The following is a 72,089-nucleotide window of genomic DNA, read 5'->3' on the forward strand; positions in this document are numbered from 1 at the left end:
CAGGCTGTACAGAGTTCTGAATCAGAAGTGCCAGTAGTTGAGGTTTGGTCTTGCCTGGGTTTGGGTGAGTGTTTGAGATTAGATCCCACCCCACTATGTCTGGGGGGATATTGAACTTTGCTGAACATCTGGATTTGTGGGGCCACTGGCAAAATTAAGGCATAGGAACTAACCCTCCACAGGTTTTATAATCACTGTTATGAATATAAATTGTTGGGTATGTGCCCTGGAGTGCAGATTCACCTGTGTAACTCTTACAGACATCTTCCCAATAGCTCTTAAGGGGCATCAAAAACAAAAAGTGCACTATTTCCTTGATATCTGGAGCTTCTAATGCTCCACATGTAATTTTCTTAGTATCCATTTCAGTCCCTCTGTTTCAGACATATTCTGAGGACCTTAACTGGTGACTGCTGCCAACATCTTTTACAAACTGCATAAAATATCTCTGCTACCTGACATGCAGCACTTACAGATGTTTCCAAATTTGGCCACCAGTTTCCACAGTGGTGATCCTATTTCCTGGATGAGCTATCCACACATGGGTGGAGTGATTTTTAGTTGGTTTTCCTGAACAACTTCCCCACCAACACTAGGACCATTAAGTTAAGCTCCTTCCCTATTCCACATCTCCTCTCAAGGCAATTATTCTAATATTCTTATTTTATCAATGAAAATGTATTTTCTTTCTGCATTCAATCCCTCCCCTCAGCAGGTACAACTGCTACCTGCTACTACTAATCAATTTGGTGCATCTCTAGCATATTATTTATTACATTGTCTTTGAACTGCCTGAATCTCTGTGTCATACAGGGTTTCCTTTAGACTTCAGTGTATGTTTCAATGAGTTCCCTTAGTCACTCACCTTTCTATGGAGTAGTCATCCCACTTTCTTGGGCAGGTACAAAGTAAATTCTCGAAAGTGCATCCTTCCTCTAATTTGCAGTCTTCCATATAATAACCCAGTCTAGATTTCTGAACAGAAAATCAAATAATAATTACTGATTTAAAAGAAGTTGCTAATGATATTATTATACAAATCCTACTCAAGAAGAAACAAAAAAATCTTTACAATGAGAAACAAATCTAAAATTTTAGACTTAAGTCTTAAGCAATAAATATGGAAGAAGTGAGTCATACTGTGAGGGTTTTAACATGTTTTTATTTATAAACCTACATTTGTGCATTTACATGAATTTTCTATGTCTGTAGTTTGAGTGTACCTTCTGACTTGGATAACTTATAAGTTTGTGTGCAACCATAAAGCATACATACTAAGAAGTTGAAACACAAATATTTTTGTTCAATAAATTTTCAGATTTCTCACAAAATATTTTTATCATAAATTGCTGTCTCAGAAAGTACAAATCTCTAAGGAAGAATATTATATTTTTTTTTACAAGTAAGTAATACTGGTTCTTTTTTTGAGAGGCATAAATTTTATGAATAAGCCACAGAGTCTAATTACACTAAGAAATTTCTCCAAATTGGCTTAATAGAATGTATTGGACCTAACTAATTTTTGTATCGTCCTTTAGGATAAACCATATGAATCCTATATGGAATATTACAATCAAACATCAACTGATTTCATTTTATTGGGATTGTTCCCATCATCAAGAAGTGGACTTTTACTCTTCATTTTCATTGCTCTCATCTTCCTAATGGCTCTAATAGGCAACCTGACCATGACCCTTCTCATCCTCCTGGATATCCATCTTCACACACCCATGTATTTCCTGCTTAGTCAGCTCTCCCTCATTGACCTAAGCTACATATCCACAATCGTTCCTAAGATGGCTTCTGCTTTCCTCTTTGGAAACAAGTCTATCTCATTCATTGGATGTGGGATTCAGAGTTTCTTTTTCCTGACTTTAGCAGGTGCAGAAACCCTATTGTTGACATCTATGGCCTATGACTGTTATGTGGCAATTTGCTGTCCTCTCCACTATCCCATCCGCATGAACAAAAGAAATTGTGTGCTCATGATATTGGGATCTTGGATGATGGGCTCTGTCAACTCCTGTGCCCACACCACATATGCTCTCCATATCCCTTACTGCAGATCCAGAATCATCAATCATTTCTTCTGTGATGTCCCTGCCATGTTGACCCTGGCCTGCATGGACACCTGGGTCTATGAGTACACAGTGTTTGTGAGCACTACACTTTTTCTGGTCTTTCCATTCATTGTAATTGTTTGCTCCTATGGTCGTATTCTCCTTGCCATCTGCCATATGCACTCGGGGGAGGGGAGGAAGAAAGCCTACTCCACCTGCAGCACCCACCTCACTGTGGTGACCTTCTTCTATGCACCTTTTGCTTACACTTACCTACACCCAAGATCCCTCCGCTCTCCAGCAGAGGACAAGGTTCTGGCTGTCTTCTATACCATCCTCAATCCAATGCTCAACCCCATCATCTACAGCCTGAGGAACAAGGAGGTGATGGGGGCTTTCAGCAGATTGACTCAAAGAATCTGTTCTGTGTAATGTAGATAAACTTTCTGCCTCATCCCCCAGGAATTATCTGCAAGTCCTTTCAGTAATGTTGGTACCTGAAAATATAATTTTGTGACTATCATGAAGAGACTACACATAATCTGGAATATAAGAAAACTGCTCATCTCTGTAAAAATTTTTCTATTAATGTTTGTAATTTGAAATAAGGACTTTTAATTTTATATTATCCAATTTTACTCTCACTCCATAGAACCTTTAGCTCTTAACCATCAACAGCTAAATCCTGTCTTCTCTATATGCCTAGATATTGTTAACTGATTATCTTCATTTATTTCACTTTAAATATGGATTATTTATTCTCAGTCCCTGTATTAGCCTGTAAAGTTCACCATAAAATTGATGGCATTTGAGACTGGCTACTTGGAATCCAGAGAATAATTTATTTAAACAAAATATTTTCTCTATCAAGAAACTTGATTTATCAACTAAATATACTCTAACATATATATGACAATTTTTGAATCAAATAAACTCATCCATATCCCATTAATAAGTATGATGTGTTTTTAATTTCACAGATCACTCACAATTTTTTCTGAGATAGGGTTTGCACTATGTGCCAGGCTGGCATCCAACTCCTGGGCTCAAGAGAACCTCCTGCCTCAGTCTTCTGAGTGATAGGGGCTGGAGGCCATGCCAACATCTTGACCCACATAAATGTCTGTCAGCAGAATTTTGGATGTTGGGGACACAGTATGGAGTTTCTTTATCAAAATGAGTAAACATGACTACTATCTTAAAGACCATGTAATTTAAGAATTATTCATATGAATCAAAGAAATTTTAACATAGTATTATAATAGCTCCAGTTTATTTAAAATTCTATTCTCATGTTTTCCTTTAGAATAAAACAAAAGTTTTGGATCTCTCCAATCTTAGTACTAGAGTTCTTCTGGGGAAGTGTGAAGTGCTTGATGCCTCCATGTTTGGCCCCCTTGGTGACAACAGTGACACTTAAGGAGCCTTCCTTTTGCAGGTCTCCTGGATTGGGTAGAAGTTGAGAGGGTTTCTCCCTCAGTGTTTCTCTTTCCACCCACACAGACAGCCTGACGGGCCAACATTTCTTTTTACCATACCCATTGACATTATGGGATCCAGGGATGGATTTCTCCTGAGACTCATACCATGGCCTGCCTGGTGTATTATGCTCACTGCATTATGTTCCTGTCTCCAGTGTTACATCCCAGTACCTGACTCCAGTGTGTACTTGGGGTCACCACTCAAGAAGTGTGTCTTTCTTGTAGAAATTCTTTCCAATCCCTTATTCCCACACAAATGAGGATAATTAGCACCTCCTCCTTCAGTGCAAAGGTGTGGAATCCTCTAGTGGAGCCATAGTCCCAGCTCAGAGTGGGCAGGATGTGCACCAGCTCTACCACTCAAAGGCAGTTTGTTAAACTTAGCAAGTGCCCCAACTTCTCACATGCAAGAACATTGAAATGTCAGTGCAGTTTGCCTTCCAGGAGCATCTTACCAACAAATATTAAAAATTCAAATATTTTTAAGACCTTCGAAATGTAAAATGAACCAAATTTATCCTTCCTGAAAATGAGATTACTTTATCTAATAAAAACCATGTGAAATGTGTTAACATGTTAGCTACTATATGCAATATGAACTTTATTGCTGATAATATTTTGCGTGTGTGCTATAGATTGAGTCCAGGGCAAGCGTCTATCTCTGAGCTACAGCCCTAATTGATGAATATTTTAAAATAATATTAAAAAAAACAGAAATAAAGTATTATTCATTAACTATTTAACAGGAGATTCCTGTTTTATAATTTAATGGGCATTTCCAAAAGAAAAAAAAGTGAACCTATGATACCTAAAATATGTTAATAAATTCCATGTAATCGAAATTATAGAAATTCCATCATGTGTTTTTATTAATTTAGGTTCATTTTATAGTAATGTACCTTTTGCAATATAAACCAAACTGAGAAAGGAATGATTTTATTGAGAAACATTACTTTGTGCCATTAATATATGCATATACTGAATAAGAACATATAAAACATAGGACAGAGTAATACTGAGACAATCTCAGTGAATAAATTTGTTTTTTTTTTCTGCACCGTGTTGACTCTTGACATGCCTTGAAAACACCTCAACACCTTGCTGAACCTCACTCCTCAACCTTGGCCGAAGGCTGTTTTGTGTCATTCCTGAAGTGGCCTCTGTTTTCCAGATGTCATTGACACCCTCATGAATAAAAGCAAATCATTGGCCTCAGCCCAGATGAAGAAAGACTGGACCCATGGCTGCTTCCTTTCTCCATAGAGATATCTTAAGGTGTGAAGATGAAGAGGAGTGAGGAAGAGATATGTTTGAAAAAGAGTCAAGAAGGTTACCCAGAAAGTGACTTGTTCACTGGTAAACATTGGACACAGGTAAACAAGGCAGTGAGATTTGAATGTAGGGGTAATAAAATATACTTATCCAATCTAAATGTTTATTTTTATTCATCATGTGGGAGAAGAAATGTCTGCTTCAAAAATAGATCTGAAGTTGAATTTGAGGACCAGTGGTTAAATGTTTAATCACATCATTCAGCAGAAATCCTGGGACATGAAACACAGGACACAGGAAGTGATTTCCAGCCCATTCACAAATGTGCTCTCTGGCTGGCAGGGAATGGGGTAATGGAAGAGGTGGGACACATTGCCTGGGAGTGTGCTTTGATAGACAGGTGAGGCTAGAGAAAGAACTGAACACCCAGAGCCCGAGTTCATAGTAAGGATGTGATTCCTTTTTTTATACATGGATTCTAAATTGTTTTGGTTTTGCTTTTTTGTTTGTTTGTTTGTTTTCTACATTTGATTTGCCATAAGTGGTGATTAATTATATGATTCCCTTTATAATCTTATTACTGCTTTATGCTACTAAATTACCTTCTGTGAATTTTCATTATTCCAATTAACTACTTGGAAATTACTGGTGCTATTTTTATATGAAGATGAATAATGGCTTCTAGTAAGAACATGCTGTCCTAATTTTCTTTCTTTTTTAAATTTTTATTTGTTTTAATTAGTTATTAAAGGAAACAATTGAGGTAATCATAGTATTGGCAGCTGTGCTATAGGTTATTCAGATTTGGTTTGTAAAGGCAATTTGTGTCAATTGTGTTTTTTGAATGCATTTAACATCTGAAAGTTGCTTTTGTAAATTTCCTTTTAAAAATGCTAATTTTCAGGGATAACAGGAACATAACTCAACATCATAAAGGTTATCTACACTACTCCCCAGGCCAACATCATTCTAAACAGAGAAAAATTAGAGTCATTGCCTCTAAAGAGGGGGCGGGGATGCCCTTTTTCACCACTTCTATTTAACATAGTTCTTGAAAAACTGGCCAGAGCAATTAGACAAAAGAAATCAAAGGGATATACATAGGAAAAGAAGAACTTAAATTAGCACTATTTGCTGGTTATATGGTTCTATACCTAAAAGACCCAAAAAGTTTCACCACAAAACTTCTAGAAATAGTAAGTGAATTCAGTAAGTGAAAGTCGCAGGATATAAAACCAATACCCATAAATCAAAGGCATTTCTGTATATCAGTGACAAATCCTCTTAATGGGAAATGAGAAAAACTACCTCATTTACAATCGCCTAAAAAAAATACTTGGGAATCAACAAAAGAGGTAAAAGATCTATACAATGAAAACTAAAGAATGCTAAAGAAAGAAATCTAAGAAGGCCTTAGAAGATGGAAAGGTCTACCTTGTTTTGGATAGGCAGAATTAATATTATCAAAATGACCATAATACCAAAAGCACTATACAGATTTAATGCAATTATGATCAAAATCCCAATGGCATTCCTCATAGAAATAGAAAAAACAGTCATGAAATTCATCTGGAAAAATAAGAGACCCAGAAGAGCTAAAGCAATCCTCAGCAAGAAGAGTGAAGGAGATGGGATCACTATACCAGACCTTAAACTGTACTACAGAGCAATAGTGACAAAACAGCATAGTATTGGCACCAAAACAGACTGATAGACCAATGGTACAGAATTGCGGACACAAAGGCTAACCCACAAAATTACATTGTCTTATATTAAACAAAGGCGTCAAAAACATACATTAGAGAAAAGATAGCCTCTTCAACAAATGGTACTGGGAAAATTGGAAATCCAATTGCAACAAGATGAAATTAAACTCCTCTCACCCTGTACAAAACTCAACTCAAAGCAGGTCAAGGGCTAGGAATTAAAACAGAGACCCTGCGTCTAATAGAAGAAAAAGTAGGCCCTAATCTTCATCATGTGGGATTTGGCCCCAACTTCCTTAATAAGACTCCTATAGTGCAAGAAATAAAACCAAGAATCAATAAATGGGATGGAATTAAACTAAAGTTTCTTCTCAGCAAAAGAAATAATCTGTGAGGTGAATAGAGAGCCTACATCTTTGGAGCAAATGTTTTTCCACACATCAGATAGAGCACTAATCTCTAGGATATATAAAGAACTCAAAAACCTTAACTCCAAAAAAAAAACCTCAAAAAATCAAATAACCCAATCAATAAATGGGCCAAGGACCTGGACACTTCTCAGAAGACAGAAAAATACTTTAAAAAAGCAGTTGCTGTTTAACCACAGATTTACAAACCTTAATTTTTCTAAGAGTAGTTGCTCTAGAGAATAAGACACAATGTAATTAGTATTTTTAAAAGTTTTTGTCACTTTAACATATAGATCAAACTTTGGTTTATATCAATACATTAATATTTGTTCTTAAGGAACAACCGTGACAGTTTTAACTGTTTATGTTACTTACATATAACCAATGTAGTTATACATAAACCTTTTAATATTTATCCTTTATTTATAGGCTTTACGTTACATAATTAGACCCTCTTATTGTTTACTTTGATGTACTACAATTATACTTTGCCACATAAAGTCTTTTTTACCTGGAAATATTTGTTTTTTCCTTTCACTAAATAGATCTTTATATTTAGAAACTTTTAATATTTTTTAATCCATTGGTCCCTTTCTGTTTATACTTTGAAATAACCCTTATAAATTTTTGAATTTATATAAATTATTTTAATAAGATGAAATACTTTGTTATTTACAATACTATAATTGAATTATAGTTGAAGCCTTTGGACCCCTTGTATATAAAATTATACCAGTTGAGACATTAACTTTTAATGCCTTTTTTTATCTCTAGCTTTTACTTTTGACCTTTTTTTAGAGCTGTTTTCAGCCATTTACATTTTAATGCAAGCTTTGGTGAGCACAGTTAAAACCTTTTAACCATTTTTTAACATTAGAAACAAACTGAGGTAGGGCTGGGGTTGTGGCTCAGGGTTAGAGCACTGGATCCTCAGCACCACATATGCATACATAAAATAAAGGTACTGTGTCCAACTACAACTATATATCTATATCTATATCTATATATATCTATCTATATATATGTATATCTATATATATGTGTGTATATATATATATATAAACTGAGGTAGAAACTAATACAAAACAAAAAGGGAACAAACAATAACAAACAACAAACAAAACAAGTAATCTTGTTTTAGTTATGACAAAAAGTAATTTTAAATGTCTTTTTAATTTCTCAATTTATGAAAGCACCAATAATGTTTAAGTATTTTACCTTATGAAATTTAAGGAATTAAGAGTTTTTGATATTATATTTAACAGTTAGCATTTTAACTTTTAAACCAATCATGTCTCTAGCAAACACATCCATGGTTAATTTCATATATGTCAGATCTAATTTACTTAATTTTTTTAAAAAAGCCAAGATATCAGACAAGTGCCTTGAATAGCATTAGTCATTTTTTTCCTATTGAAGAAAAAATCCTAGAGACAATGGATATTAGATACTTTATAGACATTAACATTTTATTCACAACTGTTTGATCACCTAGAAACAAAACTGTGCATTAGTAAGTTTAAACAAATTTGTACTCTTATTTATTTATCGTATTTAAATTGAACTTTTTAAATCATCTGAACCAAAGGTATTTGGATCCATTTTTAAATTTTAATTTATCAGCTTGTATGTCAATTTTGGTACCAAATATAGCAATAGACATAGCAATACATGTAGATGGACAGTACACCGGTACACCTACACAAAACAAACAGATAAACAAAAGTCTGGTAGGTTATTTTTTAAAAACCTATTAGATTGAGAATTAACCCTTATAAATTGGCCTTAGAAAAATGCAGAATGTAATCAGAAAAACACATTAACCTAGGCGTTTCAGATCAAAATCATGAATTTAACAAATATAGAATTTTAAAAGTCTTCCTGGCCTTTGTCCTGAGGTGGTTCTGCTCATCAAAGGTGAAAAGAGTTAAGGAAACATAAGACAAATGATGGGGCCCTATTCCTCTCTGAAGGAGCTTCCCAAAGATGCAGCTCCATTGGTCTCCTTGGGAAAGTCCCCAGGTTGGGGTCCCATTCTAAACTGTTTTTTTCTGGTGTCTTGGATAGCAGCCACCAAATTTTTGCCTGACATTTTTAATAGTTGGGAGTTTTTCATGCTTGAAAATACTGAGAAAAAAAAGCCAAATTTTCTACACAAAATTATGCCTTTTGTTATATAATTTAGAAATAATAATTTTATAAAACACTATAGTTCTAATCTGCCCTCTGTAGGAACTGACATTGTCTACCCTGCAGGCCACCTGGCCCAGTTCCTAAATGAAGGCAATCTCTAGAATTTTTTTTTTTTTTTACCTCTAGCTTTTACTTTTGACCTTTTTTTAGAGCTGTTAGCAGCCATTTACATTTTAATGCAAACTTTAGTGAGCAAAGTTAAAAACTTTTTAACCATTTTTTAACACTAGAAACAAACTGAGGTAGGGCTGGGGTTGTGGCTCAGGGGTAGAGCACTGGATCCTTAGCACCACACATGCATTCATAAAATAAAGGTATTATGTCCAACTACAACTAAATATATTATATATTTTATAAATATATTATATATATAAAACAAAAAAAATAAGGTAGAAACTAACACAAAACAAAAAGGGAACAACAATAACAAAAAACAAACAAGACAAAAACACAAGACAGACAATAAAACACACTACAGGTAAGGCGCCAAAGACAAATTTAACTGATAGAAAACCAGGCTCAGACCAGAGGACTGAGTAAAAACCAGACTTGGAGCAGAGGGCTGACTAAAAACCTGACTTAGAGCAGAGGACTGAGGAAAAAGCAGGCCAGAGGACTAAGGAACGTCTTGCTAGCCCTGGACTCAGAAAATAATGCCGCATCCAGCTTTCCCCAGTCTCTCCAGGTGCGGATCCACGCAGACCAGATTTACCTTCCCAGGGAAACACAGACAACTCTTTGTAGTTTTAGTGAGGGGGGTCAGGAGTGAGGAACATCTTCTCAGAGGCCTTCCCCTAGGTGATCTCTCTTCCAAGACCCCTCCCTTGGTGGTCCTGAGTGATCTGAAGAATGCAAGAAAAGTAGGTCTTGGTGCGACCTCCAGATGTTGTGGGGCAGGTCACTCAGAAAATACACCAAGTCCCAGTTTTGTCTAAATTGAAGAGTCTTTATTTAGCCAGCTGGCAACTGCTCCCCACAAGATCCATAAATGTCTCTGCAAAAAACAGTTCCAAGCCTGAGCATTTTAGTATGTTTAAAGACAAAAACTGCAAAACCCAGATTGGGGTTGATATAGCTGCAAGTGAGCAGGTACAGAAGCTGAACTGGGCACTCAGAACGGCAATGCAATGGATACATTGGTATTTCCCATGGGACTATCCAGGTTGGCATAAGGAGCAAGGAAGCAGAAGGGAAGTGGTTCAAAATGACCCTAGTTGAGTACAAGTTAGAGAGTGATTACTAACATCTAGACAATCAATCTCTGACAGGGTACATGCCCAAGAAAAATGGAAACCAAAGAGAACAATTTTACATTGTATAAGAATTGCTATTTTGTGTTGCCAAGTATGTCATGATAGGTAACTATTAATGGGTACAGAGGCTGGGCTTTCCCATGGGAAAAGCATTTCTTACATGACATGAAGTCTCAGGGTAAAATGGAGTCTGTTTGGTCATTGCTCATATAGCCTGGCCCATAACACTAGGAGCCTCTTGAAGCTAATTATTTTTGCAAGTATTAAAACTAAAAATTAAAAGAAAAATGGCTTTTTTAAAGAGTTTCAAATACAATTATTTGTCCCAAGACAAGGGGACATAGTCAGAACAATAAGGCACATTGTGTACTAAAGGAGAAGACTGCAAGTCACCAGAGATCCTATCATCAGTAGACACTGAGTCATGTGACCTTGGGACACCTGAAATATGTAAAGTGCAAGTTGGTATGAGTTATAAAATCCACACAAGGGTCTCCAAAATTAGAATTAAAACAAGATATAAAAGCACAGTAATAATATCAGATATGTATAAGTAATAAATGTCAAATTCAGTACAACTATATTTACATTAATAGGTAAATATAGTTGTACTGAATTTATGTAAAAAAGTTGTAACAAGAGTACAATATAAAATCAATTCATTGTTTATGCTGTATTAATTATAGCATTTCCTATAAAACACATGTTAATAATTATTATATTTATGCTTTGAAATTGACATATCTAATTAATTTTGCTAATAAATATATTATTAAAAATGTAATTACATATGTAGATTATATATACCGCTATAGGTCACCACTGTTCTAGAGAGTTCCCAGTCTGCATGGAGAGAAGCCATACAGAGGAGCAGATATTGCCATGCTCACTTCTTTCTGGAGGAGAGCATCCCCCAGACTCTTCCCATGGCCCCCAGCACCTCCTTGTTCCTCAGGCTGTAGATGATGGGGTTGAGCATGGGGGTGAGGATGGTGTAGAAGACAGCCAGGCTTTTATCCTCTGCTGGGGTGCGGAGACTCCTGGGCCGGAGATAAGTGTAGACAAAAGGAGCATAGTAAAATGTCACCACGGTTAAATGTGTGGAGCACGTGGTGAAGGCCTTTTTCCTCCCTTCTTTTGAGCGCATGTGGAAGACAGCAAAAAGGACCCGTCCATAGGAGGCCATGATGCCAAGGAAAGGAAGGAGGAGAAATATGACTGTGCTCCCAAAAATTGTGTACTCATAGACCCAGGTGTCCATACAGACCAGAGGCAACATGGTGGGGACCTCACAGAAAAAGTGATTGATGACCCTAGACCTGCAGTAAGGAAGATGAAGGGCATAGATGGTATGTACCAGAGAGTGAATGGAGCCCAGTATCCAGGTTCCTATGATCATCTTCAAACACATGATTTTACTCATGCGGACAGGATAGTGGAGAGGGTGGCAGATGGCTACAAAGCGGTCATAGGCCATGGAAGCCAGAAGTAAGCCTTCAGAACATGCAATGGTGACAAAGAAGAACATTTGCACACCACAGCCCAGGAAGGAGATGCTCTTCTGGCCAGAGAGGAAGTTGATGGCCATCTTGGGGACAGTGGTAGAGATGTACATCAGGTCCATGAGGGAGAGCTGGCTGAGGAGAAAGTACATGGGGCTGTGGAGCCGGGGGTCCAAGAAGATGAGGGCAGTCATCCCTGAGTTCCCCAAACAGGCGAGAACAAACACAAAGATGATCAGGAGCAAGAGAAGGAGGCCAGTTTGGTTTTGGGGTAACAGGCCCATTAAAATAAAGTCATTTAAAGTTTGGTTCCATTTCTCCATGAAAATGCACTGCTTTAATTTCTTTGAAATATAAGCAAAATTAAAACTAAGACCTAAACCTGAAAAGACACAGCAAAGAAAAATAAAAATAAATTGACTTTATTTGTGTTTTTTAGAATGAATTATTTTTCCTTCAACACCATATCCTTGTTCAACTGTATTTAAGACCTGAATAGAATGTTCCTGCTGCAGTTCTCTCTGTAACCATCTCAGCACATCCTGGACACATACATGGTCTTGGAATACAAAGTCTATATCAGGCACAGGAAACCCAGTGAGGTAGCTGGAGCATTCCTGCCTGCTGACTCCTGACAGGAGCTTTCCTAGGACTACGCACCAGGCTCAGACCCAGAGGAATCCAGGATCCTGCTCTCCCAGCTCCCCAACTCAGCACTCAGGTTCACCACAGACATGGCCTGTGGGGCCCAGAAGTACACTGTGTGCTTGAGTCTGCATCCTCAGTGACCTCGCCTCCTCCACACTTTTAGTTCCTGCTCTCCCCTCCCCACTGGCACTGCTGCAGCTGAATAATCCAGGGTCTTCTCCCAGAGCTGTGCTGCTCATCTCCTAAACAGAAGCTGCTCGGCTGGTCCTAGAAGTCGGTCACTGTCCAAAGCATTGTTCTTAAATGTAAGGGTATTTTATGTTATATAAGATCCAACCTAATTACACTAAGATCTTTGCATAGTCTCTCTTTCCTGAAGAGGTGTCCTTTTTCTGATGGCCTAAAAACCCAAAACAAACACATAGAAATCCATATACATTTTTATTGTCTTCATATAAGCAAATAACATGTTAAATGTGACAGATTAAATAATGTGCAAAATAGTTTTCACCCTGTTTTTCAGAACACCAGTTAGAACTAGCATAGTAATGGAAATATAGCATCATTGTAGATATAGAAATGGAAATATAGCATGGGTGTAGATATGGGAAACACACACACTCAGATATTCTTATTTTTATGGGAATCTTTAGATGCCCCAACTTTGTGAACTGTTCATCATATTACATTATTTCCTATAATTTATCAACAGCTCAAATTCTGTAAATTTAGGCATTAATGTCTTCATTTTAAAAATGGAATTCATTGATGTGAAGAATAACATTTTTATACTGAGTTCTTCTGGGTAACAGGCTATGAGCTCATCTACTTCCTATTTTAATCATTTAGTAATGTTTTGGAAAAAGCTTTCCTCTGTATATGATTCATTCAATTCTTGTTAGCATTGGACTCCTCCAAGAGATCATGCCTGATTCCACATGGGGACCAGGTAAGATCACGGAGACCTCAGTGATCATTTTATCTTTCTGTCCTGTAGTTACTTTTCACCTAGTCCAGGCAGGAGAGTGGGTCTTATGCTGAGCCGTCCAACTAGGAAGATTGGGAGCAGTGGTACCTTACTGATTTGTAGCTTACATGTTTGTAATTATCATCTTCATAGTTAATCATTTAAGAAAAAGAAAACAAAAGATAGGTGTTAATTATTTGGAGTAAAATATAAATGAGTAAAAATTCCCTTCCTACATAACATCGTTGCTTTTTCTGCCCATGCCATAACTAGGAAATTTGTACCTGGAACTTGGACCCTTCATAGCCTCTCCTTTCTCTTTGTATCATTCTTGTCATGGCAAGTTTTTCTATAATTCAGTCTCCTAAATATGCAGAATTGTGTTTTATTTTTCTAGTCTATGTGTTTTGACTTCTTTGTTTATATAGACTTGGTTTGAGATTTTCTACTTTATATGTTTGTGTTCTTTCATCTTAAAAAAATACTGATGACACACCTGTCCCAGCTATTACTTTTGATGCTTATTTTGCATTATCAATGTTGCAAAGGAAGGAAAAGGTATTAATAATTTGTTGCCATTATTCACATTTAATAATTTAAAATCAACTATCACTTTATAAAACTCTAGTAAGAATGAATAAAACTGTGACAATTTATCATAAAACTTGGAAAGCATTTTGTTAGCTATGAAATTGACAATACTGATAGTTAAATATTCATGGTCAGGGGACCAACAGGAGCATAGAATCACAGCACAAGAGAGATGGGAACACAGGCTCCTCTGCTTCTAACAACTTCAGGAACAAAAACTCAAGATCTCACAGAGAAGATAAAAACACCAGATCCACAGCATGTGACACATTTGTTCCTTCATATTGAGTAATTATTGATGGCAGTGTTCCTGGCTATTGACTTGGTTTAATGGTTAAAATAGACAACATTCCACAGTCTGGAGCTCACATTTAGTGGGTGACACAGACAACAGAGCAACAGCTCAGACACATGCTGTGAGCTGTGTGGACATTAGTGACAGCAAGAACCATAGAGCAGGAATGGAGGACAGAGGGACAGCTGGGAAGCAGCACTGAGCACCTCTCCAAGGAGGTGCTGCTGGGATCCTCAGGCTCTGGACCACTCTGCACAGACTGAGGAGCAGGACCAGCCCTGGAGGGAGCCTGCCTGGGTCATCAAGACAGCAGCAGAGACAAGAGGGCTCTGGAAGCTCAGGCCCCAGGGCAAGTGTGTAGGGAGGGGAGGACTCAGACTCTGCTCTGGACCAGGTGAGAGGCCAGTGGGTGTGGCATGGGGTCAGGTCCCCTTCTGGAGCTCACACAGGAGGCTCTGGTTGAGGAGAGAGCTGAGAGGAGGAGCCCAGGACAGAGACTGGGCAGTGGGCAATGAGGACAGCTGGGGCTACACTGGGTTTAGCAAAGGAAGCCAAGCATGCCAGGGACCCCTGAGGCCTGGGCACATCAGCACAGCTGGGTGCTGCTTAGGGACAGGGTGGGACACATTGAGTCCTCTGTCTCTGCCCCCTGGCTCAGGGGCTATTGCACAGTAGGCTCTCAGCAGATCTGTTAATTAACTGAACCAAATATTAGCCTCAGACGTAAGTCAGAATATAGACCAAACTGAGAAAATGTGAATAGTGTTATCAGTCCTTCTTTAGCCTATAGACCCTGAAAACTATGCATGAGCATCTCTATAAGTAAATTTTTCCTGTGAGCCTCAGCTAACTCAGTCCCAACAGTTTCATATGAGAGCTGAGAAGATGAAATTTAATCAACTTTGTGTGTAGCACATAGAGGGGCCTGACTGTGTGTCCATTCCTTCACTTCCTCCCATACATTAAACATTGAGGACACTCAAGTCCAGAGAAATTCATGATTTCAAGGTCACATCACATGGAATTTCAAAAGGTTTACATAGCCTCATTTTACATTTAAGTTTACTCATATTCTTTCTGGTTTACTATAGTATTGCATGTGTGTGTGTGTGTATCTGTGTACAATATAAAGTGTTTCCTCATGAAAGAAAAACCACATCTCTAAAATAAAATATCAACCTGAGTTAACGCTAACCCAAATCAACTGAGATCAATAGTATCATTGCAACTCACATTGTCCGGAGTTCTGTAGTTTTTATTGCGGGAGGTGTAGTTTTATAACAACAAGATCCCCTCCTGAGAGTCCATTGAACTATTTAAAATATTTAAACCCAAGGCCATGTTCATAGTCAACCAGGCTAAGCATCTTGGTCCTGCCACTGGGCAGCAGCCCTGAATCTCACCAAGCCTTCCCGAGCAGAGAAACCACAGGCAGCAGGAAGGGACACTGACAACACATTCAGCGCTCACTGCTCCCACCTCTACCATTGTCTTTATGCTCAAATCACAAAGCTCTTTACCTTGTGCAGTGTTCCCTATGATATTGCTTTGCTCACACATCTTCCTTTGCTATTATCTTGTTCAAGTGAAAACAGATAGAAATGTCACACTTACTTCCTTGGGTTATATAAGAGAGATAGAAAAAGCTAATGCATATGATATTCTTCTGTCAATTCTTAGATGTCCTTTTTTTCTCCTCTAATTGATCCCCAAGCCCATAAAAAGAGAATCCTTGATTTTTTTTTTTTTTGCCTGATCAACTCCAGTTTAAGTTCGGACATATCAACAAACTCATTGAATTTTGAACCACTGTCTTTGTACCCAGAATTAATTTCTACAGGGATGCAAGCACTTACTCAAGAATGTGATTGCAGAGCTGTAAAGGATACTAGGTAGTGATTTCTGAAATCCTCTCTTTGCATAAGTTAGAGAACGTAGGATCAAGAAGATGCAGAAATTAATTATGAGTGCTCAGTTGAATAACAGCAATATTAGAAGAAGGGATAATTACCTTTTACTGTCTTGTCAGTCCCCAAAGGAAAATTGGCATTCATGACTAAACTAAATTATGCTATGAACAAATACCCTGATTTGGCTAAAGTGAAAAGTTGACACACAGGTCCTGTGATAATAATAGGATTTGGGCTAGGAGACAATCTAGATTGCCAACTTCAACCCAACTGGGAAAGTAAGCTGGGAAATTACATAAGACTAACTGAAGAACTATCTGAAAGAGTAATAAGATTAACAAGACTGCCAAGTGTCTTTTGCAGGGGTGGAAATTAATGAAAATGAGGATTTCTTATTATCTTATAAAACCTCAGATTTGGGAACCATGTAAGTGCACATTTCATGTTATCTCAGGCATTTATCTGTGACATGGAGTTTCCTGTGATAGGAAGTGATGGCAGAATATTGTTTAATGAGATAGGACTTTATAAACACATTACCCATGTAATGGAACTATCCCCACTTTAAATCTCATTAGAGGATCAGTTGTAAAGACATATTTTACCATTGCTGTTCATCTTTCTGGATCCATTCTCTCCCCCGCCCCCTTGCTCAGAGTGGTTCCCATTGCATATGCCTGCAGAACTGCCAGCTAAACTCTACCTCCAGCCTGCAGCCAGTCAAGTCCATTTGGCAGGATGAAACGTTGCTAGAGAGGACTGCAAGCCACGGTGACAGGTCTGAGCTCAGTTTGATGGACACAACTCTCCATTTTTCCCTTTGGATGTCACTCTGTGTTCTTAATCTCCAAATCTAGCAATGCTTGCCTTGACCAAGCTCCAATAGCCTTCTACATTCCTCTAACTCAGCTTAGAAAAGAAAAATGTTATTAGGAAAACACCATCAGTCAAAAGTCAGATCTCTTGCACTAAGTCACTGGTCTCCTTCACCCTGGGCCCAGGTAGGCAGCCTTGTTTCCACTGACAGAGGAGGAAGTCTCCCTTCTATAGTCCACCCCCTCCTGATTTGGCAGGAAGCTCATTTCTTCTTTTCACCTCTCCTTTGTGGGCTCCTATCAGCTCAGTAGTCCTCAGAAGCCTCAGAAGCACCAAATATGAACTTTTTAGAGGACACAGGAGAAGTCACCAGGGTTAATCAGGACACGGTCCGCACCACACACTGAATCTGCAGGCCTCATGATCCTGAGCTTCCCGGGTTCCAGGGTCATGAGCAATGGACTATGTCACTTATTAGTTTAAAACATCCTGTTAAAGCAGATTGAGGTACAGTTTCTTTGCTCTCCTTTGGAAAGGACCTAAGAAATACTGAGTAAATTAAGTGGAGGTAATTAGTGCAGGCCCTGTCCTCATTCCGGACAGTGAATAGTAGAAGGAACCAGGAACGTGGTCCACTCTGAAACAACCATACCTTCGGGAATTTGAGCATCTCTCTGAACATAGTTTGCTGGGGAGCCAACCTGGGGCATTGTGCCCTGCAATGTCAGTGATGGACTCACTCAAGCCCCTCTTGCTTATAGTGCCTATTTGTGTATTTTAACATGCACACAAAGAAAAGCAATATGATAAGACTGATCTAAGATAGTCCTGAGATACCAGAAGGGGAAATGACTAATATCACAAACAACTGCTTCAAAAACTGCCCAGCAGTTTGTCTTCTTGACTACATTTGTTGTTCTCAGCAGGTTTTGATGGAACTGAAAAATGTGACCTTAAGACTAATTTTACGAAGCAGCTGCTAGACTTAACTTTCAGAGCTTGCCTGCTCCCACGATGACTCAGGAACATTCCTCTTCCTAATGCGCCCTTCCTCCTTTCCCCCCTTTTTCCAGACATAGCGGAGTCCCTCCAACCTGTGCACAGTGCCCTGTATTACGAACCTATTCTTCATTCCCAGAGAAAAAGCCTTGTTTGAAGGTCCATCTCTTTTTATTGTTTGTGTGATTGATTGATTCACAATCAATCAAATTAATTGATTGATTGATTGACTTTCCTTCAAAGATCAGAGATGGTGTAACTTTTCGTGCTAAGAACTCTTTATTACCAGCAAATATGGAAAACTTTAAGGCACTCAGAAATGACTCTGAAATTCTTCACCTGTAGGTCCTCTGGAGCGAGAAAATACTTTAGTCATGCCCACTGCCATGTGATGCACACAGAGGCTCTCCTTCCCCTTCAGTTCCTGACAGAGGTCCTGAACTTTGGAGATACCAGCCCCATGTGGCAGTGGACACTTGAAATGCATTTTCTGTCCATTGCTCTCTGCCATGAATTTAAAATGCACACATGGGTTGATGACTTAGAATGACAACAATAAAAGTGATATTTTCATAATAAATTCACAGAAATGAAAACATGTAAATATCAGTACAAGTTTTACTACATTAATAATACTATTGGAACAAACAATGTGTTATAATAACAAACTATAAATAACAGAAGTAATCACAACAGTTAATTTTAACATTGCTTATGTTTTCAACTAATTAATATATTAAAAATCCTTACAAATGGTTATATGTGATGATCATTTTATTGTAAATTAATTTCACATTGAAGTGTGTTCAACAAAAGCTATGACTCTATATCTTACAGTTAGCTTGGTCATTGCAGCTCTAGGACTTAGTCTGAATGGAAGGAGGAAATATTGAGGAGCAGGGACGGCCATGCTCATTTCTTCCTAGAGGACAACATCCGCCACACTCTTCTCATGGCCCCCAGCACCTCCTTGTTCCTCAGGCTGTAGATGATGGGATTGAACATGGGGGTAAGGATGGTGTAGAAGACAGCCATGTTCTTATCCTCTTCGGGTGAGCGGAGACTCTTGAGCTGGAGATAAGTGAAGGCAAAAGGAGCATAGTAAAATATTACCACAGTTAAATGTGTGGCACACGTGGTGAAGGCCTTTTTCCTTCCTTCTTTTGAGCGCATTTGGAAGACAGCAAAAAGGACCCGTCCATAGGAGGCCATGATGCCAAGGAAAGGGAGGAGGAGAAATATGACTGTGCTAAAAAAAATCATGTACTCGTAGACCGAGGTGTCTGCACAGGCTAAAGGCACCATGGCTGTAATGTCACAGTAGAAATGATTGATGGCCCTAGACTTGCAGTAAGGAAGATGAAGGGTATAGGTGGTGTGTGACACAGAGTTGATGGAGCCCAGTGTCCAGGACCCCAGGATCATCTTCACACATACCCTTTTACTCATGCGGATGGGGTAATGGAGGGGGTGGCAGATGGCCACAAAGCGGTCATAGGCCATGGAGGCCAGAAGTAAGCCTTCAGAACATGCCATGGTGGCAAAGAAAAAGATCTGCATGGCACACCCCAAGAAGGAGATGCTCATCTGGCCAGAAAGGAAGTTGATGGCCATCTTGGGGACAGTGGAGGAAATGTACATCAGGTCCATGAGGGAGAGCTGGCTGAGGAGAAAGTACATGGGGCTGTGGAGCCGGGGGTCCAAGAAGATGAGGGCAGTCATCCCTGAGTTCCCTAAACAGGCGAGAACAAACACAGAGATGATCAGGAGCAAGAGAAGTAGGCCCTTCTGATTTGGGGGTAACAACCCCAACAAAATAAAGTCATTTGAAGTTTGGTTCCATTTCTCCATGAAATTGTACTGCATTACTTTCCTTGAAAGAAAAACAAAAGTAGAAACTAATGACTAAACATTAAATAAAGCATAAAAGTGGAATTAAAAATTCATTGGTTTTAATAGTGTTTTTTAAAATGAATTATTTTTTCTTTAATACCTTAGCCTTTGTTCAATCACTTTTAAGACTTGATTTCCATGTTCCTGCCCAGTTCTCTCAGGTAATCACCTCAGAAGTCGTAGACAGATGTAAGGTCTTAAGATATAAACTCAAGTGCCACTTGTGTCAAACCCAGTGAGGTAGCTGGAGCCTTTCTGCCTGCTGACTCCCAGAACTATGCACCAGGCTCAGCCTTGAGGAAGCCAAGAACCTGCTTTCCCAGCTCCCCAACTCAGCACTCAGGTTCACCACAGGCATGGCCTGTGGGGCACAGAAGTGCCCTGTGTGCTTGAGTCTGCATCCTCAGTGACCTCGCCTCCTCCACACCTTTAGTTCCGGCTCTCCCCTCCCCACTGGCACTGCTGCAGCTGAGTAAGCCAGGGTCTTCTCCCAGAGCTGTGCTGCTCACCTCCTAAACAGAAGCTGCTCTTCTGGCCCTAAAAGTGGGCCACCATTCAAAAATATTCTTCTGGAACACTAAGGTATTATAGGTATTATATAATATCATTAATAATATAAAGGTATTATAGGCATTATGTAATATCATTAATAACATACAGGTATTATATAATATCCATGCTAATGATAATGTGCTCTTTGGCCAGTCTCACATTTCCAGTGAGGTTTTCATTTTTGAATCCCCACAATCTCAAAGTCAAATACATACATATTCATACACTTTTTTTCCTTTTTTTCATAGAAACAAATCGCACATGAATAAGATGAAATATTATGCAAGGTTTTCACCCTATCTTTCCCACAGGCATCTAGAACTAGTGTGATAATGGACATGTAACATAAGTATGAAAAACAGAATCATACACTCAGATATTCTTTCCTTTTTCAGGTGAATTTTTGAGATGTCCTACCTTCATTCACAGTACTTCATTCATCACAATCTGTGTACTCCCAGTTCTATAAATTGAAGTCTTAATGTCTTCATTTTCCATAAGTTACCAGTAGAATTCACTGATGGGCATAATAGTGTTTTCAAATAAAATTTTGCTCAGGATCAGATTTCGAGTCTGTGTGCCTGCTTCATGTTTGTAATTGTATGCTAGGGGTTTATTAAATGCTTTACCGTGTATACAAGAGTCATTCAATCAGTTTACATAAATATTGCTCTCCTCCATACTCCAGGCTCAGTCAGGCTAGGTCAGGCCTAATTCCATACTCCGGGTTAGGTCAGGCATGTAGACCTTGGAGAGAATGTTCATTTCCCTTCCTGTCCAGTGGTTTAGTTTCACCAGGTTTAGGCAGGAGGTGACTCTGCTGCTGAGCTGTTCACCTAGGAGGGAACGTGAACAGAGGTGGCTTCCAGACTATAGTTTATTCAGGTGTGTTTTTGCCCCATTCAGAGGAATTTATTTAAGTAAAGCAACATAAATTAGATGTCAACATTCACAGTAAAGAAATCAAAATCAGAAATTAATGATTAACTTTGCTTCCTAGATAATTTTTTTTCTGACTTAATATGCCCAGGCCTTTAATTGGGAATTATATCTGTCATTCAGCTCTTTGTACCACCCTTTCCAATTTAAGTCATCTCAATTCTGGCAATTTGTTTTTCATTCTCCCAAGTATGCAACACTGTGATTGCATCATTTCTTAAGTTCCCAGCATATGTGATTTCCATCTTCTCTCATCTTGTGTCAGTATGAGATTTTTTACTTTATATATTTGTGCTCTTCTGACTGAAATGCTGATGTCCCCTCCTGTAACAGATATCCACTGGGTAACCAGATTGTGTTACTAATTTTTCATAAAAAAGAACAATTATTAATTCTTTGTTATAAAAATTCATATTTAGTAACAAAACAATTATTGCTTCATATAACTGTGGTAATCATGAAAAAACTGTGCAAGAGAGCTTATCATAAAAAGTAGCAATGCATTGTTAGAACTAGCTAGTTGACAAAATATGACAGTGAAAACCTGCATGGAGAGGACTACAGTAGAACCACAAGGTCACCAGGTAGCAGGAGAGGTGACCAGGCAGCTGTGTGCTGAATGACTTAGAGATAAAAACCTATGACATCATAGGAAAAGACAACTGCAAGGTGCCATCTTCACAATGTATCCATTCCTTCAAATTACGCCTCCCATTTGGGGGCACTGTTGCTGGGTATCAACTTGCTCTAGTGGTTAAAATACACAAGATTCCACAGTCTGGGGCTCATATTTAGTGGGTGACACAGACAACAGAGCAGCAGCTCAGACACATGCTGTGAGCTGTGTGGACATTAGGGACAGCAAGAAGAAGGACAGAGGGCAGCAGCACTGAACACCACTCCAAGGAGCTGCTGTGGTAGCCCTCAGGCTTTGGACCACTCTGCACAGACTGAGGAGCAGGGCCAGTCCTGGAGGGAGCCTGCCTGGGTCATCAGGGCACCAGCAGAGACAGAGGGCTCTGGAAGCTCAGGTCCCAGGGCAAGTGTGTAGGGAAGGGAGGACTCAGACTCTGCTCTGGACCAGGTGAGACGCCAATGGGTGTGGCATGGGATCAGGTTCCCTTCTGGAGCTCACACAGGAGGCTCTGGTTGAGCAGAGAGCTGAGAGGAGGAGCTCAGTGTGGAGAGTGGGCAGTGGGCAATGAGGACAGTTGGGGCTACCCTGGCTTTAACAAAGGAAGCCAAGCATGCCAGGGACCCCTGAGGCCTGGTCATATCAGCATAGCTGTGTGCTGCTTAGGAACAGGGTGGGACACATTGAATCCTCTGTCTCTATCTCTTGCATCAGGGGCTATTGCATAGTAGGCTCTTAGCAAATCTGCTGATAAACTGAACCAAATAATAGCCTTAGGATTAAATTTGTAAAATATTTCAAACTAACAAAATGTGACTAGGTCATTTTATAAATCATTTTTTGGCATCCATACCCTAGAAATAAGGGCACAGCAGAGTCTTGAGTTTCTTTCCTTATTCCTTTGTTTGATTTTAAATTGAGAAAAAGGAAGGTGCCAACAGCCTGGTAGGACCAATCCCTGAACACACTCTTGATGTAAGTTTATGTCTTCCATGGGCTAGTCATTTTAAAGGTAGGCTATGTTTATATTAGATTCTTTCTTACATAGACTAGACTTCAGAGTATCATAAAATAGATTGATATTAGTTACCAGAAAAACTATTTTTTCCTTAAATTGAAAATATTTGTGTTGTCAAGTATAAATGAGAAGAGTTCCATCAGGATCCCGTAATTCACTTTGGACCTGAATTTTTTAGGATCTGGGGCTTTGAAATTAGACATGGGGGTCTATTCATTTTTTATTGGGTTGAGGTGTTATTTTTTGCAACAGAATTACATGAAACACAACCCTCTTGGTTACAATATAACTTGGAGAATACAGTTCCTGGGATTTCAAGGTGGGGCTAAGATGAGAGTCTCCCTTGACCATCTTAAAAAGCAGAGGGTTCAAATATAGTTTAATAACCCTCATTTCACCAGGACATATAGTGTAAAAAGTGTAGGACTTTGGTTTACCTTCCAAGTATTAAGAGTAATGCAGTTTTAAAAACATCGCAGCCAATCACCAATGAGCAAGACCAATGAGCAAGCTGCCTGAACTTTACCCAACTCGTTTCCAGCATCCCCAGGTGGGAGCTGTGGAGGGAGTGAGCTCTGTGTGTTCAGCACACAGTGGGGCCTGAAGCTGTGTCTATCTCCCCTCTTTCTTCCATACCTCAAACATGGAGGAAACTCATATCCAGAGGCATTGACTGTTTCAATTACGGTCAACCCCCCCTGAGAGAAGCATATTGTTGAATTTTAACAAGTACCCATCTCCTACATTTAAGTTGAAGCTTAACCTTAGCTTTTCCAATTTACTATGGAACTGCCCATCCTTTTACACAGAAAGTATGTCCTAGCCCTAGAAAAAACAAGCCTCCAGAATGTCCCCCTTAGATAAACCTAACCCAAACTTACTTGGTTCAATAATATCACGGGTCTTACCTTGTCTGAGGTTCTGAGTTTTCATTTGAAAGGAGTAATTTTATAATTATGACATTCATTGCTGAAAGTTCATTGAGTTCCATAAAATATTAAAACCCCAAGCCATATTCCAGCCCGCCAGGCTAAGCAACTAGGTCCTGCCTCTGATCAGCAGCCCTGGCACAAGAGCCAAAGGCACCAACTAGGAAGGAATTCTTAGAACACATTCAGTGCTGACCACCCCCACCAATAGCACTCCCTTAGGCTGAATCACAGAGCCTTTCACCCTTGTGCAGTGTCCCCTATGTTACCACTTTGCTCAAACACCCTCCTTTGCTATTACCTTGTTCAAGTGAGAACAAAGAGACCTGTCATACTTCCTTCCTCAGGTTCCACAGGGGAAGAGAAGGACAGCTGCTCCACCTGGTGTGCAGAGCCTTCCTTCAGGAGCTTTATACGTCCTCCCTCCCCTCTAATTGATCCCCAGTGTCCACACCCACAGGGACAGAAGCCTCAGCCATCACGTGACTTTGCTGACTTGGAGATGAAATCAGCTCAAGTTCAGAGCAAATCCACCAACCTGCTCAGCTCTGCCTCTGTCGCCTGCTGCCCAAAACTAGCCTCAGGAGGAAAGAACCAGTTATCCCAGAACATGTTTGGAGGGCTGTAAGGGGTGATATGCAGAGATTACTGAAACCCCTTGTTGTGTTAGAGACCTCAGGATCAACAATATGCAGGAATCACATGAACCTTCAGCTGACCAGGAGCAATCCCTTCTATAGTCAGCTTCCAGAGCAAATTGTTGTTTGTGACTAATATTTTTTTTCAGGGAATGAAACAAGCAGTTAAAGTGTTTGTGATCAATTTAAATTATGTTATCACAAAATACTTTCTTCTATTTGAGGAGAAGTAGGTAAGTGATTCATGAAAATACTAATGCAGTCAGACATTCTACTAAGGTGAGAAGTTGACTCAAAGGTCTCATGATACAATGAGGATTTAGGCTCGGAAAGATGAGTCCAGCCTGCCACATCCACCACTGATTGGGAGACTGAGTTGGATTTTTTTTTAAGACAATGGTTTTTTGCCAAATTCTTTTAAAATAATGACTAATAGCATCTGGAAATTAAGTGGAAGTATGTACGCCAAGTGCTCAAAAAGTGTCAGTTGCAGAGATAGGATGAATAGACATGAGAATCTCTTATTATCTTGTTCACTTCACACATTGTCAAAAGAGAGAAATGCACATTTCAAGGTATTTTTGATACTTACCTGTTGGAATGACTTTCAGTCTCAGCTAGCTACTAGCAGCTCAGAAGTGCCTGAAATATCCACCTTCCTTCAGGCCTGACAGGAGGACCTGCAGGATGGGGTGAAACCACATCCTCAGCACTTGTGGTTAGCATTGCCAAACTGCCCCGCCAGGAAACTGAGAGTCAGGGGCTTCAGGGATGAAACCCCTGACTCAAAGGGCTAAAGACCCTTACAGATTGCTTTCTGCCATGACAGCAATATTTAGAGTATCCTCACAGTGCAGTTACATTAGGAAGAAGATGATTGGCTTATGGATATTGTCTTGCTTATGTATGATTGACAGGCACACCCCACTCAAACCCTATAACAGTTGTGTGCATTCCAAAAATAAACTGAGCTACTAGATGACAACCTGAGGTGGGTTTCCAGCCAGTTCTCTCTCCAGCTCCCAGAGTCTGTGTGTTGATTCTGCATCTCTACCCACTGCAACAAGGCAGCCAAGTGACCACCGACCATGAAGGGACTTAGGAACGCATTCACTTACCTGTGACATAGAGCCTTTTATCCGAGGAAGAAATTATAGAATATTATTTAACTTAATAAGATTGGATTCAATACATAGTTGCGACCCATATGACGGAAGTATCATGAAGAGCCAGCCTTAACAAATAATTCCATTGCTTTAAATCTCAGGAGTGGATCAGTTATAAACATAGGAGAGCTCTTGTCGTTTCTGCTTTTCTTTTGTGGATGACTTCTGTCTCCCCCATGTGCGGGTTCCTTTGATGTAGACCTACAGAACTCCCGAGCCTGGTACCCGCACAGTCCATGGGGAACCAGGAAGCGGAGCTGGAGAAGAGTGCCATCCAGGGTGATGGATCTTGGCTCACATTTATGAACACAGGTCCCACACTGACCCCTTTGGCTTGTCACAGTATGTTCTTCCTCCCTAAAACTTAAGAGGGCATTCCCTGTCCGAATGCCAGTGTCCTTCCACATTCTTGACTCACTCCATGTGGAAAAGAATGAGTGGGTTCACAGCACCTGGTCAGCCAGCGTTGACGCCTCCTTCCACTGAACTTGGCTTTGTGCACTCTGCACCCACCTGCTGGGCCTCCTGTCCAGGACAATGCAGGAAGCAGCTATGCTTGAGCAAGTCTACCCCTCTGCCTTTGTTCTGCCCTTCATCTCCTAGTTCCAGCTTTCTCTCAGCTGCATCTTAAAAAAAATGCAACACAATGTTTTTAGCCCAATGGTGGGTTTATGGAATTCAATAATGCTCTTTAAACCTACAAAAAAAAAAAAAAAAAATTGAAGGAGCTGACCTGAAATTGAGTTTCTTTTTGTGTCTGTAGAGATGGAAGTTGCTCATTTTTAAGGTAGAGTAATTGTGGAAATGATGGAGAAGGGTTTTCAAGGATGGTGATCAAGAGTGCACCCAGGGTGAAAGAGACGGCTCCAGGGTGGTGTCTCCAGGACCAGAGGACCTTGTGTACATGAAGAGATCCATTCCACTTCATGTTCAGGGAAAGTGAAATGTCAAGGTGAAGAGGCCCCTGGAAGGACTTTGCCAGAGAAAGCTGGAGTGATGGGCACACCCCAAGAGCACGTCAGGCTGACTTTGGAAGACTAGGAGGCCAGGAGAAGGGTATACACCAGTGACCACTGTGGATAATGATAAATCGCTACTAAGGGGTTGGGGAACAACTAGGTGAAGAATAGTGACTTTAGGGAATGGGTATATATAAATAGGTCCCTTTGGAATGTTATTATGTTTTTAGCACATTAATATGCTGATTTCAGTACAAAAAAGTTTATTCTGGCCCCAAAACAGCTGCAGATATTTACACTCTCCAGGGCATTCCAGCAGTCCCTCCAGTCCCTTGCTGTTTACTCCACGGGTCCTTTAGAAGTGGCTGTGGTGGCTTAGATAGAGTCAGTGCAGGAGCTCATCAGCAAGAGGTTGGCCTCACCAGGGCTAAGTTGTTATTATTATTGAGACCTAATATTGATTCATCTTTCTGGGGTCCCGCAAAACAATTGATACATTTCATAATATGTTATAGAAAAATCAGGGCAGAAAGCATTTCCAGCTCCTCAAACATTAATCATTTCTGTGTGTTGGGAATTTTCACAGGCTTCCAGCTATTTTAGAATATATTATGGATGACAGTAGCCAGCATATGATATTTGTCTTTCTGTGACTGTCTTACATCACTTAGTAACTACGAGTGCATCTAATGTTGCTGCAAATGACAGGGTTTCACTCTTTAATATTCCGTTTTGAATCAGTACATTTCCTCACCCACGTGTCTCTTCCTGGGAACCTTGGTAGATTCCACCTCGTGGCTCCTATGCATAGTACTGCAATGTCTATGGAGTGCAGGCCTGCCTTGGACAGAATCACTTTATTTCCCCTGGACATATACCCAGTGATAGGACTGCTGGATCCTGGGAGAGTTCTATTTTTAGTTTCCTAAGAACCCACAAACTTTTTTCCATAATGGCTATGCTAATTTATATCTCCACCAACAGTGAATAAGAGATCGCCTTTTCCATAGCCTCGTGATTATTTGTATTTTTATTTATTCATATATTTTTGATTTTTTATTATAGCCTTTCTAACATGGGTGAGATGATTTTAATGATTTAAATGCAGTTTAAATTTGCATTTTCTTCATGACATTTTGACCACTTTTTACAGACTTTGCCATTCCCACGTCATTGAGAGTATCTATTCAGATCTTTACCCATTTATCAATAGTTACTTTTTCCTTCAGGACTGATTTAGTTACTATCTAATCTCCCAACAAGGTAAACCAAAGCTTAGCCTTCGACATGGCCTCCTTCAGAGAAGCTGAGCAGCCTCCTGGAGACAGGCTGATTGTCTGGAATCTTCCAAGCCTCAGAGGGTGTCAGTCGGTTCTCCAGCACATGGACACAGGTTCATCTTCTGGGTTTGGCAGCCTGTGTGATTGCTTCAGTGGGCAGAAGCCCTTCCAGGAGTCTGTACTGTCTGTCATTCCTGGATGGACAAACCTATCCATGGGATCCTCTAGTGTGTGACTCTGGCCAGCAGGCAGATCTTGTGGGAAGCAAAGTGGGCAGAGAACTCCTTCCCATTGGAATCCCATGAAAATAGAAGAGAGATCAGTGGTGTAAAGGAAGGGATTGAGGGGGAGGCAGGAGGGATGGGATAAGGGAAGAACAGTGGGATAAATCTGTGCAAATTTCCTATGTGCACACATGAATGTTCCACAGTGAACCTCACCTTCACTTATATCCATAGTATAGCACACTGCTAAAAAGTCTATAATAAATAGAAGAGAACAAGTTCAGTAGCAGAAAGAGAACAGGATTAGGGAGGAGGGGAAGAAAGAGGGAGGTACTAGACACTGACCTAGAGTGGATTATATTCATATTGTGTGTCAAAGGAGCCCCAATGCTGTGCATGATCACGATGCCCTAATACGACACTCAATAGATGATTGTGTGTACGTGGAGGGTTCGCGTCCTCCCTCTGCTCCTTCCACCATCTACTTGTCCAGTTGTATTCCACAGCCACACTGTTTTGATTCTTTAGCTGTTGAAAATTTTTAAAACAAGAAGTGTCAGTCTTAAAATTTTATTTTAAAAAAAGAAAATTAAGGGCTGAGGATGTGGCTCAAGTGGTAGCATGCTTGCCTGGCATGCATGGGGCGCTGGGTTCAATCCTCAGCACCACATTAAAAAAAATAAAATGAAGATATTGTGTCCATCGAAAACTGAAAAATAAATATTAAAAAATTCTCTCTCTCTCTCTCTCTCTCTCTCTCTCTAAAAAAAGAAAAAAGTTAATTGAGATTGTGTTTGCTGTTCAGAATCCCTGCACATTTCATATAAATTTTATGATGGGATTTCTATTTCGGTGGGGGGGGGTTAGATTTTAATTGGTATTGCCTTGTGACTTTAGGTAACTTATGTATTGTGACACGGTGTTAAGCCTTCCAGATCATGATTGCCGCTCTATTTCTATCTAGTTGTCTTCTTTAATTGGATTCATCAACTCTCGACCATCATCAATGTTTAAGCCTTTTGCCTCTGTAGTTAAGTTTACTTCTAAATGCTTTATTTCTTTTAATTGCTTTTGTGAATAGAACTATTCTAACAAAAACATTTTCAGAGTCATTTTTGGTTTACAGTAATACAACATGTCATCATTATTAATTTTGGATGCTGAGACTTTGAAATTTTCACTTTTTTCTTTTCATCTCTCTTTTTCATTGGTACTAGGGATTGAACTCAGGGACACCTGATCACTCAGACACATCCCCAGCCTTACTGTGTATTTTATTTAGAGACAGGGTCTCACTGAGCTGCTTAGCACCTCACTTTTGCTAAGGCTGGCTTTGAACTCATGATCCTCCTGTGTTAGCCTCCTGAGCTGCTAGAATTATAGGCAGGTGCCACTGCACCCAGCTTTTCTTTCTTTCTTTCTTTTTTTTTTTTTTTTGATACTGAGAATTAAACTCAGGGGTGTTTGGCCACTGAGATACAATCTAAGTTGCTTAAGGTCTCACTAATTTTCTGAGGCTGCCCTTGAACTTTCGATCCTCCTGCCTCAGCCTCCTGAGTCACTGGGATCTTTGTTGTGCACACTCTCCTGGTCATTTATTATATCTAACAGTTTTCTGAGTGTGGAATCATGAGGTTTTCCATGTATGTTATGATGTCATATAAAAATAACAATGGTGTTATTTTTTCCCAAAATAGGATAATTATATTTAATTCTTCTTGTGTGACTTCTGAGGCTCCACCTCCAATTGCACATTGAATGGAGCCCGGGAAAGTGAGTGTACTCATCCTGTTCTACATAAGGCACAAGATTTTAACCTTTCACTATGTACAAAGATGCCACTCTGAGTTAAATTCTTAACATGATTTCACATTAAGATTTAGCTCAAGTAATGCATGGACATGATCAGCAGTGCACAGGACAAAGTGTCTTCCCAACACCAGGCAATGACATCAAATAGTTCTACATTTTTCTCCATATTTGCCCACTTATTCTCAAGTCACATGCTTTTCTTCTTCGAATCCCACAGCCCACGCACCAACTCCTGGCTCAGATCTTGGCCTGGGGCTGAGAACTGGCTCTTGGCCACATCACCCTCTGCATGGTGCTCACCCTCCTCCCAGGCTCTCATGGGACTGTGTCTCTCCGGATGGCTCAGGGGAGGGTGGACTCCAGGCTTCTCATTGTCAACACTAGTGCTCTCTCCGACACTTTAGGGTCTCGTTCCCAAAGAGAGTCATGAAAATTCTTTCAATAAAACATTTCTTATTCATTGTGTGATGTTTTCATGCTGCTTTCAAACAATAACACAGATATTTGATTTCTGAGAATTTTTCTTTCACAATATGAAACTTATTATTATTTCATTATAGACATTTCTAGGAAAGCCCACAAGCATACACCAATTCTCTTTTTTTCCTCCCCTAGATTTTCTACCTTTTCTAAATGTCAGTCCTCTAGTATTATTGCTTCTGTTTTGTTTTTCTTCTGGGAGATTTTTACAAGTTTGTCTTTTAATTTTTTTCTTCTTCATTTCTCAATCAGCATAATTTGCTTTCCAACAGAATTTTATCATTCTCTTCCTCTTATAAAACTAGAGGAGCGGATAAGTGTGTCCTTTCAGTAATATCTTGAAATATCTCTGAAATTTTGAACTTTTATTTAAAATGATCATTCTCTTCACAGAAGCATAAAAATTTTAGGCTTTTGGGGAATGTTTTGAAATTTTCCAATGTTCATCTTTTATCAGGAGCAGAACTCCCTACGCATCTCTGCTGAGTTTCTCTGGATACTATCTCCTCCTTCACAGGCATCTGACCACTCCTCTACCAAGAGTCCTCCTCCATGCTCAGCATACTCCATTTATATTGCATGAGGAATGGAGTCGCCATCTATGGACTTAGACCTCTGAGAATGTGACCTCCAAATAAACTATTCCTTCTTGAAATTTTTCTTTTCAAGTCTTTTGATCATAGCAACAAAAAAGCTGACTGGTATACTATGTATTAAACATCTATTCAAGTGGATTAGAGAAAGTGAACATTTGTGGGCACTCCTAGCACCTGTTAGGTGGCAATTAGATTTAAATTGTGATTAATTTTGAGAATAATATTTTTCCTTGTTTTTCTAGTGTTTTTTATAATCTTTAAAAATTTAAAAACCATTGGGATAAATTGATGATTATTTCAATATGTCTGATTCTGATGGTTTTCATGGAGCAATTTTTTTTCTAAAAAGATGTAACTCTTTGTGGAAATGAATTTCATGTCAACCTGAGTATGTGTATGTGTAGAGAAAGAGAGTCAGAGAGAGAGAGATAGAGAGAGAGAGGGGTGGATAGGTAGATTGATTGATTGATTGAGGGTGGAGGGAGTTGCTATTGATGTTGTAATTTGTTTGGTTGATTTTGTGCAATTATAGGGATCTAATTTGGGATCTTATGTCTGTGAAGTAAGATCTCCACCAGAAAGGTATATACATCAGGCCTTAGATTTAAATTAAAAAAAAACAGTCAATAATATTTAAATGAATCTTACATTTATGGTAATTTATAGAAGTTATATTTAAAAATCTGAAACACATAGTGTGGATGTATGATTCAAAGCCTATTTATATATTTTATCACAGGTTTCTCAATTACAGGGTAAATTCAAGTAATTCTTTACTATTAATAACTGATTCATCTGGCCCTTTATAATGAAATAATGTTTTAATCTATCCAAAAACCTCTACCATTAATTACTTAAATCTTTAAATGACCTTTATTCTTACTTCTGTTTTATAACAGGTGGGTGTTTACTTTGTAGTGCAGAGTATTCAAATCCATAGATTATGAACTTGATGAATTCTTACAAGTGCCTTTTTTCTATTCTTGCAATGATCACTTATATACTCTTATTTAGTTATAATTTTCTAGTGAAATATAGTGCCCAAGAATGGGCATTTCCTGTCTTGGCAAGCAGGTTGCATGGTAAGCTTCTTGCAGACTCCACAGAGGCTCTTTGTCTCTCCCAGGCAAAAGCATTTGCTGCCCTCTGTGACATATGCTGCTGCTGCCATCACTGCCATCATGGTGCATGGAAACCATGAGCAGCTCCAAGATGTGTGTAAATACATGAGAGGCACAAGTTAATTGCTCTGTGCACATGTTGGTTGAAAGCAAAAATGTGAGCTCTGCTGCTGTGGGTAGAGATGAGAATGAACACCACGGAAAGTTTGTGTCCTCCCCAACACATATTAAATGCAACCCCACAGTGGTAGTATTGGAGGTGGGGTGTTCAGGAGGTGCTCCATCAGTCATAATGCAGGACCTCACAAATGAGTGGGAGCTCTGAAAATCACTTCTGAGGAGCTTGTTCACCCTCACCTCACATGGGGACACAGGACGGGGGCACCGTGTTTAACCTGGATGCAGCCCTCACCTTGCACGGAATCTTCAGAGATAGATTTACATTGCTCATATGCCTCTTATGTCTTGTTATCACAGCTTCAATGCACGAAGGTACAATCTTTGCTGTTCTGGTCTCTTGCTGTCCCTGGAATGAATCCAAAGGATACAGAATTCAGCAGAGGTGCTGAGTGCAGGCCCTGTGTTCATACTAGATGTGAATGGTGGAGGCCACCAGGAGCCTGGTCCACTCTCCTCTGAGACACCATGGTCTTGGGGAACTCATGTCAGCACTGTGCCCTGTAATATCAGCACTGGAATCTCTCAATCCCCTCTTGCTGATGTGGAAGCTAAGCACACAAACAAAACTACCCTTGTAACACCCCTCTAAGGCAGAGCTGAGGTGCCAGAAGGAGGAAGCACCAAGGTGACACACAACTCCTGCAGAACAGCCCCAGCAGGACAATCCAGGGAAACTGTTACCTTCAAGACTGCCACTACCACTGTTGATGGAGCTGTCCACCATGACCTTGAGACTAGGTTTACCAAGTAGCTTCTGGACTCCCTTCAGAGCTTGCCTGCTCACTGAACAACTCCTGCAGGTTCCTCCTAATAAGCCCTCAACCTCCCTGTGTTCTCCAGACACACTGCAGTCCACCCAGCCTGTTCACTGGTGTCCTGCATGATTTATTCTCAGAGAAAAATATATTTCTGAAGATTCATCTATGTTTGCATGTTTAATTGACTTGTCACACTGATGTTGCTGCAGAAGTCACAGTTAATCTAATATGTCATGCCTGTAACTCTGGACTACCAGCAAATATGGAGAACCACAGGATCTTAGAAATGACTTTGTGAAATCCTTTGCCCTAGCAAGTCCTCTGGCTCAGGTGTACAATAAAGCAACACCCACTGGCATGGGACTGCACCCACTGGCATGGGACTGCACCAAGAGCACTTCTTTCCTCTTAGCCCATGACATTAGGAAGCTGAATGTAGAAAACACAGAGAGAAGTTCAAATTTCTGCCATCCAATACCTTCTCTAGAAGCTTCTACTGTAGATAATCTTGAGTGTTGGGCAATGTTACCTCTTGGGGAGACTCACCTACATCATCTCCATCTCACAGTGTCCCTAGAGCCCTCTTCACTATGCATCATTTTAGCCATTTCAGACAACTATGAATCTCCAGTCATTATATCGCCCTTCCTCTCATTAATTAAATTTTAATCCTACAACTATGAGATGCAAATTTTAGAGCACATGTTATCTGTTTTAAAGTGGACAGTGTGTGCATTCACAATTTTATTATAAATTGATTTAATACGGTTTAATTTATGGAAAGAAAAAGGTACTGCTTTCTTTCTATATTGACAGATGAATATCTTTTTTTTCACAAATATCTTTCAGCAGTGTGATATTGTGGAATGTAGTAATGATTAACTTCATGATTTAAGAAAAAATTCAACCAAGATACTCAATTTTTATCTTTGACTTTAAAATGTGTGTGTGGGAAAAAAAATTATATCCAAGAGTAGGTGTTTAATCAAAAGTCTCTGAGTAGTGAGTACATACAACATTGCCTGTCACCCAAAGGTGGGTATGTAATGTTCCATAAAATGGAAGTCAGATTAACATTTTGGCCTTAAATGAGTCCTTTTATTCCAATTCCACAAGTACAAAATATAAAAAAAAAAACTTCATACTTCCGTCTCCTAATCATTCAAAAATATTTTTATCCACCTCCATCATTATAACCATGGCCCTTAATGTCCATAGAATTTTCTAGTTGCATTCAAATTGGCATTGAAATCAGATTGTATCACACAAGATTTTAAATTGAAGGGGAATGAAAGAAATTAGCACCCACTAAAAGAAAAAGGAAGGAACATTTGAAAGCCAAATAGTGGCTCAGAGCAATCAGGCTGCAGGTGCACACCAAGGACAGTTCCCAGCACACACATAAGAAGAGCAATCAGGCTGCATGTCCAGGACCATCCAGAGTGTTGAATAAAGAAGGTGAACAGGGCAATAAACACACACACACACACATACACATAAAAAGTGTAGCATTTGTCCGCAAGGCAAAATTACACACAACATGGCCAGAGAATAATTAGAGATGTGAAAAACTGGTTTCTAGGAGCCACATGGAGTTCCACATCACTATAAGACTAACATTAAAAATAAAAAAAAAATGAATGCTTGATTTTAAGAGTACATAGGACAATGCTTTATCCCAAGAACAGAAATCATGGAACAACTCTCCCAGAGGTAGAGGATTACAAATCAACCAGCTCTTGCATTTTTGTAGACACTGACCATATGTGGTGTGCACACTTGAAATGTGGAGAATAATATGAAGCCATGGTAAATATCAACCTCATAAGAATTTTATTACACTAATATTAATATGTATACAATCAAATGGTATAAGAGTGTGATATAAAATAATTAATATTATTAATAATTTTTAAAAATTAAAAATATCAGTTTGATTAATATTAACATGGATTGCAATGTTTTCAATTAAATAAAAATATTAATAATAAATATAGAAGCTTATAAACATCAAAATATCATTTAAATTTATTTTACAGTTAAACGTGTAACTGGAAAACTTTAATTGCATATGAGTCTTATACTTTCTATTGGACACCACAGCTCTTGAGTCTGCCTGGGAGAAGCAATAGCAAGGAGCAGGGATAGCCACGGTCACTTCTTCCTGGAGGAGAACATCCCCCACACTCTCCTCATGGCCCCCAGCACCTCCTTGTTCCTCAGGCTGTAGACAATTGGGTTGAGCATGGGGGTGAGGACGCTGTAGAAAACTGCAAGGATCTTGTCCTCTTCTGGTGAGCGGAGACTCTTGGGCCGGAGATAAGTGTAGACAAAAGGTGTGTAGTAAAATATCACCACAGTTAAATGTGTGGCACACGTGGTGAAAGCCTTTTTTCTCCCCTCTTTTGAGCGCATGTGGAAGACAGCAAAAAGAACCCGTCCATAGGAGGCCGTGATGCCAAGGAAAGGAAGGAGGAGAAACAGGACTGCACTCACAAACACCATGTACTCATAGTCCCAGGTGTCCACACAGGCCAGAGGCATCATGGCTGGGATGTCACAGTAGAAATGATTGATGGCTCTAGATCTGCAGTAAGGAATCTGAAAAGTATAGATGGTGTGTGCCAGGGAGTTGATGGAGCTCAGCGTCCAGGACCCCAGGATCATCTTCACATATACCATTTTACTCATGCGGATGGGATAGTGGAGGGGGTGGCAGATGGCCACAAAGCGGTCATAGGCCATGGAGGCTAGAAGTAAGCCTTCAGAACATGCCAATGTCACAAAGAAGAAGATTTGCACACCACATCCCAGGAAGGAGATGCTTTTCTGCCCAGAGAGGAAGTTGTATACCATCTTGGGGACAGTGGAGGAGATGTACATCAGGTCCATGAGGGAGAGCTGGCTGAGGAGAAAGTACATGGGGGTGTGGAGCCGCAGATCCAAGAAGATGAGGGCAGTCATCCCTGAGTTCCCCAAACAGGCGAGAACAAACACAGAGATGATCAGGAGCAAGAGAAGTAGGCCAGTCTGGTTTTGCGGTAACAGCCCCAATAAAATGAAATCACTTGAAGTTTGGTTCCATTTCTCCATGGAAATGCACTGCTTTGATATGCTTGAAAGAAAAATAAATAGAAAAGCTAAGAACGAAACATCAAATGAATCAGCACAGGAGAATAACAAGGAATTGACTTTATGAGACCTTGTTTAGATTGAAATCTTTTTCATTCAACATCACAGCTCTTGTTGACTTGATTTTAACCTGAATTAAACATTCCTTTCCCAGTCCTCACTGGTAAGCATCTTAGCAAGTCATAGACACAAACATGGTCCTGAAAAACAGGCACAGCAAACTCAGTGAAGCAGCTGGAGGCTCCTTCCTGGTGACTCCTGCCAGGGACCTTCCTCAAGGCTGTATGAACGGCCTCAGCACTGAGGAAGCCGGGATCCCTTCTTTCCAGCCTCCTTAATTCAACACTCACTTTTACCATACACATGACCCGTGTGATCAGAAGACCCCTGTGGGCTCACGTGACGCTAGGTGCTCATGACTTTGCTTCTTCCACATCCCTCATTTCTCACCTTTCCTCCCCAGATGTCACTCTTGATACTCAATAAATTGAGATCTTCTCCCCAGGACTGTACCGCTTACCTTCTAAAAAACAGTCCTCTCCTGGTCCCTCAGTGTGTCACCAAACACAATCAAACTGTAAAAGTCTTCTATGTCCTGTGAGATCCACCTGGTCATAATGTGTTCTTTAGTTTTTTGTTTTGTTTTTTCCTAACAAGGCTTCCATTATCTGAGGCCCTACAAACCCAAATATCCAACATCTAGATTTTTATGCACATTTTTCTTTTCTTTGTGTAAACCAATGACACATGATTAAGGTGACAGAGTAAATAATGCATGTAGATTTCGTGCTCTTTGTTTGAATCACCTAGAACCAGTGTGGTAACAGAAATACAACATGGACGTGGACAACAGAACCACAAACTCACATATTCTTTCTATTTATGAAACATTGACATTCCCTAAATTCTCTGAACTATTTTTCACATAATTACACTTATTATTGCCCATCCCTAACACAAATCTGTGTATTTATGTGTTAACACCCTCATTTTCCAAATGCAACTGGTAGCACTCATTGATGTGAAGAATAGTATTATTAAATACAGCTATGCCTGGGATCGGACCCTGAATTTGTGTGCATACTTCATATTTCTAATCTTCTAAAATGCCAAATTTATCAATTGATGAATGATTTACTGTGTGTAAATTTATTCATTCAATTCAATGTGTGTAATTACAATTCTCCTGCAAAAATAAATCATATTGCATTCCACATTTCCACCTAGGTTAATTAAGGAGCACAGAGCTAAGGGGGACTGATCACCTGCAGTTCCTGTCCTGTGGGTGGTTATCAGATGAGCAGGTAGGAGGGCGACTGTGCAGCTAAGCTCTTCAAGGAGGAAGGATGTGAGCTGTATGCAGTTTTGTGTCCTCCTCAGAGTTAATTATACAAGAGAGTAACAAAAACTAGATGTTCAGCATGGACAGTAAAAAAATGAAAAAGAGGAAAAAATGAGAGACTTTACCTTTCTTGATATTTTTTTCCTTACTTTTTATGTCCAGATCTTTACTTGGCAACTTTTATCTCAACTCATTACACCCTTTCTTTTTCACTTTCTGCCATCCATGTCTGGCAATTTCTTTTTGTTTTTCTTTCATTTTTCCAAATATGCATACAATGTATCATAGCATTTCTTTCAATTGCAGTATGTGAGTCTGACTTCTTCCCTGGGCTTGGTTTTGGCTTTTGCACTTAATATGTTGGCGCTCTTCCATCTGAAAGCCACAGTGGTGCCAGATCCTGTCTTAGATATTAATTTTGATAGTCATCTTGGATCATTGCTATTTTCTCAGGAAAAAAACAGTAATTGATAGTTTGATACTATTATTCACCTTAGGTAACTTAAACAAAATCGTTGCTTTTTGTAACTGGGTAAACAGGAATAAAATTTTGAAAGAGAGCTTATCATAAAAGTGAAAATGCATTATTAGATCTTGCAGTTGTCAGATGCTGAGAGGGAGAATACCTGCTCATGTCCCCAGCACGAGCACCGAGCCCTGGGCAGCAGGAGGGGTAGGATCCCAGGCTCCTCTGCTTCTAACAACTATGAGAAGCAAAGACTCATGACCTCATAGAAAAATAAAAAGTATAGATCTCACCATCATGACACAATCAGCCTTAATGTGCTCACTGCTTCTGTTTTGTGACCGTGCTTCAGGTATCTACTTGCTTTAGTGGTTAAAATAGACAACATTCCACATTCTGGAGCTCATATTTAGTGGGTGACAGAGAACAGAGCAGCAGCTCAGACACATGCTGTGAGTTGTGTGGACATTAGTGACACCAAGAACCAAAGTGCAAGGAGGAAGGACAGAGGGAAAGCTGGGGAGCAGCACTGAGCACCACTCCAAGGAGGTGCTATTAGGGCCCTCAGGCTCTGGACCACTCTGTACAGACTGAGGAGCAGGACCAGCCCTGGAGGGAGCCTGCCTGGGTCATCAGGGCAGTAGCAGGAACAAGAGGGCTCTGGAAGCTCAGGCCCCAGGGCAAATGTGTAGGGAGGGGAGGACTCAGACTCTGCTCTGGACCAGGTGAGAGGCCAGTGGGTGTGGCATGGGGTCAGGTCCCCTTCTGGAGCTCACACAGGAGGATATGGTTGAGGAGATAGCTGAGGAGGAGCCCAGGGCAGAGACTGGGCAGTGAGCAATGAAGACAGCTGGGGCTACCCTGGGTTTAGCAAAGGAAGCCAAGCATGTCAGGGACCCCTGAGATGCCTGGGCACATCAGCTCAGCTGGGTGCTGATTAGGGACAGGGACCCATTGAACCATCTCTCTCTGCTCCTTGGCTCAGGGGTTAGTGTACAGTGGGCTTTCAGAAGTTCTGCTGATTAACAGAACCAAATATGAACCTCAGAGGTAAATTAGCAATATAGACCAAACTAAGAAAAAGTGACTAGGTCATTTTATATATCAACATTTAACATATAGATCTTTTCATGTAGGGCATGAGAGCCTTTGTGTTGCCTTCCTCCTTTCCAGGTTTAGTCATTGCTTAATTTCAGAGGAGGAAAGATACCAATAGTCCTGGTAGTGCCAAGCCCTGAGCACACAGTCTACTGTAAATTTACATTTTCTCTGAACCAGTCATTTTGAAGGAAGGCTTTTGCTTATATTTAGATTATCTGCTGCCTAAATCGGAGTTCAGAGTACTATATAAATGGTTCGATGATAGTTACTACAGCTGTACATTTTTTATCTACACTGACAAGTTTCACATTGTCAGGCAATCATTGCAGACAGTGATTTTCAGAATCCTGAACATCTGGTATTTGAAGCTTTTAGGATCTGATACATTGGAGCTAGCCAGAGGGTCTATTTCCATCCATGAATAGTGATTTTTTTTCTTGGGGGAGACTTCCTTATTTCATGCATCACAATTACATGAAACACCAACTTCCGGGTAACAATATAACTTGGACAGTGTTGTTCTTGTGACTTCAGTTGGGTGCAAGATCTGTGTCCCTCTTGACCATGCTATAAGTCATACTGCTTAAATATATAGAATTAAAAAAAAACTAACCTCATGTGACAGGGCAAAGTACATGTATGATTACCAAGTGTGGCACTCTGAGTTTATCTCTGGAAGTCGTAAGAAAAGAACTTTAAAAGTCTTGTAGACAATCAGTCCAAGACTAATCAGGAAATTATTGACCTGCAGCTCACTCAGTCTCAACATCCTCAGGTAAGAGTTGTGGAGATAGAGTAAGTAACTTGTGTGTATCCAGCTCATAGAGGGGCCTGAAGGTATGTCCCTCTCCCCTCTTTCTTCCCTGCATTAATCCCTGAGGACACTCAGACACAGAAAAATCCATATATCAATTAAATTCACACCACTGGTGGTACCCCACGGTAGAATTTTAACAGTTCACATCAATACAGTCACTTAAGATTGTTCTTGCTTTTTCCAATGTGTTATGGAACAAACCAATCTCTGTTCAACAGAAAGTGTGTCCTTATGTTAGGAAAGTCACACTTCAAAAATATCTCTCTTGTTTACATGTAGCCCAAATCGACTCGGTTTAATAGTATCAGTTTGACTCACCTTGTCTGAAGTTCTTGAGTTTGGACTATTAAAGTCGTAGGTTTATAATTAAAAGTTTGCCTGCTGAGAGTTTAATGAATTCTTCAATATGTTTAAATCCAAAGCAGTGCTCAAATAGTCTGCAGCGTTCATCAGCTAGCTCCTGCCACTGAGCAGCAGGCCGGGATCTTACCAAGCTCTCCTGACAGGAGAAGCCAAAGGCATCAGGAGGGAATCCTCAGAACACATGCAGTGCCCACTACTCCCACCTCTACCAAGTCTTGATGCTGAAATCTCAAAGCTCTTCACCTTGTGCAGTGTTCCCTGTGTTATTGTTTTGCTCACATAGTAAGACATGTCACACTTGCTTCCTCAAGGTCTACAGGAGGACAGAAGGATGAGCTGCTGCACCTGATATGCAGAACCTTCCTCTACCAAGCCTCACATGTCCTCCCTTTGCCTCTAATGGACCCCCAATGTCCAAGCCCACAGGGGCGGGAGTCTTAGCCATTTCACCTGACTCTGCTGACTTGGAGATTAACTCAGCTCAAACTTAAGAGCAACTCCACCCACCTGCTCAGCTCTGCAGCTCTGGCCTGCTGCCCAGAATTAGTCTCGGGAGGATGGACCCAGCTATTCTAGAACAGGATGGAGAGCTGTATGAGATATTTGGTAATGTTCATCAAAATCCTCTCATTTGTAAGTGATAGAACTCAGGATCAACATGAAGCAGGCAGCTCTTACTAGTACTTTGCTGAGTTATAGTAGCAGGAGCAATGACCTTGTCCAACATAGTTTCCAGAGGCATTTATTGGTGATTGTGACTAAATTAAATTATGCTATGACAATATCCTTCCTTCTCTTTGAGAAGCAGACAGATGATTACTAAAAACCCTAATGCACTCAGCAGTTATACTAAAGTAGAAAGTAATCTCAGAGGCCTTGTGATGAAATGAGGCCTTAGGTCTACCCCTTATTAGGACACTATATTGGAAAATATACAGAAGACATTAGTTTGTTGCCAAGTCCTTAAAACAAGACTAATGGAGGGGTAGTCTAGACGTGCCTGGATGTACGGCTGCCAAGTGTTTGCAAAGTGTCTGTTGCAGGGTCAGAATGGGCAGACATAGGATCCCTCAGTCTCCCATCCAGTCCACAGATTGTAAACCAGAGAGGTGAGCATTTGAAGTTTTGGGGTACTTGTCTGTGTCCTGTGGCCTTTGATCAGGAAAAGAGACAGCAATATCATTCCATGAGATTGTATTCAATAAATATTTGTGGCCAGTATCATGGAACTAGGATGAAGTGCAAAACTCAACAAGTTTTGGATAAGGCGAGTGGATAAGGTACAGAAACGTAGAGGTTTCTATTGTCACTATCACTGCTGACTTCTGTGTGCAGCTTCTGTCTGCCCCTGGGCAGCGTCACCCACTGCCTTTACCTGCTCGATGCTAATCCCACCTCCAGCCTGTCAGCAGGCTGTGAGAATCCATGAGGGTCACTGACACATGGCTGGAGAGACAGCAGGCCATGATGACTGAACTCTTGTAATTCAGGAGCACAAACCTCATCTTGGCTCCTGTAGTGTTTCACAATAAGGCTTTTGTTTTGTTTTGTGTTTTGTTTCTTTTTGTCACAAGAATTGTGCCAAGGGGTGCTTCACCACTGCACCTGTCCCCAGCCCTGTAGTGTTTTCGAAGTTTTCACTTTCGATGACACGATTGTGTAATGTTTCTTATAGGGGATGAAGTCTAAGGCAATGTCCAACAATAAAACATGGGAGGGACCAGCATAGGAAAGGGTGAGGGGTGGTGGACTCTAAGATGGATGGGTCGAGGGTTTAGTGTGGCGAGTGGAGTTAGGAATATGGAGGCCATTCCTGACATCCTCCCCGTGTTCAGCACACAACCCACTTACACCCCACGGGGCACTGCTACTCGTGGACCAAATCATGTCTGCAGAAGAGGCTTTGCTTCCCAGGTGCTGTGCTTCATGTGTCTATTGAAGATGGTCAGGGACAGTGAACAGGTGTGGACCAAGTGGTGTCACTCATTCTTACCATGTTATATGACAATCCATTTTAATAGTTTAATTCTGAGAAAAATATTTCTTATCTTTTTATAGTTGTCCAGAAGGGTTACAGGTAAAAAAGTATTGTGATGAATTTCTGATAAATGTTTTTCTAAATAAAGTGTTCATGGTGGCTGAAGTGTGTAATCCTCCGGGAGGCATTTGTTGCTGTCCATTGGTTATTTGGATTTTGGCAATGATGACTGACCAACCCACTGTCTCTTGCCTAGGAGGCAAGGGCTTCTCCACTGAGCTGTACCTGAGGCTTTGGTTTAAATACAAACTTACCAGTAGCATGATTCTCACCTTCTGGTTATGCATACAACTTGTTTTGTTGTTTTTTGTGTTTTGTTTCTGTTTAAGAAAATCCCAGAGGGAATGCATACTTCAATGCTTATTTATGCATTTTTATCACCTGATCTATCTTCAACTACAAGGTAAACTACAGATTTACTTTACTGTTAATACTTGGTTCATTCTGTTTTTTGTAATTAAAGAGCATTTTAACTCTCAAAAATCTTTACTTTTAATTTCTTAAATCTCCAGGTGATCCATCATTTTGTTTCAATATTTCAAGTGTAAGAGTTCCCTTTGTAATTTCCATGTCCAAATTCATAGAATCATTATGTGCTTATATGTACACTTTAATTTTGTAATAATTTCATGGTGATGTTTGATCCTTAGCCTGTCAGGTATTTCCTTTCCTAGAATGTAGATGAGATGGAAAGGGTTTTACAGAACCCACAGGAAAGGGCTATGAACAGAAGAGGAAACCAGCCTCCTCCATGGGTAGAACCTCTGCCAGCTGAGGCTCCTGCTCTTTCTGGGGACTGTCCACTAGGCCCATCTCTTACATCTACTGCTGCTGCTGCTATCACTAGCATCATCTCACCCCCTCATCTCATCTGCAGCTCCCTGAATTCCATGGAACCATGAGCTGCTCCAAGGAGTCTGTGTGCCCATGAGAAGCACAGCTGATTTCTTCGTGTACATGTTGCTTGAGAGCAAACGTGCAAGCCCTGCTGCTGGACTAAACCCTGCTGATGCTGCCACTTGCGTAGCGACTCAGATTTTATGCATGACCAGAGATGAAATAATTAGGAACTCCAATGTGGCAGCAGCACAGCCATAAATCAATGTGGGGGCTTCAAAGCGTAAGACACCAGGCTGGTGCCCAGGTCATATGTCCCAAAGCAACCTGGGGAAGGAAAGAACAAAGGGGTAGGATAATAAGGACATCATGGAAATGTAGGTATAGATGAGAATGCTAAAGGGGGAAAGTTTGTGTCCTCCCCAATGCATGTTAAAATTCTAAACCCACAGGGATGGCATTGGAGGGAGGGTCTTTGGGAAGTAATCAATCAGTTATGAATGTCAGATCTGACAAATGGATCAGCTCCTAGAGTTTGTTCCCGTTCCACCATGTGGGGACACAGCAAGAGGGCCCCGTGTTTCACCAGGATGCAGCCCCCTCCACACACTGAATCAGCAGGAATAGATGTGCATTGCTGATAGGCTTCCTACATGAAGGTGTCTTGTCACCACAGCTTGATTGCTCTAAGGTGCAGTCACTGCTGTTCTGGTCACTTGCTGTTCCTGGAACGAACTGGAAGGACATTGAATTCAGCAGAGGTGCTGAGTGCAGGCCCCGGGCTCCTTCTGGGCAGTGAATGACGGGGGAATGGAAAGCCTGGTCCACTCTTCTCTCAAAGACCATGGCCTTGTGGAACCCGTGCATGTCTTGGAACGAATGGGAGCACTGTGCCCCACCACGTCTGCACTGGAGTCTCTCAAGCCCCTCTTGCTGACGTGGAAGTTCAGCACACGGTACAAGAAACACTCTTGCAACACCCTCTAAGGCAGAGCTGAGGTGCCAGAAGGAGGAGGCACCAAGGTGACACACAAGCACAGCACAATAGCCCCAGCAGGACAATCCAGGGGAGCAGTCTCTGATCTTCAAGACTACATTTTCTTCCTTAACAACTGTTGATGGAACTTTCCACCATGACCTTGAGACTAGCTTCTCCATGTAGTTGCTGGACCTCCTTTCACAGCTTGCTGAACAATCCTGAAGATTCCTCCTCCTAATAAACCCGCAGCCTGTCCTGTGTTCTCCAGACACACTGCAGTCCGCCCAGCCTGTGCACTGGTGTTCTACATGCTCCATTCCCAGAGGAAATTCCTTTTTTGAAGACTTATCTTCTTATTTTTGCCTGTTTGGTTAACTTTCACATTGACATTGCTGCAAATGTCACATTTAATCCAATTTTCATGCTTGTAAATCTTAACTACCGGAAAGTTTCTGAAATCCCTTACCCTATCAAGTCCTCTGGCTAGGAACAAAATAAAGCAACACCCACTGGCATGGGACTGCACCAGGGGCACTCCTTTCCTCTTAGCCCATGACAGTAGAATGTAGATAACATGGAGAATTCAGATTTCCTATACCTTCTTTAGTAGCTTCTAGTGTAGTTGAACTCGAGTGGTGAGCAAGGATGCCTCTTGGGGAGACTTACCCACATCATCTGCACCTCACAGTGTCCCTAGAGCCCTCTTCACTGTGCACAATTTTGGCCATTTTCAGACAACTATCAATCTGTAGTCGTTATATTGCCCTTCCTCTCATGCATTATATTTTCTTCTTCAACTGTGAGAGGCAAATTTTATAGCATGTTGTATCTGATTTTATGGTTTTATAATGGGCAGTGTGTGCATTTACAGTTTTATTATAAATTAATTTAATCAAGTTTGATTTGAGGAAAGATGGTATTACTTTCCTTTCAATTTTAACAGATGAGTACCTTTTTCATCACAATGGGCTTTCAGCACTGTGATACATGGAATATTAATAATAATGAACTTCCTGTTTTAAGATTTACTTCAACCCAGTTACACAGTTTTTTTTTCTATTTGCCTTTAAAATGTTGTGTGGGGAAAAACTAAATACTTCAAGAAATAAGTGTTTCATCAGTCTTTTAATAGTGATTACATAAAACATTGTATATCAACCAAAGTTAGATATCTAAGTGTTGCATACATTGGAGGCCAGATTGACAGGTTGGCCTTAAAATACATCATTTTATTCCAATGCTGAACTCTAAGTAATCAAAAATACCTTCAAGCTGCAGTTTTATAATTTTTTAAAAATATTTTTACCCTCCTCCATCACTATAATCACAACCATTAGAATTCTCTATTTACATTCAAATTGACATTGAAATCTGATTTTAATAGACAGGAAAAATAAAAAAAAACAAATTATTCCTATGGAAAGTAAGAGACACGAATTGAAAGACAAATGCAGGCTCAAGAACTGAGAACACTCAGGCTGCATGAATACATCAGGACAGTGCTCAGCATGTGCAGGAGAGGAGCCATCAGTCTGCATGTGCACAAACCAAGGGCAAAGCTAGCACATGAATGAAGAGCAATCAGGCTGCAGGTGCACACCAAGGACAGTGTCCAGCACATGAATGAAAAGAGCAATCAGCCTGAAAGTGCACAAACCAAGGGCAATTCCAGCACATGAATGAGAAGAGCAATCAGCCTGCATGTGCACACCAAGGGCAGTGCCCAGCACGTGAATGAAAAGAGCAATCAGCCTGCAGGTGCATACCAAGGGCAATGTCCAGCATGTGAATGAGAAGAGCAATGAGGCTGCAGGTGCACACCAAGGACAGTGCCCAGCCATGTGAATGAGAAGAGCAATCAGGCTGCAGGTGTTCACCAAGAGTAATGCCAGCCATGTGAATGAGAAGAGCAATCAGGCTGCAGGTGCACACCAAGGACAGTGTCCAGCATGTGGATGAATAGAGCAATTAGGCTGCAGATGCACACCAAGGACAATGTTTCCTATGTATGCATGGACAGAGTTGTTAGTAGTGGCCACCTAGTAAAATAGCAAAAAAAATTGTATTAACTCTTCCAGGACTATCAAAACCAGGGATGGCAGGACCGAGTTGTGGCCCAGTGTCGAGTGCTTGCCTAGCATTTGTGGGGCACTGGGTTCAAGCCTCAGTACCACATAAAATGAATAAACAAAATAAAGGTATTGTGTCCATCTACACTTAAAAAAATTAAAAAGTAGGATGGCAGCTCATGAGCATGGACTTGGGAATGTGGACAGGGCACAGGAAGGAGAGTTACTCCAGGGAGATCTGGGCATGTTGCAGATGGCTCACCAAAGTGGTCAGGCAAACCGGTTAGAAAGGATGAGACACAGTGATAACTTGTTATGGTTTAGTATTAGGTGTCCCCCAAAAGTTCATGTTTGAGACAATGCAAGAAAGTTCAGAAGTGAAATGACCAGGTTATGAGAATGTGATTATGATTAACTGACTGGGTGACAGCTGCAGTCATGTAGAAAGTGTGTAGAGGTGTTGTGTCATGGGGGCGTGCCTTTGTGGGTATGTGTTCTTCTTGGAGAGCTAGCACTCTCTCTGCTTCCTGATTGTCATGTGTTAAGCTGCTAATGAAAACACAACTCTATGCACAAGTCTCTCTGTGATGCTTTGCCTGGGAAATGCATGTGCCGTAGAGAGGCACATATCAGTATCTGTCTATAGTTTAGCAAACCTGAGACCCCACAATCCAGCTCAGATGAGCCAATGATGATAAAAGCCAAGGATGACTGTTTCAGTAAAGTCAAGGAGCATCCACAGTGTTGAATCAAGGAGTTAAACAGGGAAGTAAACAACAACAGGAAAAAAATCTAGCATTTGTCCTCAAGGCAAAGAAAGCTTCTTTACATATTACATGCCAGGAGACCAGTTAGAGTTGGGAATAACTGAGTTTTTAGGAGCCACATGGTTCCATATCTCTACAAGAATAAAATTAAAAATTAGAAGAAAATAATAAATGGCTGTGTTTTAGAGTTCAACAGAAAATTCTTTGTCCCCAAAACAGAAATCTTTGAAAAACAGTCCCTGAAGGAGAGGATTAAAAAATCCCACCATGCACTTTTGTAGACTCTGTCCAGATCACATGTGCTGTGGACACTTGAAATGTGGACAGTACATATTTCTATGTGCTAAAAATATAATGTACACACAGGACTTGAAAATTTAGAATAAAAATCAAATATAAAGCACAGTAATAATTTCATGTACAAATAGGTAGACATAATGTCAATATCAAAACAAATATTATTACATAAATATCAATGGGTGTACAAACAGATGGTGTAAAATATCCTATGATATAAATTGATCTTTAATTCATTCATCACTGTTAATATTAATATTGATTGCAATGTTTTCAATTCAATACAAATATCAATAATAATGCAATTTTTAATAATCATCAAGATATCATAATGAATTTTATTTATTTTTAAATGTTTGACTAGTAAACTTTAATTGCATATGTGTCTCATACTTGTATTGGTCAGCCCTTCTGAACACTGCTTAGTCTGCATGGAGAGAAGCCATATAGAGGAGCAGGGACAGCCATGCTCACTTCTTCCTGGAGGAGAACATCCCCCACACTCTCCTCATGGCCCCCAGCACCTCCTTGTTCCTCAGGCTGTAGACAATTGAGCATGGGGGTGAGGACGCTGTAGAAAACTGCAAGGATTTTGTCTTCTTCTGGTGAGCAGAGACTCCTGGGACAGAGATAAGTGTAGACAAAAGGAGCATAGTAAAATGTCACCATAGTTAAATGCGTGGCACACGTGGTGAAGGCCTTTTTCCTTCCCTCTTTTGAGCGCATGTGAAAGACAGCAAAAAGGACCCGTCCATAGGATACCATGATGCCAAGGAAAGGCAGGAAGAGAAACAGGGTGGTGCTCACAAACACCATGTACTCGTAGACCCAGGTGTCCATACAGGCCAGAGGCATCATGGCCGGGATGACACAGAAGAAATGATTGATTTCTCTGGACCTGCAGTAAGGAATCTGAAAAGTATAGATGGTATGTGCCAGGGAGTTGATGGAGCCCAGTGTCCAGGACCCTAGGATCATCTTCACACATACCCTTTTACTCATGCGGATTGGGTAGTGGAGGGGGTGGCAGATGGCCACAAAGCGGTCATAGGCCATGGAGGCCAGAAGTAAGCCTTCAGAACTCCCCATGGTTATGAAGAAGAAGATCTGCATGGCACACCCCAGGAAGGAGATGCTCTTCTGGCCAGAGAGGAAGTTGATGGCCATCTTGGGGACAGTGGAGGAGATGTACATCAGGTCCATGAGGGAGAGCTGGCTGAGGAGAAAGTACATGGGGGTATGGAGCGGCAGGTCCAAGAAGATGAGGGCAGTCATCCCTGAGTTCCCCAAACAGGCGAGAACAAACACAGAGATGATCAGGAGCAAAAGAAGGAGGCCAGTTTGGTTTTGGAGTAACAGGCCTAACAAAATAAAATCATTTGAAGTTTGGTTCCATTTCTCCATGGAAATGCACTACTTTGATTTTTTTGAAAGAAAAACAGAAGCAAAAACTATCCACTACACGTTCAATGAAGCAGAAAAGGAAAATAAAAAGAAGTCAACTTTATTATTGTTTTAGAATGAATTCCTTTTCTTCAACACTGTACCTTTTCCAGAATTGACTTTAAAATCTAAATTGCTTGTTCCTGTTGCAATTGCTTCTGGTAACCACCTGAGTATGACATAATAGACAAACATAGGAAATATAAATTCAAGTACAATCTGGATGAGTAGATTAAGAAAATGTGGTACATTTACAGGATGGAATTCTACTCAGCCATAAAGAGGAATGGAATTATGGCATTTGCTGGTAAATAGATAGAATTTGGGACTGTTATGCTGAATGAAGAAGCAAAGGTCAGATGTTTTCTCTGATATGTGGATGCTAACACATGTCAGGGGGTTGTTAGGGAAGATTAGAAGTACTTTAAGTTAGATAAAGGGAAATGAAGAGAAGGGAGAGGGAATGGGAATAGGAAAGATAATAGAATGAATTGGACATAACTTTCCTGGGTGCACATATGAACACATGAACAATGTAACTCATCCACAACGAGAATAATGGGAAATGATACTCATTGTTTGCATATAAATACATCCGACAGCCATGTATAAATACTAAGAAGACAAAGTGGAACAGGTATCAAACACAAAAGAGGCCGCTGGATCCTTCTTCCTGGAGCACTCATGGCAGGAGCCTTCCCCAGGGCCACGCAGCAGCCTCAGCACCCAGTCCCAGCACAGATGCCCCTCACTCCTGTGGGCGTGACATTAGGTGCTCGGGACCTTGCCTCTTTGCATCCCTCATTTCTGACCTTCCTTCCCCAGATGTCACTCTTGCCACTCAGTAAACTGGGATCTTCTCCCCAGGACTGTACCACTCACCTTCTAAAAGACAGTCCTCTCCTGGTCCCTCAGTGTATCACCATACACAATCATTGTTCTTGACCTGTAAAGGTCTTCTATGCCCTATGAGACCCACCTGATCATAATGTGCTCCTTAGTTACTGTTTCTGCCAGAATACAGTTTCCATTTTCTGAGGCTTACAAACCCAATATCCAACAACTGGATTTCCACACACATCTCTCTTTTCTTTGTGTAAGCCAATGACCATGGTAAAGGTGAACAGAGTGAATAATGCACATGGGTTTCACACTGTTTGCTTACAGCAGCTAGAACCAGTGTGACAATGGAAATATAACGTGGTGTGGACACCGGAACCACACATTCACTTTACTTTCTGTGTGTGTGACGTTGCAACTCCAGAACTTCTCTCGACTCTCTTCCCACGAATTACATTTATTATGGTCCATCCATGACACAAATCTGTGTATCTATAATTTTCAGAATTGTGTGCATCTGGGGTTTGAAGCTTTTGGGACCTGGGAGTTAGATATAAGTGTCTACTTTCATCTATGAATAATGTTCTGATGTGGCCTAATATATGTAAGAGTATCAAGTCTAAAACGCTAAGTTTCTTTTTAGAACTTGTAAGGAAAAGAGTTTTAAGAGTCTTATAGACAATCAGTCCATGACTAATCAGGAAACTGTTGAGCCTCTGCTCACTGGGTCCCAATATCCACAGGTAAGAGCTGTGGAGATGGAGTAGGTGAGCTCTGTGGGTCCAGCACAGAGAAGGACCTGAAGGTGTGACCATCTCCCCTCTTCCTTCCATACTTTAAGCTCTGAGGACTCTCAGCCCCAGAAAAATTTAGATGTCAATTAAAGTCACACCACAGGAGAGCAGGGCATGGAAGAATCTTAATAAATTTTAATGGACTCACATCAATTCATTTTACACTTAAGATTGTTCTAAGTTATTCCAATTCATTATGTAACAATCTGTTCCTTGTTAAACTGAGTTTCCATATGATAGGAAAACCACATGGACAAAATGTCTCCCTTATTTAAACTCAGCCCAAATCAACTCAGTATAATAATATCATCTTGACTCACCTTGCCTGAAGTCCATGAGTTTGCATTTTGAGAGAAGAAGTAGCCTCATAATTAGAAGACATCCTGCTTGAGAACTTATTGAACTCTTCAAAGGCTTAAACCAAAGCCATGCCCACACAGGCTGCCAGGCTCAGCAGCTGGTTCCTGCCACTGAGCAGCAGGCCTGGATCCCACCAAGCTCCCCTGACAGGAGAAGCCAAAGGCACCAGGAAGGAATCCTCAGGGCACATGCGGTTCCCACTGCTCCCTCCTGTAGCCATGTCCTCATGTTGAAATCACAAAGCCTTCACCTTGTGCAGTGTTTCCCATGCTATTATTCTTTCCATAATCTTCCTTTGCTATTATCCATTTCAAGCCAAAATAAAGTAAGACATGTCATACTTACTTCCTCAGGTTCTACAGAAGAAGGATGAGCTGCCGCCCCTCAGGAAGGTGTGCAGAACCTTCCTCCTCCAAGCCTTACATGGCCTCCTTTCCCTCTAATTGATCCCCAATGTCCAAGCCCACAGGGACAGGAGCCGTGGCCATTTCTCCTGACTTTGCTGACTTGGAGATGAGCTCAGTTCAAACCTGCTCAGCTCTGCAGCTTTGGCCTGCTGCCCAGGTTAGTCTCAGGAGGGAGGAACTGAGCTATTCCAGAACAGAATGGAGAGCTAAGTGATATTTACTAATGTTCATGAAAATCCTCTGGTTTTGAAAGTGAGAGACTTCAGGATCCACAAGATGCAGGCAGCTCTTATGAGTGTTCAGATGAGTAACAACAGGTGCACTTTAGCAGGAGCAGTTACCTCCTACAGTCTAGTTTCCATCGCATTTATTGGTGATTACGACGAAATTAAATTATGCTATGAAAACATACTTCCTTCTCTTTGAGAGGCAGACAGATAATAACTCATGCACTCAGCAATTATGCAAATGTAGAGAGGAGACTGAGAGTCTTGTGATAAAATGAGGCCTTAGACACAGAGAGAGAGTTCTACCCTGCCAGCGCCACCCTGACTAGGAGACTGAGCTGAGAGGTTGACTTGAGACATTAGTTTGTTGCCAAGTCCTTAAAACAAGACAAGGGATAGTCTAGACGTACCTGGAAGAATGGCTGCCAAGTGTTTGCAAAGTGTCTGTTGCAGGGTCAGAATGGGCAGATGTAGGATCCCTCAGTCTCCCATCCAGTCCACAGATTGTAAACCAGAGAGGTGAGCATTTGAAGTTTTGGGGTACTTGTCTGTGTCCTGTAGCCTTTTATCATGAAAAGAGACAACAATATCATTCCATGAGATTGTATTCAATAAATATTTGTGGCCAGTATCATGGAAATAGGATGAAGTGCAAAACTCAACAAGTTTTGGATAAGGCGAGTGGATAAGGTACAGAAACGTAGAGGTTTCTATTGTCACTGTCACTGCTGACTTCTGTGTGCAGCTTCTGTCTGCCCCTGGGCAGTGTCACCCACTGCCTTTACCTGCTCGACGCCAGCACAGCTGATCCCACCTCCGGCCTGTCACCAGGCTGTGAGAATCCATGAGGGTCACTGACACATGGCTGGAGAGACAGCAGGCCATGATGACTAAACTCTTGTCATTTCAGATCATGAACCTCATCTTGGCCCCTTTAATGTGTCACAATATGGTTTTTGTTTTATTTCTTTTGGTCCCAGGAATTGTGTCCAGGGATGCCAACCACTGAGCCACAGACACAGCCCTTTTTTTATATTTTTATTTTGATACAGGCCTTGCTAAGTTGTTGAGGCTGACCTTCAAATTGGAATCCTCCTTCCTCAGCCTCCCAAGCTGCTGGGATTACAGGTGTGCACCACCATACCCAGCCCCTCCCATATATTGTGGGAAGGAGTTTTAAGAATGTGATCAAGGAGGAGATCCAGAGAATAAGAGACTACTCCAGGTGGTGTCCACTTCAGTCTGGGGAATTAGACTGAGGGGAGAAATTCTTCACACTTACTGGGAAGGTGATCCTGGGTTCCCCAGAGTGAAGAGGTCCTCCTGAGAAGACTTTGCCAGCACAGGGGCACTTGGTGTGACAGCAATTCCTCAAGAGAATGGCATTCATGTTCAGCTGACTTTGGAAAATTAGGAGGCCAGAGAAGGGACTCATTGAAGCAGGTACAATGAGTCCCAGCTCTTCATAGTGGGTGATGACAAATGGCCAGAGGAGATTGGGAACAGCAAGATATAGAATGCCGACTTTTTGGATTGGCACCTGTAAATAGACTCTTCAGGAATGTGGTTATTTCCATTTGCTCTGAGTGTTTGATTCAGTGTTGAAGCAGTTTACCAAGGGTCAATATTCAGTTCAAGTGTTTGCACTCTTCAAGATGTGCCAGCTCCCTGTGCAGCCCTGTGGCTGACTCATGGTCTCTTCAGAAAGTGGCCCAAGTGATGGAGTCACCCACCGCAGGAGGTAATCAACATGACTTGGGACCAAATGTGTTTTGCACTGTGAGATGGGCATTTGCTTTGGAGGTTCAGTGGGAAATGTTGTGGTTTAGAAGGGAGGGGCCCCCAAATTTCATGTGCAAGACAATGCAAGAAAATTCAGAGGTGCAATGATTGGGTTATGAGATACCTAACCTGATTAGTGCATTGACCCGCGGATAGGAAGTGATAACTGTTAACAGGCAGGGTTTGGCTGGGGGAATCAGCTTACAGGGGGTCTGCCTTTGGGGGTTATAGTTTGTGCCTGGTGAGTGGAGATTCTCTCCACATCCTGACTGCTGTGTCCTAGGCTGCATCCCTCCAACACATCTTCCACCATGTACTCCGCCTCACAATTGGGCCCACAGCTGCAGAGTCAGCCAACCATGGACTGAACCTCAAAAACTGTTGAGCCAACAACTCACAATATCTAAGCTATGGAACCAACCTAGATGCCCTTCAATTGATGAATGGATAAAGAAAATGCAGTATATATACACAATGGATTATTACTCTTCCTTAAAGAAAAATTATGTATTATGACATTTGCTGGTAAACAGAGGAACTGAAGACTAACATACTTAGTGAAATAAACCAGTTCCCAAAACCAACGGCCAAATGTTCTTTCTGATATGCCGATGCTAACACACAATAATTTGGGGGTAGGTTAGAATACGAGTTTGTTGGATTAGACAAAGGGAATGAAGGAAAGGGAGGGGTGGGAATAAGAAAGACAGTAAAATGAATGGATCATAATTTTAATTTTTTGCATCTATGAACGTATGACCAGTGAAACTTCATATCATGGACAAATAGAAAAATGGAATCCTAATTAGGATAAGTTGTATCCCAGGTATGTATCAAATGTCAAAATATACTGTCATGTATATGTAAAAAGAATTTTTTAAAAGTTCCAGAAAAAAATATAAACCAAAATAAACTTTTTTCTCCTCTTCATGTTCTTGTCAGGTCTTTGATCACAACAACAAAAAACCTAACTAGATCATATCCATTCAGTATACACTTATTGATTTTTTGACTAGAGCATCTGACTTAGGTAATTTGCAAGTTCCTGTATGGCTAAAAAGCATTCATAGCCCACTGAAATTAAAATAAAGATGGTTCTATACCATAAATCTTCAAATTTCTTGCAAAACATTTTAGTCATAAATAGTTGTCTCACAAAATCCTAAACTTTAGGTTCCTAACAACTCTCCCAGGAACTGCCCCAGCAGGCCTCTGCAGGGAGACAGCCTGTTATCTTGAAGACCATGTTTTTTCTGAGCATCTGATTGGTGGAACTGCTGCCACCCATGACCTTAAGACTGACCTCACACAGTAGCTGCTGGGCACATGCTTCATGGCGTCACAGCTGCATGAAAGGTGTGTGCACACTCCCCTTCCCAACAAACCACAGATCCTTCCATGATTTCAGACATACCCGGAGTCCACCCACACCTGTGAGCCAGTGTCCTGAGCTACAATCCTATTCTTTATTCCTAGATAAGATTTGTTTTCTGTAGACTCATCTCTCAATTGTCTTTGACTTTTTGATTGACTTTCACACTGACATCCCACAAAGGTCAGAGATAATGTAATCTTTCTTACCAGTAATTTTACTACCAGCAAATATGGAAAACTTTGAGGCTATCAGAAATGACTTTGTGAAATCCTTGACCTAGAAGGTTATCTTTTTTTCATCCCCCTTCCCTTCCCTTTATTCCCTTTGTATAATCCAATGAACTTCTATTCTTCCCTCCCCTGTTTATTATATATTAGCATTCACATATCAGAGAAAACACTGGCCTTTGGTTTTGGGGATTTGGCTTATTTCACTTAGTATGTTAATCTCCCGTTCCATCCATTGACCTGTGATTGCCATAATTTCATTCTTCTTTATGGCTGAGCAATTTTCCATGGTGAAAATATACCACAATTTCTTTATCCTTTCATCTGTTGAAGGGCACCTAGGTTGGTACCATAGCTTAGATATTGTGAATTGAGCTAATATAAACATTGATGTGGCTGCTTCATTGTAGTATGCTGATTTAAAATCTTTAGATATATATCGATGAGTGGAATAACTGGGTCAAAATGGTGGTTCCATTACAAGTTTTCTATCGAATCTCCATGCGGGTTGCACCAGTTTGCAATCCCACCAGTAGTGTATGAGTGTAACTTTCCCCCACAATCTCTCCAACATTAATTGTTGCTTGTATTCTTGACAATTGTCATTCTGACTGGAGTGAGGTGGAATCTCAATGTAGTTTTAATAAGCATTTCTCTAATTGCTAAAGGTGTTGAACATTTTTTCATATGGTTTTACCATTTATACTTATTCTTCTGTGAAATGTCTGTTCAGTTCCTTTCAGTTCCTTTGCCCACTTATTGATTCAGTTATTTGTTTTTGTTTTGGTGTTAAGTTGTTTGAGTTCTTTATATATCCTGGAGATTAGTGCTCTATCTGAGGTGCATATGGTAAAGATTTTTTTCCCATTCTATAGGTTCTCTCTTCAAGTTCTGATTGTTTTCTTTGCTTGCTATGAAGAAGTATCTTAGTTCAATACCATCCCATTTACTGATCCTTGATTTTGCTTCTTGCGTTTTATAAGTCTTGTTGAGGAACTCAGTTCCTAAGCTGAGTTGATGGAGAATTTGACCTCCATTTTCTTCTAGTAGGCACAGGGCCTCTGGTCTAATGCCTACATCCTTGATCCACTTTGAGTTGAGTTCTGTGTGGGGTGAAAGATAGGGGTTAAATTTTATTTTACAACATATAGATTTCCAGTTCTCCTAGCACCTGTTGAAGAGGATATCTCTTCTCCAAAGTATGTTTATGGTATCTTTGTCTAGTACGAGGTAACTTTATTTATGTGGGTTTGTAACTGTGTCTTCTTTTTTTTTTTTTTTTTTTTTTTTGAGAGAGAGAGAGAGAGAGAGAGAGAGAGAGAGAGAGAGAGAGAGAGAGAATTTTAGTATTTATTTTTTAGTTATCGGCGGATACAACATCTTTGTATGTGGTGCTGAGGATCGAACCCGGGCCGCACACATGACAGGCGAGCACGCTACAGCTTGAGCCACATCCCCAGCCCATGTAACTGTGTATTCTATTCTGAACCACTGATCTTCATGTCTGTTCAGGTGCCAATATCATGCCATTATGTTATTATACCTCTGTAGTATAATGTAAGGTCCGGTATTGGGATGCTTCCTGCTTCGCTTTTCTCACTAAGGATTGCTTGAACTATTGTGGGTCTCTTATTTTTCCAAGTGAATTTCACATTTGCTTTTTCTAGTTCTATGAAGAATGCATTGGAATTTTAATAGAAATTGCATTAAATCTGCATGGTACTTTTGATAGTATGACCATTTTGACAATATTCATTCTGCCTATCCAAGAACATGTCAGATTTTTTCATCTTCTAAGGTCTTCTTTGGCTTTTTTCTTCAGTGTTCTGTGATTTTTCTTATAGAGGTCTTTCAGGTCTTTTGTTAAGTTGATTCCCAAGTATTTTTTGAGGCTGCTATTAATAGCCTCAAATAATTTCTCTTTCAGCTGATCCATCATTGGTGTATAGGAGCCCAATTGATTTATGGGTGTTAATTTTATATCCTGCTGCTTTACTGCATTCAGTTGTGAGTTCTAGAAGTTTTATGGTGGAGTTTTTGGATCTTCTAAATATATAATCATGTCATTGGAAAATAGAGATAGTATGAGTTCTTCTTTTCTTATTCATATTCCTTTAATTTCTTGTGTCTGTCTAGTTTCACTGGCTAGGGTTTCAAGGACTATGTTGAATAGAAATGTTGAAAGAGGGCATCCTTGTCTAGTTCCAGGTTTTAGAGGTAATACTTTCAACTTTTCTCCATTTAGAATGATACTGGCCTTGGGTTTAGCATAGATAGCTTTTACAAAGTTGAGGTATGTTCCTACTATCCCCAGTTTGTTTGTCTTGTGTTTTGAACATGAATGGATACACTATTTTGTCAAATGCTTTTTCTGCACCTATTGATATAGTCAGTGATTCTTGTCTGCAAGTCTATTACTGTGAGGAATTTCATTTATTGATTTCTACATGTTGAACCAACTTTGCATCACTGGGATGAACACCACTTGATGATGGTGCACTATATTTTTAATAGGATTTTGTATCTGATTTGCCATTATTTATGAAGAATTTTTGCATGTATATTCATTAGGGATATTGGTGTGATGTTTTCTTTCCTTGATGTGTGTTTGTCTAGTTTTGATATTAGGGTGATACTAGTTTCATAGAATGAAGGATCCTTTTCTATTTCATGAAATAATTGCTGTGACCCCCACCTGCCCTCATGCCTCTGAAAAAGATTTGTGTTATTTCTTCTTTGAAGATCTTGTAGAACTTGGCCAAGAATTCATCTGGTTCTGGGATTTTCTTTGTTAGTAGGGTTTTGATGGCATCTTCAATGTCATTGTTTGAAATTAGTCTGTTTAAATTTGACCTAGATAGTTCTCAGAGTCAGAAAAATAATATAATAATGCCCACTGCCATGTAACTCCACCCATAGCCCCCCTTTTCCTTTTAATTCATGTTATTTAGAGAAGTAATGTATAAAGAGGTAGTGCTGCTCAAATGTAGCAATCTGCTACATTCTTTCTTAGTATCTACTACAGATTATCTTGAATTTTAGACATTGATTCCTCTTGGGAAGAATTACCCAATCCTTCTCCTCTTTACAGTGTTCCTAATACTCTCTTCATTGTTCATAATTTTACCATTTTTTGCCCAAATGTTAATCTACAGTCATTATTTTTCACTTTCACTCATTCAGATTTTTTTTGCCTCCAAGAGTGAGATACAAATTTTAAACCACATGGTATATATTTAAATGATTTTTATAATGCATATTATGTGCATTTTCAGTTTCATCTATATTTGTTTAGCAAAACATGAATCAAAATAAAAATATTTTCTTCTTTTCTCCCTAGTTAATCAGTGGATTCATCCAAACTCTCATAATCCAATCATTTCACCTTATCTCACACATGAGCTTTTGAGGGACACCAAACCATATAATTCTTGGCCCTAAATAGCTCATGCCCACCTCACAATGCAATTTTGGGTACCAGCTTTTGTTTTAGTCAACTTTTTATACCTGTGACCAAAAAACCTGACAAGAAGTACACAGAGGACAGAAAATTTATTTAGGGCCATGGCTTCAGAGGTCTCAGCTTACAGATGGCTGGCTCTATACCTCTGGGCCCAAGGGGAAGCAGAAGATCACTGTAGAACAGGGCAAAGGAAGGCAACCTTCCACTGTTTTTTGCCTTTAAAGATGGAGAAAAAAGAGCAATTAATTCTAAGAGTAGAAGCTTTGTCAGTCACTAAATACTGAGTTCTTATTATATTGTGGGGGACACAGAGATGTAGGCAATTGTCTCATAAATTGGAGGCAAGTGTGACATTTGGATCTTAAATCGAGTTCTTTTATTCCATTGCCAGCACTCAAAAGAATCAGAAAATCATCTTACTCTTTTTCCTGAGTATTTAAGGATATCTTGATGTTGGGCCTGTGAGCTGGAAAGCAACCTATGTTGCCTATGGGAGGAGCTCTTAGGGCCGGGCACACTGGGTCCAGATATTTATGGCTTGGAACACTGACATGACCTGCCCTATCACCATGGTGACCTGGCCTCCCTCAGGTGCACAGCTTGTCCCTTTCCTTCTGCTTTTTTGCCACTGACCTATTAGCCCATTGGTTGCCTCTCGTAAGGGTGTCGCTAGCTCATTGGATCATTATGACCCTCAGCTAATTTGCTCAGGAACAGGCTATGCATAAAGCTTGCCTATGAAATAATAAAGTGGATCAAGTTCTCTGAAACTGATCTCCGGAGCTCTCTCTTTGACTCTGTCATCACACCCTCCTCCTTTCTTATAACCACTGCCCTTACTTTCCATACGATTTTCTAGTTACATTCAAACTGACATTGGAATATAATTGTATCATCCAGGGTTCTTAGTTGAGAGAGAAATAAAGAAATTAATCTCCACTGATTAAAAAAGGAACATATTTAAGAATATATGGTGGCCCTTAAAATCTTCAGAAACACAGAGGAATCAGGCTGGAAGTATAACCACCAAGAACAATGCACTTGGAAAAATTAGAAATAATAAAAGATATCACCAGGTCAGATAGCAGATAAATTGTTTTAACTCAACATAGGCTCAAAGGACCTCAAGACAGCACATGAGCTTAAATTTGGTGAAATATGAAAAGAGCACAGATTTCAGAATTACATCCAGGAAGGAATTAGTCATGTGGCTGATGGCTCATGGAACTGAACAAGCAAGTAGATTAGAAAGGATGAGAACATAGTGACGATTATACATAAAAGCCTGTCTGTGAGGCTTTGGATGGTAAACTCATGGTCCCTTTGAGAGGCGCAAGGTATTAACAGCATAGATTTTTAGCAAAATAGACACCACAACTCCCAGTTCAGATGAGCCACCAATGATGAAAATTAAGGATGATTTTCCCAGTGAAGTCAAGAACCATGGACAGTGTTGGATCAAGAATTGAAAAGGCAATAAAATAAAAGTGTAGCAACTCTCCCCATGGCAGAAAGAGCTTCTTTACATACTGCGTGCCAGGAGAATAATCAGAGATATAAAAAATTGTGCTTTCTAGGATCCACTTGTAGCTTAATATCCCTATAAGGATTAAAACTAAAAATTAGAGGACAAGAAGATGGCAGATGAGAGGAAGGGTCAGTTTCCCTGTGTTTCTTTAGCTCAAGATTTAAAAAAAAAAAAAAAAACAGGAAGACTGATCTTGAATTCCTAATGGAATTCACTAAAATTCACTGTGAACAGCAAAAAAAAAAAAAAAACCAGGGACAAAGAAAGTTGGATACTTTGAGCACAATATGAGAAGTCATGCATTAGGCCCACATAGCTTGGCTAGTGGCAACCACAACTGCCAGGAGGAAGAGAAACCTAGGCAGAGAGAAGAAAAGCACAGGGGAAAGCCGACCTGTGGGAGCTTGTGAAACAGAGACGGAGCTGTTCTTAAAGGACTCAGGTGGTGGGAAAAGTTGCTTGGCCCACAGGTTGAGAGTCCTGGGCAAACCAGGGTCACTAAAAGTGGGAACCATTAAAAGTGGAATCATGGCAGCAAGCAGGGACAGGAGACCAGGAGCTCATGAAGGAGGGGCCAACCTGACACTGTTGTGGAGTTCAGATGGTGCCTGAGACAGTGTGAGTGAAACCGGCACAGAGAGAATTGTGCCTGGGGTGATCCAGGTTTGCCATTTCTCTTTTCTTAATCGTTGGCCCCTGTGCAAGCTACTGGGAAGGTGGCAACAGCCAGTCAGACAGGAGTGCCTATACCTCAGGCATAACCATGGGTAACTCATATTCCTAACAGTGACTGTGAGACCTGTGGAGGGTTAGATTCTGTATCCCCAAAGTGGAATTTACAGGAAGCCCCTGAGACCCAGATGTCCAGCAGAGGTCAGCATCTCCCAGCTACAGGGGTCATGGATCAAATCTCAAATACCCATCAAAATAGTTCCAAAGTTCAGCCACTCCTAATCCCAGCTACAGGAACTTCCTGTTTAGAACTCTGCACCTAGCTTGCCAGGGGAGTACATCACTGTCAGCACTCTCCTTCTGTGTCAGACTGGACTGGGGGATGGGAAGCTGGGAACCACTGCAACTAGCTCTGACTCCAGGCCACACCTGGCACCTGGGTGTGAAAACCAAAGATCTAGGACTTAATCACCCCAGAGCTGTTTCAGAGCCAAATGATAAATACAGCAAATGACCCACTGCAGAGCCAATGAACGTCCATCCTGGCCCACAGTTTTGATCACTTCCCTGGAAACAAGACCTTTGTTTTTCATTAGGAATTTTTACCATTTTTTATTCCCTATGCCTTTACTCTCTGAAAATTGTACTTATTGTTTTATTTTATCTATCTGTTGTGTTTTAGCATTTTGCATGATTGTGAATATATACGTTTGTTCTCACTGTGCAGATAGGTAGATTGGGTATATATTTTCATATAATTTTTACATTCATTTCAATTGCTTTCTTTACCCACTTATTATTTAGCCTCAGTTTGACTCTGTGGGGTAAACTGTATGTGAGCTTGAGTTGTTCCTATCTTACACTCACTTGTGTCCACCTTGGTTTATCCCTTCTTCCTCAACTAACAGTCAAGCTTTCCTGTTCTACTTTCTTCTCTTTCATTATTTTATTGCCTTTAGTTATGTTCTACTCCTCTTTCTTTATAGCCACCACCTGCTACTTCTGTTTCTCCTCTGCTCATTTTTTAGATATTTCAGTCTGTCCCTTGACTTCCTACCCTATTGTCTATGCACTTTAAAAAAAATCGTAATTACACAATTTGATAGAATTATATAGTTTAAGTAATTCCTGATGCATTCATTCTTTTGTGATTTTAATGTGGTAGATGGCATAGTCAACACCTGCTGCTTTATGTCTGATCTAATTCTTGGTTGTTTCATGGTGTGGATGTTAAATTATGACCACACCATTCTTAGACATTTATTTTAAATCTATGCCTCAGGTGCTAAAAGTATTTCTATTCCTAGCTTCCCCTTTCTCTAAGAAGGGATGGAAAATGATTGGAACAATTCAAGTTCATGGAGTAGAGATCCTGTCGCTAAGCAATATTCAAATCTCAGCCAAATAATAGCAGTTTAAGTCTACACATAAACTAGCCCCACCTGAACTCAATAATACTTTGACATGTAGGATTGTTTTGGGGTCTTCTCTCTCTCTCTCTTTGGTTAGTTTGGCTAAGGGTTTGTGAATCTTATTTAACTTTTCAAATTCCAACTCACTGTTGGTATTTGAAAAACAGGTACCATGGAAAGGCTTCTGGTACCATTGTTAGTACCGGAGGACTTCTAGAACTGATAAATGAATTTAGCAAAGTAGCAGAATACGAGGTCAACACTTATAAATCAATAGCTTTTCTATATACTCCAAAAGTGATTCTGCTGAGAAGGAAATCGGGAAAATAGTTCCATTCATGATAACCTCAACAAAGAGATTAAAATACTCAGAAATTAATCTAACAAAGGAGTTGAAAGGTCTCTACAGTTGAAATTGTAGAACCATGAAGAAAAAAATTGAAGAAGACTTTAGAATATGGAAAGACTTCCCATGTTCATAGATAAGCAGAATTAATTTTGTCAAAATTAGTATACACATTCAATGCAATCTCCATCAAAATACCAGTGGCATTCTTCACAGAACAACAATAAGAACATCCAGTTCTAAAATTCATTTTAAAGATTAAGAGACTTAGAATAACCAAAACGGTCCTGAGCAAGAGGAGGGATGCTGGACACATCAGAATACCTGATTTCAAATTATGCTACAGAACGTTAGTAACAAACACAGTACATTAGTGGTATCAAAACAAACGTGAATACTGAATGAATAGAATTGAAGACAAAAAGAAAACTTATATATATACTTACAGTCTTCTGATACTTGACAAAGGTGCAAAAAATGACTATTGCAGAAGAAATAGCCTTTTTAACAAATAATGCTAGGAAACATGTAGAAGAATGAAATGAGATTTGTATTTTCTTATTCTGAAGAACAGCCAAATCAAAGTGGATCAAACACTCAGGAATGAAATCAGAATATTTGCAACTTCTAGGAAAGAACAGCATGTACACTCCAACACGGCGATGCATGAATTGCCTTCCTTAATACAAACACTAAAGCTCAAGAAATAAAATGAAGTATTAACAAGTTGGATGGAACAAATTAAAAAGACTCAGTGCTGAAAAGTAACTGGTTAAGAGCATAAAGAGCCTACAGAGTGGGAGAGAATGTTTGCCAGCTTCTCCTCTGACAGGGGAATAATAGCCAGAATTAAAAAAGAACTCAAAGAGGTCACCACTAAAACAGATAACCCAACCAACAGAAGGGTCAAAGAACTCAACAGACATTTCTCTAAGGAACAGATGTAAAAAAAAAAAAATGTGAAAAAATTTTGCTATCTCTAGCAATCGGGGAAATGCAAAATAAACCCACATTAAAATGTCATCTCCACTACAATCATAATGACAATTATCAGGAATATAAGTTGGGGATTTGGAGAAAAATCACACTCATTTACTGTTATTGGGACTTCAAATTAGTGAAACCACTGTGGAAAGCAGTGGGGAGATTCCTCACAATACTAGGAACAAAACCACCATGAGACCTAGCTATGCCACTGCTCAGGATTCCTCCAAAGAACTGAACTCAGCATACTGCAGCAATGCAGCCACATGAATGTTTATAATGGCACAATTGACAATAGCTGAGTTATAGAACTCATCCAGGTGCCTGCCCATTAATAAAAGAATGGATTAACACAATGCAGTAATATAAACAATGAAGTTTTACTCAAGCCATAAAGAATAATGAAATCATGGCATTTTCCAAATAAATGGATGGAAGTGAGGAACATCATGCCAGACTTAGCAGATCAAGGATCAAATGTTGTCTCACATATGCAGAAACTAGAACAAAATAGGTGTAAAAGGAGAGGAATGGATATCATAGAATAAAGATCAGAGGAATTTAAGAAAGATTTGAGTCGGAGGGATGGATGGGGAAAGGGAGGAAATGCAGAATAAATTTAACAAAATCACATTATATTATATAAATATACCACAGGGAATGATTTTTCTGTATATGTAGAAAGCACCAATCAAAAACTTTAAAATGAATAAAATAAAAACTGGTAGAGGAATTAAAATAAGGGAGGAAAGAGGAAAGAAAAGGGGAGATGCACTGGGGACTGAAATAGACTAAAATAGAATTCCAGAATGTATGATTTTTGTAAAAATGAACCCAAACATTATTTAAAATTATCATGCATTGATAGAAGAATAACATTTTAAAAACTTAAAGTTTAAAATAAAGTAAACAGATCTTTTAAAGTGTGTGGGGTACAATTCTTTGTCCCAACAGCAGTAATAATAGTCATAAAAAGAAGCCACATCTGGCCCTGAAGGGGAGGACTCTAAGTCACCCTGAGGTCCTGCACTTCTGTGCACACTGGCAATAGTGGCAATGGGGCCCTTGAAGTGTGTATGATCCAGGTTGCTGTTTGCTGTGAGTGGGAAATACAACATGTTGACAGTTTAAAATGAAAACAAACTATGCAAGCACAGTAATAATTGTATGTCAAATATATAGATATTATAACATTACCCATCAATATAAATAATATTAAACTGGTAGTAGTATATTTACAAACAAAATATACCACTTATAATACAATAGAACACAATGTAGAATTTTAATTAATTGTTAATAAAATTAACTAATGTTTTCTTCAGTGAAATAAATAAATTAATAATTGTGATAACTGTATATAATTATCTATTAAATTAATATTGCTTTTAAATATATAACTAGAAATTCTTAAATGATATATTTCTATATACATCTATATATTTCTGTATACATCTATAGGTCAGCACTGTCCTAGAGAGTTCCAGTGTGCATGGAGAGAAGCCATACAGAGGAGAAGGGATGGCCATGCTCACTTTTTCCTGGGGGAGAACATCCCACACACTCTTCTCATGGCCCCCAGCACCTCCTTGTTCCTCAGGCTGTAGATGATGGGATTGAACATGGGGGTGAGGATGGTGTAGAAGACTGCAAGGATCTTATCCTCTGCTGGGGAGCGGAGACTCCTGGGCCGGAGATAAGTGTAGACAAAAGGAGCATAGTAAAATGTCACCACAGTTAAATGTGTGGAGCACGTGGTGAAGGCCTTTTTTCTCCCCTCTTTTGAGCGCATGTGGAAGACAGCAAAAAGGACCCGTCCATAGGAGGCCGTGATGCCAAGGAAAGGAAGGAGGAGAAACAGGCTTGTGCTCACAAACACCATGTACTCATAGTCCCAGGTGTCCACACAGGCCAGGGGCAACATGGCAGGGACATCGCAGAAGAAATGATTGATGGCCCTGGACCTGCAGTAAGGAAGATGAAGGGCATAGACAGTGTGTGCCAGGGAGTTGATGGAGCCCAGTGTCCAGGACCCCAGGATCATTTTCCCACACTTCATTTTACTCATGCGAATGGGGTAGTGGAGGGGGTGGCAGATGGCCACAAAGCGGTCATAGGCCATGGAGGCCAGGAGTAAGCCTTCAGAACATGCCATGGTAAGGAAGAAGAAGCTTTGCACACCACAGCCCAGGAAGGAGATGCTCTTCTGGCCAGAGAGAAAGTTGATGGCCATCTTGGGGACCTTGGAGGAGATGTACATCAGGTCCATGAGGGAGAGCTGGCTGAGGAGAAAGTACATGGGGGTGTGGAGCCGGGGGTCCAAGAAGATGAGGGCAGTCATCCCTGAGTTCCCCAAACAGGCAAGAACAAACACAGAGATGATCAGGAGCAAGAGAAGTAGGCCTTTCTGATTCGGGGGAAACAATCCCAACAAAATAAAGTCATCTGAAGTTTGGTTCCATTTCTCCATTAAAACCTACTGCTTTAAATTCCTTGAAAGAAAATAAAAAACAAATGCTAAGCAATAAGCATAACATGAAACTAGAAGGAAGAATAAGAAGGAATTGACTTTATTCATAATTTATTTTCCTCCAACACCATAGCTTTTGTTTTATTGATTTTAAGACCTGAATAGAATGTTCCTGCCCCAGTTCTCTCTGTATCCATCTCAGCACATCCTGGACACATACATGGTCTTGGAATACAAATCTATACCAGGCACAGGAAACCCAGTGAGGTAGCTGGAGCCTTTTTGCCTGCTGACTCCCAGCAGGAACATTCCTAGGACTATGCACCAGGCTCAGCTCTGGAGGAAGCCAGCATCCTGCTTTCCCAGCTCCCCAACTCAGCACTCAGGTTCACCACAGACATGGCCTGTGGGGTGCAGAAGTGCCCTGTGTGCTTGAGTCTGCATCTTCAGTGACCTCGCCTCCTCCACACTTTTAGTGCCTGCTCTCCCCTTCCCACTGGCACCGCTGCAGCGAGTAAGCCAGGGTCTTCTCCCAGAGCTGTGATGCTCACCTCCTAAACAGAAGATGCTTGGGTGGTCCTAGAAGTGGGTCATCATTCAAAAGCATCTTTCTTAAGTTGTAAAGGTATCGTGAGTCCCTTAAGATCCACCCTAGTTATAATGCATTGCTTTTACATTTTCTCCTAGTAAGTTTTCCATTTTCTAAAGCCCTAAAAAATGAAAATCAAGCACACAGATTTTCATAAAAATTTTCCTTTCTTTGAGTAAGCAAATTAAAATGATAAAAATGACAGATTTAACAATATGCAATGTTTTCATTCTGTCTGACATGGTGGCATGCTAGAACTCACAACATAATGGAAACATACATAGATATGGAAAAATTAAATACACCATCAGACATTCCTTCTGTCTATGTAGAAATCTTTGATAAGTGATAATTTGTATGAACTCTTTTTCAGATTACTTAATTGATTAGAATCTGCCCACAGCCCAAATTTCATGAATTTATGCACTAATGTCTTCATTTTCTAAATATAAAAAGAAGATGTGAAGAATAACATTTTCAAGTACATTTAGGCCTTGGACCAAACTTTGAACCTCAGCCTTCTTCCAAATGCTAATATCAAATTTAGCAATTGTTGGGTAATTGTTTTCTCTGTCTACAAAAATATTGTTCAATATAACTTTTGCTTTTATTTTGTTGCTCAAAGAAATCATGCCCAATTCCTGTATTCAGTCTAGGTGAGGCAGATGGACCTTGGAGAGAATGTTTCTTTCTTCCTTTCCTGCAGTTTAACTTCCTAAGGCACAGACGGGAGGTACTGCTGAGGAGCAGTTCACCTTGGGAGACACCTAAGCACAGGCAGCTTCCTGACTTCAGCTTACATGTGTGTCCTTGCCCTCCGCAGGCTTGATTGTGTAGGGGAAGTAAAACAAAAACCATGTATCAATCCTACGGAGAATTCGTAAAGAAAAAAACATGGAAATTTCTGTTCTTAGATCTTTTTCTTGATTTTTGTTGCCCAGACCCTTTCTGTGAATGGGCATCTGCCCTCAGTCCCTCAGAGCCTCTGTTCTCTTCTCGATGCCAGCTCATTCTGGAAAGTGCTTCTTTTATTTCATTTGTTCTCCCAAATACACACTAACTGTGATTGTGTCATTTCTTCTATTTGCAATATAAATGTTTAACTGCCTCCCTCATCTTGTCTCGGTGTGGCTTTCTGCTTTCTATATTTGTGTCCTTCCATATGAAAGACATGTATGTGCCACATCCTGTCCCTGATGTTAATTGGAAAGTCATCTTGGATTATGGCCTTTTCAACAGGAAAGAACAGCAAGCACTGGGCTGCAGCCCTCATTTCCAGGTGGCAACTTAAGATCAAGTTTTGCTTCAGAGTTAGTGAATATGAGTAAAACTGTGAAAGAGATCTTGCAATAAAAACTGGGACTGGGCTTTTGTAGCTGTGTAATTAAAAAGTGCCGAGAGTGAGAAGTGTCTGGGCAGCAGCCCAACAGGAGCCCAGAGTCCCTGGCAGCAGGGGAGGTGGGATCACAGGCTTCTCTGCTTCTACCACTGTGAGAAACAAAAACTCAAGGTATAAACACAGAGTTCCTGTCACTCTCATGCATTCATTCTTTAAAAATATGCTCACTGTCTCTGTTTTATGTCAGCGCCACTAGGTATCGACTTGCTAGTGCCTAAAATATACAAGATTCTGCAATTTGTAGCTAAAATTAGTGGGTGGTATAGGTAATAAAAGAACAAGTTCAAACATATACTATGAGGTTATATATTCATTCATATTAGAAAAAGATAAAGTGAGGAGGAAGGACAGAGGGACAGCTGGGGAGCAGCACTGAGCACCACTCCAAGGAGGTGTTGCTGGAGCCCACAGGCTCTGGAACACTCTGCATAGACTGAGAAGCAGGAGAAGCCCTGGGGGAGCCTGCCTGGGTCATCAAGGCAGCAGCAGAGACAACTGGGCTCTGGAAGCTCAGGCCCCAGGGCAAGTGTGTAGGGAGGGGAGGACTCAGACTCTGCTCTGGACCAGGTGAGAGGCCAGTGGGTGTGGCATGGGGTCAGGTTCCTTCTGGAGCTCACACAGGAGGCGCTGGTTGAGGAGAGAACTGAGAGGAGGAGCCTAGGGCAGTGGGCAATGAGGACAGCTGGGGCTACCCTGGGTTTAACAAAGGAAGCCAAGCATGCCAGGGACCCCTTAGGCCTGGGCACATCAGCACAGCTGGGTGCTGCTTAGGGACAGGGTGGGACCCATTGAATTCTCTGTCTCTGTCCCTTGACTCAGGGGCTATTGCATAGAAGACTCTCAGCCAATCTGCTGATTAACTGAACCATGTATGAACCTCAGAAGTAAATTAGGAACATAGACCAAACTAATAAAATGTTACTAGGTAATGTTTTAATCAGTCTATAGTGCTCACACCTGTGATGCAGGACGTGAGAACCTCCTGTGGCACTTTCTTTATCCCTGTTTAGTGTATGTTCCGTTTCAGAGGAAGAAAGGTGCCAGCAGCCCTGGCAGTGCCAAGCAGTGAGCACATTCTGCTTCAAGGTCATGTGTCCCTCGTGTCAGTCACTCTAAGGGAAACGTGTTTACAGTTAGATTCTTTGCCAGGTAGGTTACAGTTCAGAGTATCATAACAATGGTTTGATTCTACTTAATACGATGACTATTTATTCATAAGTAGAAAACTTCCTTGTTGTTAGGAAATGGATAAAAATGCTTCCTTCCATGTGGGGACAAGTGCACGGAGTACTCATACATGGCATACATTAAGGGCATCTGAGTGGCAGGCCCTACCCTCATGCTAGGCTGTGAGCAGCAGGCCACTTATCCCATAGGCAGAGCCCTGGGCATGAGGCTGTGTGTTGCAGTCACTGCACTTGCTCCACAGCCCACTCCTCGATTGGTGGCTGCAATGACAGTTAGAAGACAATGTACTAGTGACTGCCTGTAATCTGCTCAGCTACTGCCTGAGTATATATATATATATATATATATATATATATATATATATATATATGGTATCTGCGCAATAAAATCAGACCTGCTTCCTGCTTGGTCTCCGGAGGTCTTGATTAGCAACTCCACAGCCACACTCTCCTCTACCCTGTTCCGTAGACCTCCTCGCTGAACAAGAGAGAGCCCATGCACTTCCAGGTTCCTGTGTATTTGGGATTGGGACTTTTAGAATCTGTGACATTGGAGTTAGACCTGAGGGTCTATTTCCATGGAGCACTCTGCACAGACTTTCCAAGTAACTTTTATTATTTAATATGAGAACTTATTTCATGCACCAGAATTACATGAAACATCTCACTCTTGGGCATGTTAACCCTTGAAATTATTGTTCCTATGGCTACAAGTTGGGTCTATAATTAGCATCTCCTTTGATCATCCTGAGTCACATTGCTCAAATATGTAGAGTCAGCAAAACCCTCATTTAACAGGGCCTAATAAATGTTAATGTAGCAAGTGTTTATCTTGCAGAAGTAACAGGTAACATACACCTTAAAAAATATTATGAACAATATCCCAAGACCAATAAGGAAATTGTTTCTCTGAGCCTCAGCTAACCCAATTCCAACAATCTCATATGGCGATCTCATAAAGTAGAATTAAGTGACCTCTGTGTTTAGCATGTAAAGTCGTGAATATGTGTTGATCTCCTCTCTTCCTTCCATACTTCAAACCTTGAGAAGATTCAGGCCCTGAGAAATCTATTGTCTTGACTAGGATTTCAGCACATTGTAGAATTTTAACAGGTTTACATGAGTTTATTTTACTCTTAAGTTTGTTCTTAGTTTGTCCAGCTTGTTACAGAATGGTGTATACTTTGTACATCAGAAAGTGTCTCCTTATGATAGGAAAACCACATCTACAAAATATCTCTATTAGTTAAATCTAACCCAAATCAAATTAGTTCAAAAGCATCATCTTGACTCACCTTGTCTGAGGTTCTTGAGTTTGTATTTTGAGAGAAATAGTTCTATAATTAAAACACTATCTTCTGACAGTCCACTGGATTCTTTAAACCCCAAGCCATGCTCACACTCTGCCAGGCTAAGCAGCTAGGTCCTGCCACTGAGCAGCAGCCCTGGATCTCAGCAAGCTCTCCTGATGTGAGAAGTCAAAGGCATCAAGAGGGAATTAAGAGAACACCTTCAGTGCTCACAGCTCCCACCTCTAGTGTTCCCTTCTGCTGAACTCACAGAGCTCTTCTCCCTATGCAATGCTTCCCTAAGTTAGTGCTTTGCTCACACATCTCCCTTTCCTATTACCTTGCACAAGCCAAAACATCTCACCCTTACTCAGACTCTTCAAGGGGGACAGAGGACGAGCTGCTGCCCCTGGTGTGCAGGATCTTCCTCCAGCAAGCCTCACATGTCTTTCTTTCCCTCTAATTGATCTCCCATGTCCAAGCCCCCAGGGACAGGATCCTCGGCCATCACCTGACTCTGCTGACTTGGAAAGAACTTAGCTCAGACTTAGAGCAACTCCACCAACCTGCTCAGCTCTGTAGCTCTGGCCTGCTGCCCAGAATTAGTCTCAAGAGGGATGAGCTCAGCTATTCCAGAACAGGATGGAGAGCTCTAAGAGGTATTTGGTAATGTTCACCCAAATCCTCTGGTTTTGCAAGTTAGACACATAAGGATCAACAAGATGCAAGCATCTCTTACAAGTGTTCAGCTGAGTAATGGCTACATTAGTAGCAGGTGAACTACCTCCTGGTAATGCATGCTCTGTCCAGACCCCTTCAGGCACCCTTCACTCAACTTGGAAAAGAAGAGACTTGGTGGGGAAACAAGATGGTCAGAATTCAACTCTCCTGCACTCCCGGCTTTAGCCTTCCTCACACTGTACCCATATGCTCAGACTGCTTCTGGGGTTAGTGCAGGAGGTGGCCCTGCTGTTGCTTGAGCCCACCCTCCTGCTCTTGCACAGGACTCCTCTCTCTCTTCATCTCCTCTCTCCATTTTTCTCTCAGCCATATCCTCCTCATAGTTATATAAACATAATTATTTAGAGGAAAAGTTTGGCCATATGGAAACTAATCATACTCTCTAAACCAATATTAAAATTAAAGGGTGTGACATTTTGTGGAGCAACTTATTCTGTTTATGGAGATAGAAGTTGTTCATGATTGAGGTGGAATGATGTGGGTGTTATGGATAAGGAGTTTCAGGACTCTGATCAAGAAGGGGAGCCAGGGTGAAAGAACTACTCTGGGTGGTGTCCGCTGGAATCTGGGAGCTTAGACTGAAAGGGGAATTCTTCACACTTCCTGGGTAGGCGAGGCTGGTGAAGAGGTCCTTCTGAGAACACGTTGCCAGCACAAGGGAACTTGGTGTGACAGCCACTTTCGAATTTTGAGAGTGGGAGGCCAGGAGAAGGAACTCAATGAAGCAGGTACATATTAGTAACCAGATCTTCAGTGTGGTCAACCACAAGTGGCTAGTAAGAGCAAGATGAAGAATGGTGACTTTTTGGAAAAGCATGTATAAATGGGCCCCTTGGGACAGTGATCATATCCATCTGCTCTAAGTGCTTCAGCATGAAAAATTTTATGAAGGGCTCCAATAATTGGTTCAAATAATCACCCTCTCCAGGAAATGCCAACTTACTCCATGGGCCCTTCAGAAATGGCTGTGGTGACTTGGGGTCAGTGCAGGAGCTCATCAACATGAGCTTGGCCTCGCCAGTGCTAATTTGCTCCTATGGCTGAGACATAATATTGATTCATAG

The 72,089-nt window shown here is 40.6% G+C and overlaps 6 protein-coding genes across 6 annotated transcripts; 1 reads left to right on the forward strand and 5 right to left on the reverse strand.

The window, feature by feature from the left end:
* The first annotated feature begins 1,559 nt into the window (after positions 1-1,559).
* On the forward strand, positions 1,560-2,492 carry LOC143398912 (olfactory receptor 2L3-like). The gene has a single exon (XM_076855623.2). The coding sequence runs from the start codon at positions 1,560-1,562 to the stop codon at positions 2,490-2,492; it is 933 nt and encodes a 310-aa protein (XP_076711738.2).
* An 8,769-nt stretch (positions 2,493-11,261) lies between these two features.
* On the reverse strand, positions 11,262-12,200 carry LOC143398913 (olfactory receptor 2L13-like). The gene has a single exon (XM_076855624.1). It carries the CDS (start codon positions 12,198-12,200, stop codon positions 11,262-11,264), a length of 939 nt encoding a protein of 312 aa, XP_076711739.1.
* Positions 12,201-19,015: 6,815 nt separating this feature from the next.
* On the reverse strand, positions 19,016-19,825 carry LOC143400203 (olfactory receptor 2L13-like). Its single transcript, XM_076857515.2, has one exon. The coding sequence runs from the start codon at positions 19,823-19,825 to the stop codon at positions 19,016-19,018; it is 810 nt and encodes a 269-aa protein (XP_076713630.2).
* A 15,611-nt stretch (positions 19,826-35,436) lies between these two features.
* Positions 35,437-36,375, reverse strand: LOC143398914 (olfactory receptor 2L13-like). Its single transcript, XM_076855625.2, has one exon. The coding sequence runs from the start codon at positions 36,373-36,375 to the stop codon at positions 35,437-35,439; it is 939 nt and encodes a 312-aa protein (XP_076711740.2).
* Positions 36,376-47,892: 11,517 nt separating this feature from the next.
* On the reverse strand, positions 47,893-48,765 carry LOC143400204 (olfactory receptor 2L13-like). The gene has a single exon (XM_076857517.2). It carries the CDS (start codon positions 48,763-48,765, stop codon positions 47,893-47,895), a length of 873 nt encoding a protein of 290 aa, XP_076713632.2.
* Positions 48,766-64,881: 16,116 nt separating this feature from the next.
* On the reverse strand, positions 64,882-65,820 carry LOC143641669 (olfactory receptor 2L13-like). The gene has a single exon (XM_077109371.1). The coding sequence runs from the start codon at positions 65,818-65,820 to the stop codon at positions 64,882-64,884; it is 939 nt and encodes a 312-aa protein (XP_076965486.1).
* Positions 65,821-72,089: the final 6,269 nt, after the last annotated feature.

This window comes from Callospermophilus lateralis, chromosome 5 (genome assembly GCF_048772815.1).
Source record: "Callospermophilus lateralis isolate mCalLat2 chromosome 5, mCalLat2.hap1, whole genome shotgun sequence".
NCBI classification, from domain to species: domain Eukaryota; kingdom Metazoa; phylum Chordata; class Mammalia; order Rodentia; family Sciuridae; genus Callospermophilus; species Callospermophilus lateralis.

Excerpts from the sequence above, each read along its gene's own strand:
- LOC143398912 (XM_076855623.2), top strand. The coding sequence starts at position 1,560 with ATGGAATATTACAATCAAACATCAACTGATTTCATTTTATTGGGATTG.
- LOC143398913 (XM_076855624.1), bottom strand. The coding sequence starts at position 12,200 with ATGGAGAAATGGAACCAAACTTTAAATGACTTTATTTTAATGGGCCTG.
- LOC143400203 (XM_076857515.2), bottom strand. The coding sequence starts at position 19,825 with ATGACTGCCCTCATCTTCTTGGACCCCCGGCTCCACAGCCCCATGTAC.
- LOC143398914 (XM_076855625.2), bottom strand. The coding sequence starts at position 36,375 with ATGGAGAAATGGAACCAAACTTCAAGTGATTTCATTTTATTGGGGCTG.
- LOC143400204 (XM_076857517.2), bottom strand. The coding sequence starts at position 48,765 with ATGACTGCCCTCATCTTCTTGGACCTGCCGCTCCATACCCCCATGTAC.
- LOC143641669 (XM_077109371.1), bottom strand. The coding sequence starts at position 65,820 with ATGGAGAAATGGAACCAAACTTCAGATGACTTTATTTTGTTGGGATTG.